The sequence below is a fragment of the Lactuca virosa genome, chromosome 1, assembly GCF_052849685.1.
Source record: "Lactuca virosa cultivar CGN04683 chromosome 1, Lactuca_virosa_CGN04683_v6, whole genome shotgun sequence".
NCBI classification, from domain to species: Eukaryota; Viridiplantae; Streptophyta; class Magnoliopsida; order Asterales; family Asteraceae; genus Lactuca; species Lactuca virosa.
Window position 1 is genome coordinate 47,976,441 of NC_136426.1, and position 72,089 is coordinate 48,048,529.

Here is a 72,089-nt window from a genome sequence, read left to right on the forward strand (position 1 = left end):
ATGCTCCAACACCTGAGCTAGATAGTGTAAATGTGAGAGAATGTATGAGAGTTAGTAGTATAATGAGAATGTGTTTTAACCTTCCACGTGGGGGTTATTTATTTTGTTGTTAAGGAGATAAGATTTTTATTTTGTCTTGAAAAAGTTGTTGGTACGATGTGCTTTTGGTAGGTTACCTACGTGGTCCTCCTTTTTAGGTGTTTTGCTCCCAGAGGGTCGGCGAAGCACAATCCAATGATGTACAAGCCTCCACCAGTAGTTTGCCATTGGGAGTGGCCCCTTTTGGTGCCAAAGGTCGGATAACGAGTTTGATCTTATCGTACACGTCGAGCAACTAAATATGTGTTCGACTAAGTGATACAGATAGTTTGAATCCAACCCTTTTGTGAGTGCCTGGCTATTGACTGGGTATGTATCACTACTAACAACTCATACGACATGACTATAAAAGTCAACAGTATTTACCCTTTTAGCAAGGGCTAATTAAACATTTTTGCAAATACATAAAAACTAGACACGTGTCAAATTATGGAACTCAAAATTTTATTTTATTTTTTAAAATGGTAAGTTATTATATGCTTGAGATTAAACCATAACCTACTTGTTAGAAACATCTTATCAGACACACTGTTAGTTGTAACACCCACAGATTCGGGCTAGTCAATTTAGAGATAATAAGCGTTAAAAATGATTTTTTGATAGAAGATTATTTACGACAAATAATCTTAACAAAACTTGTAGTGTACGTGACAAGGATTTTGTACATATAAAGAATGCTAAAATCCGACTTCGTATGAAGAAGTTCCGGTTCCTCGAAGTTTCGCGATTAAACCGACACGATTCTTCGTATCGTAAAAACTGAATTTTCGATAAACTACATTTTAGCCTAAGAGATCTAAACAAAAGTCGTAGTAGTTGTTAAACCAAGAGCGTGCATATAAAGAACGTCCAAATCTGACTTCGCAAGAGGAAGTTATGATTTTTTGAAGTTTCAGTGCAACAGTGCAGACCCAGAAATCGAAATTCAAATCGGTTGATTATTAGACAAAACAATCTAAATGAGAATTGAAGATCTCATAAATATGAACCCATCAATATAAAGACAGTCGAGAACGGAGTTCGTATGTAGGAATTTTACTTTCTACAGTGATGCCTAACAACCTAGACCTATCAAAAATATAAAGTTTTGATAGATTGAGAATTAGTTGTTGAGGTCTAATGGAAAGTTGTAGATCTCATCGAGCGCTTTCTGGGGATATAAAGAACATTGAAAACAAAGCATGTATGAAGAATTTACACCATTTTGAAAATCTGGAAAAATCAAGCACACGATGACATGACACCACGAGAGGGCGCCACATGGCATGGTCGGGAGCCACCTTCCTATGAGAGACATGTTGACATGGGATCCATGAGGTTGTTACACGTTGCACCATATAAAGATGACATGTGGCACCTTATAGAAGAGGCACATGTGACCATCGATATCGCGACACGTGACATGAGCCTGGAGGAGCGACGTCCTAGAAGCGCACGACGCACACTTGGAAAAATCACCTATAAATAGTCCATGGTATATAAGCCCCTCACCCATTACCCCTAGAGCCTCCCCCCTCTCTCTCTCTCTCTCTCGGCAGTTTTTCGGTTTTAGCCCTTTTTCCTTCGTTTCTGACCTGCGGCGAAGCCCTGTGACACCCCTAAACTATGATTTGAGTCGTAACCTTCGAACAAGAGTTCCCAAGTCAGTATTTTGCCCGCTTAGGTTCCAGTTTTCATCAAGTAGGTTGAGCTACACTCTATTATTTTCAATGTGACTTATATTTATAGTCATAAGTCGTTATTATGAGCATATAAATAAGATTTATCATTAATTCCGAGTTAAAATACTAATTTATCTACTCACGGGAGAGGTGTCTAGAATGGTCAACTTGGCTTGGTTGTTGGATTTCAGAAAAAATATTATGCCGAAATGATCCTGCCTCCCAACTGTCATGGCTGGCTGATCCTTATTTGATAGAGCTTTTAGTGTTCATTGGGATTAGTGAGGAATCTAGACTATCTTTAAGTCACAATGAGTATTAGACTAAGACTTAGTAATCATTATTCTTAGGTTACGTCAGAAGAAAAGTTAAAGTTCGAAGAAAAAGTTATGCCCAAATTCTGAAGCGTCCACTTTTATCAAGTGGGTGCATAGTTACCTTCATCTTACACATAGATACGAAGTATTTAGATAATTGAATGTTATATGTGCTTATGTGCAATGATGTTCTGTGTTAGATGAAATAAGATGATTTTATATGATTTATGATATATGTATTTTCGTATATATAATGTATTGGATAGAAAAAGGTAAAGAGGAAATGAATATAATAATGAGAGGTCATAACCTTTATAGTGCTACCAGACTGGCAATGTAGTCACCTAATAGGGTATTGATAATGACTACATGCTATTCTAGACAATTCAGGTAAAACATGGACAAGCTTGCAACCGGTAGATGTTTATAAGCCATACACGGGGATGTTTACTACTTATAGATGTCAGTCAATCATACACATGCAAGTTTAAATCTTGTAGGTGTTAATAAATCGTTTTACGGGCAGACTTGTAGGCATTAATGATTCATGCGCAGATAGGTCTATGAATTATATTTATTGTTGAATTGTACATGGACAGGTCCTCAACCTGTAGATGTTAAGGAACCTCATACAGACAAGATTAAAAATTGTAGGTATGAATGAATTATTTAAGTAGATACTCAATTCACCCTATGATTTCCCTATTAGTACATATTGCTAAGGAATCCATGAAGTAGTATTATTCACTTAGAGATCCTCTAGGATAGATTCTTTGAGATTATTAGTTAGGATCAGGAAGTGTGAATAAAGGGAATGGGTAATTTGGGTTATTTGATTAATGATAAATATATATAACTTAAATTATATTATTGTGGGTTGAAAACCCTATGTACTCACCAGGTTTCCCAACCTGACTCACTCAGTTGATTTGAATCACAGATTATTAAATAACGATACTCGGATAATGATGTATGAGAAATTCAAGGAGATGTAGATAGTTAGTATATTGAGACATTGTAAGTCTCCGTTTATGCTTATGTTTCTGTATTGACAATGATATCCCAAGTTTTATAAATAAAACACATTTATTCGAAAATGCTTTGATAATATTATTATCATGTTTTTGGGATAAATTCCGCATAATTAATCTTTTTAAAAGAATACTCTGATTTAATAAGCATAAACAAATCGGTCTTTTCTGTCCGTAAAAATGGGGATGTCACATTAGCCAAATAGGCTAGTCTTAAATGGCGGTGAGCATTTTGACAAATGAACCGGACCGGACCGGTGGACCTGGACTTTTTTTTGGACCCCGGATCGGTTCTCGGTTCTAAGAATTGATCAAATACGGTCCGGTTTTTTTACCAGTTCGGTCCGGCCGGTTCCGGGTAAAAATCGGTTTTAGACCTAATTTTTTTTTAAAAAAACAAATCTTTTCAAATCTTAAAAAAACACATCTCATTCGTTTTAAGTCAAATTGGCGTGCAGTTTTTTCCAACGTGTAATTTAGAATTTATAAATCAGTTTAAACTTTAATTTTTTCGTTTTTTGTGTTATATTCAATGAATTACAATTTTTCAAAGTTAAGATATCAAAGCTGAAATATTTCAGTTTTTCAACTATTATTTTAAACTTTTGTATTCTGTGAAAATCGTTATACAAACATATCCCATTCGTTTTAATTCGGATTGACATGTTGTTTTTTCCAACGTGTAACTTAGAGTTTGTATATGAGTTAGACTATAATTCTGTTGTTTTTGGTATTATATTCAACGAATTAAAATCGTTAAAAGTTAGGATAGCAAAGTTGAAATATTTCAGCTTTTCAACTATTATTTTAAACTTTTGTATTTTGTGAATGTATTTAAACAAACATATCTCATTCGTTTTAAGTCGAATTGACATGCGATTTTTTCCAACGTGTAATTTAGAGTTTATAGATGAGTTTAAACTATAATTTTGTCGTTTTTGGTGCTATATTCAATGAATTACAATCCTTCAAAGTTGAGATATCAAAGCTGTAATATTTTAGTTTTTCAGCTATTATTTTAAACTTTTGTATTCTGTGAAAATCTTTAAACAAGTATATTGCATTCGTTTTAAGTCGGATTGACATTCAGTTTTTTCCAGCATGTAACTTAGAGTTTGTAGATGTGTTTAGACTACAAAGCTGAAATATTTCAAGCTAATTTTAGACTATAATTCTGAATTTTATATATCTTTGTACGGGAGGTAGCAACTCGGATCCAATAGATAACAAGTTACGAACATATTTGAAAAATAATATAGCGAAATATAAAATAGATTTGCTAGTTGGATTATTTTACAGTTTAAACTATGCTTTTTTGGTGTTACGGTAATTATTTTTATATATTTGTGTTAAGATTGTTAACTTTTAGTGATAAACTTGATTCAAACAAATGATCAGTGGCGGTTTTACTTGGTGTTTCGGTGTGGCACCGGCAATATCTATTTCAACCTCGGCAACACCTAGTATGTATTCATGCGTTCGCCCCTACAAATGATATAAACAATCAAAGTTTGACCGGTACAACGGGTACACGAAACGAAAACATATTTATTTTTATGAGTTGTACCGTATGAAAACCAAAAAAATATTCATTTTAATGAGTTGTAACGTATCAAACCCAAGAACATATTCGTTTTACGAGTTGTATCAAACCTAAAAACATTTTTTAATGAGTTGTATCATACACATGTAAAGTTGTACCAGTCCAACCGGTCCAAGAACCGGAAAACCCGGACTTGGATCTGGACCAGCGTAAGCCTTGTCCGGTCCTATACACGGTCTATAATATTATCCGAAACTGATCCGATACAAAAATCAATCCGATCCAATTTGATCTAATCCGGTCCAAATATTCACCCATGGGCCCAACTTCCTCAAAATTTTATTTGGTAGTGTTAGTCCAAGCCCCTCTTGATTGGATAAGACAATGAACAAGTCGCAAAGTTGTATATGCAATATTTAATTCGATTTCTCTAAATCCATGTGAAGTTGTGAACTATTATATTTTGTTTTATGTAGAGTAACTTTAGGTCTATTATATTTTGTTTTATGTAGAGTAACTTTAGGCTTTTTGATTGGTTCCAAAGGTAATGAACAGACGCGTGAAACTTTTTTCAATTAAATAAATATAGATAAATCCAAACTATATGTTAATAATAACAAATCAAACTGATAAAATGTACAAGATTACGTAAAATTAAAATGGTTCGAATTATTTATAATATTTCAGAACATTTTAATTCGAAAAGTCAATTTAATATTTTAATAATGTGTTCAAATATAAAAGCAAACAAAAATTTATCTTACCACACCCAATTTAACCCAACCAGGACCCTGTCCCCACCAACTCCTAGGCCCCAGGGTTATCTAATAAAAAAGGGAAAATGACTTGCGAGGGTAATTACCTTTTTGTGTTGTTCACGTTTAGGTAACTTCATTTTTTTGTAGACATTTGATCATTTAACTTGTTAAATGTGTTCACATATTACCATTGTCACATGTTATAGCAGGTGACAATGATAATATGTGAACACATTTAACAAGTTAAATAGTCAAATGTGTACAAAAAAAGAAGTTGTCTAAATGTGAACAATTTTTTTTACAGATTTCTTATTTTTATAATTTCTTAAAATATTTTTATGATTTTTTTTCTTATAGGTTTTTCTAATACAATGTTTTACACTATGCTTATAATTTTTTTTAATAACTTTTTTTATACTTTCATATAATTTTAATACAAGTGCTTTTAAAACAAATATTTTATAAATGTAACTTTTTCTTACAAATATTTAACTTGTTTTTTTTATACAATTTTTTTTATAACTTTTATACATTTATTTATAAACTTTCTTTTATAACATTTTTAAAACAGTTCACATATTTTGTATGACTGTTTAATATTTTTCTATAACATTTTAAAATTCTTTCATTAAATAGTAGTTTAAAACGTTGTATTAAAAAAAATTAAAAGTTTATAAACTTCTAATTAAAATGTATTAAAAAATTGGAATAATTTTAAAACATTTACATTATATAGACTTTTTTTTTGTTTTTATGTTTGGTGAGTAATATATTCTTTTTATTTTTTAAAAAGACCCTCCATACTTATTGTTGCATATTTAATTTATTTAATTTTATTGTTAGATGTTATTTACTTTAAAAAATATTGTATATGCTTAAAAACAAAAGAAAAAAATTATAAGAGGCTATATAAAATATTTCACAAAAACAAAAGCATATTTATTAATTAAAAAGTAAAGTTTAAAATTGATCAATATTTAAAAAAATTATGGATATTTTAAAAATAATGTTTGACAAAAATAATATAAACAAATATAAAAATAAAATCACTATTAAAAGTGGAGAAAATGACTTATCAGGGTAATTAATTTTCGTTTTGTTCATATTTAGATAAATTTCTTTTTTCGTACACATTTAATCATTTAACTTGTTCATATGTTCACATATTATCATTGTGATCTGCTATAGCCAGTGATAATGACAATATGTGAACACATATAAGAAGTTAAATGGTTAAATGTGTATAAAAATAAAAAAATTACTAATATGAACGAGGGGATATTGTGTTGTGTTGGGGCGAAACTGTTGTTGGGGGCGAAGTCAAGGACCTGAGATTCTTCACATATAACTGCTTATAAAGAGCCCAAAAAGGCTCAACAATTTTTTTTCCCTCTTTTTTTATTGGTGATAGCGTTTGGGATCAAGTAACAACGCGGTGTGGTGGGTCATATTTTCCGTCGTTAAAGCTTAAAACTTAAAGGTCGAAGCCGGAGCACAGGTAAATCAGTTGCAAGGAGAGAGCACCTTTCAGTACGTAACACACAGATACACCTTCAACACTTTGAAAATGGCGGTGATTAATCAGCAGTTGGATGATGATAACGACCGTGAAGCAGGAGGAAGCACAAGAAGTTCAATTGATGAATTCGCTAGGGCTAATGCTTCCAAAGAGTACGTATGCGGATTTGTATTTCTTGCTAATTTCATATGTTTTTATTATCGGTGCTACCTTCTAATCTCAACTGAAATTAGTTTCATGAGAGACTGCATAATGTGTTCATCAATTCTTTACTGTTCACCTCGCTGTTTTCGTAGGGCGGAAATGGAGGGGGTCATTCGTCTATACCTTGAAAATATATGGCCTACGTTTCATATCAATGTGAATCTCTCTCTCTCTCTCTCTCTCTCTCTCTCTCTCTCTCTCTCTCTCTCTCTCTCTCTCTCTCTCTCTCTCTCTCTCTCTCTCTCTCTCTTGAAAATATACCTTTCTTGAGTTCATCTTGCAATTATATAATTATCATTCAAGCCCCTTGTCATGCTTTAGATCGGCATATATAGGGTACCATATGAATAAGGGTTACTCTTGCTGCATGTACCCCAGATCAACGCAAAGCACCAAAACATTCTTTCCATGGTTAAGGAGAATATGGCTTGGATCTGATGACAGGCCGGACATGGTAATGAATAAACTTATCATCCAGAAAAAGTGGTAGATATATAGATGTGATTACTACATCCCCTCGGCTTACACATACTTGTAATTTTATCAGGAATTCTGGTAACACAGCAACTACTTCAGAATCACCGGTTTTCCAATTCCAGTTCTTAAACGGAATCTCTACACCCGTTTCTACAAGCAAGAATATTGAAGGAAAAGACGATAAACCCTTTGTAGTAGCTTTGGTTGATCAAAGCTCAGGGCAGATTGTGACGACTGGAGCTGAAGCTGCAACAGAAATTGAAATAGTCGTTCTTGAGGGCGATTGTAATGATTTCGAAACAGAGAATTGGACTTCTTATGAATTTAACAATAAGATCATCCGTGAATGGAAAGGCAAGAAAGTGCTTCAAGGAAACACTTTCCTGAAACTAAAAGAAGGTATTGTTTATGTTAATAAGATTTCATTTACACACAATTCAACCTGGAAGGGAAAAAGAATCTGCAGACTGGGTGCAAGGTCAAAGGATGCTGTTTTTGGCACTAGGGTAAAAGAAGCAAAAACAGAATCCTTTCTCGTTAAAGACAAACGCAATTTAGTACATATGTTTTAATTATTTTATAGAGAAGCGCAATTTCAGTAAGTACATATGTTTTATTTTATATATTTGATTTGATATAGTTATTAGGTGTAAGACTCGTGTATTACACGATTTTCTTAAAATAAATAAGATAAAATTTTGAACATCAACGAATTATTAAAATAATACAACACATATAAGTGAAGACTTTATTGAATAAGTATGTAATTGAACCGAAAATACAAAAAAAAATCATTAACGAAATATGCTAAATAAGTTTTAGAAATCATAAATTTCCAAATACTTCTTTGAATACAACTTCTTTGAAATCATAACCGGGAATAGAAGCACCAAAACGTAATAGAAACCCACATTTACAAACAAATGCATCTTTAAGTTCAGAAACTGAAAACACATTTTTACAAACCATTTTATGCTTTAAGTTTATAATTAAGCTACTTGTATGTTATGGTTATAAAAAAGTTGTTTAGAAATTTTTTTGTAAAATCTGGTTTTCCATGTAAATTTTAGGTTAAGAAACACTCATCATCCCCTGATGACATAGAAATGTCAATAGTTGGGAGTCTTTGTTAGATTGATCTAAATTTTGATAATTTGAAGCAGAGGATATTAAGTAATATTCATTTGCATGTCATGCTATCGTTATTAAATTTATAAGTTTGATTATTAATAATAAAACAACCATACATACATAGACATGCACCATATTTATCATACACACAGTAACAATTTAAAACTAAATAAATGACAACATTTAATAAGGAAATCATAATCCGTACTTAACATAAAACGAAAGAAAACAGAATTTCTGAAACCAACAACGAAAGTATTCTTAACCAACCATAAAACCTCAAAAAGTATTGTTGGACTGGAATGTTAAATAAAAAATGAGAAGCGGAAAATTGTTTGAAACGTTAATAAGATCTCACTTCTCGACTTTAGGAATCAATAGTTGCGTGGACACAACACTTTCCTTGACACCAATGGATTTTTTTGAAGGTTTTGTTGATGACTCACAAACAGTATCTTCAAGAGCGTAAACATCTACAAGTTTACGTTTCGCATTGGTCGGTGGTGAAAGGAGGCTAGTGGTGTCGTGGTTGGTTGATGGACTCATTGAAATGATATTTGGAAAAGTAGAGATAGGAGTATTATCAGCAACGAAGGAAGAAGAACCCTTAAATGCAAGAATTATTATATGTTAAAGATTGACATAGGAGTAATGTAAAACAACGAAAGAAAGAAAAAAGCAGGAAATTATACCTTTAAACCAATTGTATCTTGAGAGTTGAAATCTGATACCACGACATTAACAGACTCAGTTTCAATGTCCGATTTAACAGATTGTAAATTGTATTTTAGATTGGCAAATATCAACTATATAAAATGTAATATGTAAATGGATTAAGATTTAGTTGTAATTAAACCTGTTCAATGTCGTTTGCTTTTTCAAGCTTCTCGAGAGCAGAAATTATGTCAAAGTTATCACTTATCTTTGATATGTTGTAATTACAAATGTATTTTCTTCCACACGTATAGCGCTTGACTATAATTTTGAAAGCCATTTTTCTACCAATAAGTTCATTAATCTCAACAGGAAAACCAACAATATTACCCATCTACAAAAAAAAATGTAAATTAAACAAAAGTTAGAATGAAAATGTAGAAATGATTACAATAAATTATGGATTTTATAAAATATACATTTTCATACTTTTCTATCAAATCTGATGCAGAAATGTTTAGAATACTTCTAACATCCCGGTCAAACAGAGTAAGTGTCACTACTCCTACCAAGCCTTGTACTCGAATTTTGAGCATAAAACTAAGGTATTTAACAAAGAAATAAATTAATACAAATTAGTTAAATATAATAATGAAAGAATATTAAATTTCTTATGATACCTTGGTTCAACAACTATGATTTGTCCTTTGCACTTCTCATGTGTACATACCCATGATTCATTCTCAGCCACATGGTCCAAAACATTGGATTGTTCAAGGGGCATTTTTTGAACCTTTCTCTTACAGTTCTTGCAAGCTGGGTAGTACCATTGCTGACTATCTTCAAACATCTTAATTGTGCCAAGAATGATGGCATAACTCCCCTATAGTAATAAGAAATGATGATGAGTTAGGAAAATCAAGTATTAATAATTAAAGATTTAATAATGTAAATATACCTCATCTAATTCATGGATCATGGAAATTTGGTAGAACGGATTATTTTTAAGAAAGTCATCATGTGCAGTATACATGAAGGAATCCGTAGCACGAGAACGTGAAGAAGCCGATCCACTTTCTTTTTCATTCAAACTATTTACAAATAAAGTGCAAGTATATTATCAATAAAAAATATATTTAGTTTAATAATAATATATAAAGGACTTGATTGTAATATAATCAAACTTTTTTTTGAAATCAATAATTTCTTCAACTTGCTCATCAATGAATAGCTTTGTTGCTAAATATGTGTTATTCACATATGCACGACCTGAAAAGAAAATGAAACAAAATGTTGGATTAAATTATTTCTTATATAAATATTGAAAATGGTAAATATAAAACATTATATTAATAAAAAGACCTCGGTGATTCTTCAACTTAGCACATTGAATAATCATTACAAAATTCCCCCGGTGTTTGGATACATAGGAATCAATTTGTTCAGCGTAATCTCCCCACAAAGTAGCAAACACTTGTCGTCCCCTAAATGTATATGAATTAAAACAACAATTTTAAAACTAATAATACACAAGTCATGAAAGAAACATACTCTAAATCTTCCAATTTCAATGTAATCCTTTTATCCAATTTTTGGGTTGCAGGTTCCGGTGGATAGCATTGAAAAACATTACCAATGACATCTATAATATACACGATGGGAGATGTTAGTATATAAATAGTGTTAGGATGGACAATTTATATACAAATAATACAATATGTAAAACGTGAAATCAACGTTATGAACTTACCAAAAGAAATAGTTGAAGGGATAACCTTATCAATAAGATCTTGGAAGTTTGCAAAAGAAAAATAATTCTTGGGCCCATTAAAACCAATGCACTTGGTTACTCTAGTGTTATATTGGAAAAACAATTTGTTTTGAGTGTCAACGAACTTCATAACACCATCAACATATAAACCAAGTGTTGGCTTATGAATGTAAACATCCGCATATTCTTCAAGTGCTTGCCCCAATATCACATATGATTTGTCCACAGTGCATTCAATTTTATTGCCCTTCAAAAACAATCCTCCTTAATAAATAAATAAATAATAAACAACTATAATATTAACATGGATAGTGTATAACTAATTATATGATATTATGAAATCATTAAACAGTTTAAAAGCAATTCTTTTTAAATACCTCTTCATCCATCAAAATCATTCCGATTTGTCGTGTCTCATGTGGTTTCGCCCAAATTGTTTGTTTCCAAAGCCTGATTATTCGGACCTTAATTGTGTAGTTGTCATTTGAGAGACCTAGATCATTAATCATTGTGATTTCGGTTGGATCCATGAGCTGTAAAAGAAATATAAAAACTAAGATTTTGAACAGTTGCATGAAAAAAATAAAGTAATAAGTATATTAAAAAAAGGACCAAAATGCCCCTTCACATATTTCCCCTGTTCAGAATTACAATTACATAAAAAGAAAATTATTTTATGTTCAGAAAAAAAAAGAAACATATGGCATTTTCTTAAATTTGACATATGGCATTTTGGAGAATTGGAACTTATATTTAGATATTTCATATACAGAATTGTACCGGCTCGAAAGAAAGAAGATATGCTTGATCAAGGACATAATTCAGATTGGTGGTCCATCATGGGATTGGCTTTCGTATCCTACAGCTATCTATGCACTACAAAACAGTCTGTTACAGATTTCCTACAGAAACCTTGATTATATCGTTTTTTCAATGTTAAAGCAGACAAAATTAATTTTCACAGAATTCTTCACATATATGATATTAAGGTATTATATGCTAGATCATCCTATGATACATGCTTTCAATGTTTGTAAATAACAGAGAAATTATAATAATTGATTGCAGACAGAAGCAATCTATTCAAAAAATTGTTGCCCTGTTCATACTTCTTTTACCAGCTGTTCTTTTAATCATTGGGGAAGGATCTAGAAAAAGCTATGGAAGTGGAAAATCGTGATTGTTCAGAAGTTCCTAAGAATTTCAAAACATCTGCGATTCCTAAAATATATCATTAGCAATCTAAATTAACAGAAGTGATGAATCCATAGATTTTAAAACATTTATTACGTTATTAAGTTATGGTTCTTTGAGCTGCAAGGTAATATATATTGTCAATTGGAGAAATAGGTAAAATATTCTATAAAAAAATGGAAAGATACACATGGACAAACAATTTATTGTAATATTTCTCAAGTGGAGAAATAGGGAAAAAGGACAGTGAATTATTTTTCCTTTATTCCCTTTTAGCCGGAAGTGTCATATGATAGTTAATAAGAATATTGTAAAAAAAAAGGACCAAAATGCCCCTTACCATATGCTAAACAAGATACGATTTGTCAGTATTTCTGATTTACACATTAAGCACAGGGGCATGATTGTACTAATTCAGAATCTTCTCAGGTCATTATATAAAATATTAATAGACCTACATGCAAATAAGAACCGGACTGAAGCTACTTGTTTGATCATAATATTTGCCAAACTGATGCACAGTGAATTATTATTTCTTGATTCCCTTTAGCTGGAAGTGTCATATGATAGTTAATAAGTACATTCTAAAAAAAGGACCAAAATGCCCTTTCCCATATGGGTCTCACACCAGGATTCAGATATGTGGGGGCATCTTCAATATTTCCAATGAAGAAAATGTTGAAGGCATTACATCGAACACTTGGCGGACATATTAAAAAAGGCCATATTACAGTATGTGTTGAAAAAAAAAAGACAATCTATACATAACAAAAAATGACATTACTGACCTTTTGTGGCTGTTGGAATGCTAATTCTGATTGTTGAACAGACTTAATTTTCAGCGTCAAGAAGAAGACTCGGGCATATATGAATGAAATTGAAAGAAAACGATAGATGAAAAGTATTATATATAGATGAAATTGAAAGAAATTTTAGGAAATTATTACCTATGATCAGTAAAAGATGAACGATTTTGAATGATTGATGCCATACTAAATATATATCCATATAAAATTCCATATAAGTCCATATAACATACACAGAGAATACTTGAATAAATGGAAGATATGTGATTTTGAAATGCATAAATGAAATCCACCGTGATTGGAGGCTAATCGGTTGGTGTTATAGAATGAAAACGTATCTTTGCTTTGTTTATGGACAAAAATTTAGGAAACAATTAACATTACGTATACGTGTGTTTGAAGGGTGTGTATCTGGCCTCTTAATAAATTGACAAATGGAATAATAGGTAAATCAAAAATTTAAGAAAATGACATATGTCCAATTGCATGAGAAGTTGACAAGTGGCAATAGGATTTTTATTTATTAAGGAGGATATATGGATTGGATTATATTTTCATGGATTCTGTTTTCACTTTTCAGAGTACAACAAGCAAGCAATTCCATTATTGTCCGACCATGTATATCGATTATACAAGATCAACCGTCGTGGTGATTCCTTTAAACGTTTGAAAAAAGAAAACATAAAAACTGTGATGGACCTCCGTACTCTCAATGCAATTAATCCAGAGAAGCTCAAAGATGTAACTTTTTTGCTTGTTTTTTGTTTCAGTTTCTATCCGGGTGCTTGCTAGTGTCCACTTAATTGCTCAATCATAGTAACAATCATGTCATTAATATTGTCGTATCTGCAGATACTTAAGGTTCGTCCTAACGACTGGAAGATCATAATGGACCATGCACACAAGTGTAAGGATGATAATTAATGGGATATACTTGTACCTTAATTCAAGAGATGATCAAAACAAACATGGTGTGGTTTTTAATGTTTATGGACATTTGTTTGGATTAGTTTCCGGCTCTCTCTTCCTTTCTTTGGATAAGCTTTCCAACGAAAAAAAGGTATGTTTATAATTTCTTTAGTTGATAAAATAGTTGAACTGGTTTTAATTGATTTTCTTTCCTGTCAGGCTGATGGTGAAAAGCTGGTAGTATCAGCATCTGAACAGTGGAGGGAAGTCGTCTTTTTCCAAGATGAGGCTTCTCTCATTAACCATCTTCAGTCGCCCACCATTACCACCCTGAACTCATTCCCTTATGGCGACCTTAACTTGGTGATTCCTCAGAAAAACAATCCCACAAGACTTATTACAACCATCGAGAGCCACCGGAAAAGTAATTTTATTGTTGGAGTAACGCCAATGGATGGTCAATCAAGTCAATACCGCAAACGGCCTGCATCTGAACACGCTATCTCAAACTCCCCTAAAAAACCGAGAGATGAAACCGATGATGAAGATTTTATGCAGTATCTTAATTTTTCACAATCACAGGCACAAAAATGGAAGACGTCTGTGTGGTGTGTGGTAGGTTGGATTTCCATCTTCTCAAAAGTACGCAATCCATCAACTGTTACAAATGGTCTTTGCAGCACAATCCAGCACGTGCAGATTTAGAGAGTCTGTTTTGTAGAATGAAGTGTTTTTTTTTTTATAAAAAAACGACCCATTTTGTAAATAGTTAGGTTTCCGAATTACGACCCTTGCAAAGTTGAGGAGCTGATGGCTGTGCGTTTGATTCCTGTTGTTGTAGATTAAGATTGGTTACGTTTCAAGTCTCGAGTTGTTTCAAAGGATTAATTTCTAGTTGTTTCTGTATTTATTTGAAAACTATAATATTGTGTTGACATGTTATGTGTTTTCTTTTACCTTGTATGACCCAAACCAAAGAATATTGCCAACTAAGATCATTTTTGCAGTTTGCACTTAAATCTATAAATAACAATGTAATAGAACTGGTTTTATATAGGTAAATTAACCGACTATTTCTCATTTTATTTAAGTGAGTACTTGACTTTTATTCATGAAATCAAAATAATAATCAAGTGCTAAGCAACAGGGCCGGTCCTGAGGATTTAAATACCCGGGACGAGATGGAAAAAAAGACCCTTAGACATTAACGTGTAACGAATTAAATTACATAAACTGATTTTTTTTATAATGTCTGATTTCATCATTCACTAACTATAATATGATGACATTCACATTCTGATTCAATTTCAATGGAAAATTTACAATCTAATTGTAATTCAATTTCGGATGAGTAATTCTGCTAAGTAAGCTAATTATCTAATATGATCCTGTGATATTGTGGTTCAGCATTCAATATCTCAAAAATAAAACAAACAATTAAACATATGAAGTCTGAATAATTTATAACTGAATGATGAATGATTTATGATTGACTGGAAGTCTTGAATAAAATAAAACAAGAAAATTATGAAATAATACCTCTGTTGCCCTTCTCAGTTCTCACCTTCTACTGAATCTGAATGATTATGAATGTCCCTGAATAAAAATCCGAAATCTGAATGTCCTGCACGCTGTGGAGTAATCAGATGTCCCTGAATGTTGAATGATCGACTACCCTTCTCACGTTTCACGACCTCACGCTCACAGAAAGTCGGAAATCACAAAATCTCGACTTTCTCGACAAGTCGGCAGAATTTTGTCTATATCTGGACTACTGCACGCTTGATGGACTGTTGGAGCTAAGCATTTGGGCTTGGAATTTTAATTACACATAATATACGTAAAAAAAAATTGGGCCCCTGGAATATATGAGCCCTGTGCAAATGTCCCTATTGCCCACCCTTATATCTGACACTGCTAAGCAACCTAAAAAGTAGTACATGCAAATATTCAACGACTTTATATATATTTTTGAATAAATATCGCACGCACGCACGTGGGCGAAACAAAAAGCAATCTTACCAATGTGTCATGGTGTCCCCTTAATTAAATTTGATAATAATGCCATATGATTATTGAAACTGAGAAATTATAAGATTTTCAGTGAAAGCGTAAAGGCTATAAAGAAGCAAGGGAAGAATAAATACTAGCTAAGAAACCCTAATGGGCTAAAGCCTAAAAGGCCCATAAACATGTGAGCTAACAACATATAGGCTAACATCCTTCCTCAAACTCACAATGTCACAACAATAAACATTGAGAGTTTGTCACACAAGAAACGAAACCGAGATGCCGATAGAGCCTTCGTAAAAGTATCCGCAAGTTGCAAGGTTGATGAAACAAACGAAAGCAATATGGTTCCGAGCTGTAAGTGATGACGGGTGAAGTGACAATCAATCTCAATGTGCTTCGTCTGCTCATGGAATACATAATTCTTCGCAATTTGTATCGCACTTTTGTTTTCACAATGCAAGGGAGTAGGTGAATAAATGTGAACCCCATATCTACAAGAAGCCTCCGTAACAAGATAATCTCACATGTAGTCACAACCATAACACGATACTCAACCTCCGTGGAAGATCTAGTGACAACATCCTGTCTCTCCAAGAAATACACAAAATCCAGTGGTAGATTTATGATCATGATGATCGCCATCCCAATCAGCATCAATATAGGCACGTAGCTCAAGAGAAGACGTCGAGGGAAATAAGATGGTCTGAAACTGAGTGCCACGAAGATATCTCAGAATACAGAGTACAGCTCCCCAATGAAGAGAGATAAGAGCAGTAACAAACTGACTGAAAACATGAACAACATGAGCAATATCCGGACGAGTAACTGTGAAATAAACCAAACTTCCGACATCAGTGTGATAAAGATTCAGATCGAACAAATGAACACCATCAGTAGGAGAGTACAATGCATTGGTTTCAAGAGGAGTATCAACAGTCTGATTGTTAAAGAGGTCCGCCCGTGTAAACAAGTCAGATATATATTTAGTCTGAGAAAGAAGATACCATTTCTTAGACTGAGCTACCTCAATACCCAAGAAATAACGCAACAAGCCCAAATCCTTCATAGAAAATCGATGAGCTAGATCATGCTTCAAAGACTCAATACCACCATGGTCACCACCAGTAATAATCATGTCATCCACATATAAGGACAAAAGAATTCGTCCTGTACTCGAGCATCTAACAAACAAAGTTGAATCATGATTACTCTACACAAATCCAAGAGAGGTAATTACTGTGGAGAATTTCTCAAACCAAGCACGAGGTGCTTGCTTGAGACCATATAAAGCTTTGTGAAGCCAACAAACCTCACCCGGCCGGTGCCGAATTCCTGGGGGAGGAGACATATAAACCTCTTCATGGAAGTCACCATTCAAAAAAGCATTCTTGACATCCATTTAAAAGATCTTCCACTATCGAACGGATGCAACTGCAATCATAGTAGGAACTGTCATCATCTTTGCCACTGAGGCAAAGGTCTCCTTATAGTCAAACCCGTATTGTTAGGAATACCCTTTATTACAAGTTTGGCCTTGTACTGCTCAACAGACCATCAACTTTTATTTTTATCTTGTACACCTAACGACAACCAATCGTATGTTTCCCAGGGGGAAGGAAACCAAATCCCATGTATGAGTCTGATGAAGAGCAGTGAGATCCTCAACCATAACATTATGCCAAAAAGGATTTAATATAGCTTCTCTATACGATTCAGGTTCAGACAGATAATGGATGCTCGCTATAAATGAAGCAAATTGTCCTGAATATGTAGAGTAAGCAAAATCTGGAAGCTTGGTGGACTTGATAGGACGAGTGGACCTCCTAAGGAGTGGTGGAGGTGGGTCATCAATCTCAAAAGTCGAAGGGGCGGACTCATGAGTAGGAGTCGATGAACTGTCACACCCCCAAACCAGGATGGCGGAAACGTCTGGGGATGGATGACTTCATGTATAGTATCATAACATAATGAATAATAGTGACCAAAGCCATGCAACCATCATAATTATAATTTAGAAGATTACATTGTATCCAAACATTGTTTGTTTTAATACCAAATAAATATGACAAAAGTACTTAATGTGACGCTGTGACGCCCCATCCTCAAAACCTTTTGATTACTTGTTTACTGGTTTCCTGAGAATACAAGCAGTTTTGAAAAAGTGTCAACAATTAAGTTGGTGAGTTCATAATAGTTTTGTAGGAGAACAATCTGTAACTTTTCCTTGTAAAATGATAGTGTACGCTTTCAGAAAATCTAATATTTTCTTTAAAAATGAGTTGTAGGTCTTAAACCCTAAGACCAAAAATGTAAGTATTGTTGTACTGGAAAATAATATCATGTAGTTTTATTATTATATAAAACCATTTGAATGTATGTTAGCCCCGTAAACCAAATGTATTGTTAATACCCCATGTGAGTTATTACAACCATTCTAAAACTAGTTGGCCTGCTGCGACGTTCTTCAGGTGTCGGAATGTTAGACAATTTGTCACCCCAGGCCTGCTGGTCTAGCTGTAGATAACAACTTAGGTGCGGGATTGTCAGTCCCGTATAGATCTATACACAAGTGTCACACTCTCATACCGAGATTCTGGTTATAATTCGGGACTTTAGTGTGTACTCTGGTAGGTACGGTGAAGACTATGTCTCACAAAATTATATCAACAGGTTTATGTATAGTGTAATGAAAACCCTTTTGTAAGTGGAAATATTACATTTCCATAGTAAATACATAGTGTAGAATAATTATACCTTTAATTAATTATTTGTTTTGTCCCAAAATGATAAAATAAAGTTAATGACCCATAAACTATATCTATTATAGTTTATTATAAATGTTTCGTTGTGTCCACATATATCCGTATATATATATATATATATATATATATATATATATATATATATATATATATATATATATATATAAGTTTACATGTTAGATGTTTTAAAAAGATTATATCATATAATTTACATCTAACACAAGTATAGGAACATTTAGTATGTTAAAACCATTTTTCTAGTTCTTGACCTTTTTAACGTCACTAACCGGTAAAAATTTAGTTGTAAACCTTGTAAAATTTATTTTTACCATTTTGTGGCTATTAAGCCAAACTAACCTTATATGTTTAAAATAACATATTTTAGGTCAAGTCTCACAAAAGTGGTATCATAACTTAGTCATGACCATTTTTGCTAGAAACCCCTATTTTTGCATAAAAATGGTGGGTTTTTAGATTTTCTTTTTATAAAACCAAATCTTTGATATTTTTAACTAGTTTCATAACACATGCCAAAAATAACATATTTTGAGTTGTATAGAGAAGTCATATTATGTTCATAGAATCCATAGTTTTTATAGTTTTGTTTTTGTGACCCTTTTTCTCAAGAACATATGGTATGTTTATACTTGTTTTTCATAGTTTCACATTTCTAAACACAACATATAAATGTTCAAGTAACTAAGTAATAATATCTTTTCATGCATATAACACATTTACACAACTTAAAGAAGAAGCATGCATAACAACTTGAGTTATTATATAAGTTTACTTGTATTCCCCCCTAAAATATGGAAAACTCAAAAATAAGGGGTATGAACTCACCTTATGGGTGTTTTCTTCGTGGATAAAGGTTGTAGATGGAAGGATCCAAGACAAGAACACTTGAAGATTTGAAGATCATATGGATAATAACACATGATAATGTGTGTAAATGGATTGAAACTAGTTTATAAGTGTGTAGAATCACTAAATTATGAAGGAAGTACTTACCAAAAACTAAAGAACCAACATGGAAGAATTAATCTATGGAAGGTTGAATCTTTTTCTTGAGAGATGAAGATGAAAATGAAGATGATGATGTTGGTGAAAGGCCTCTCGGCCGCAATTAAAAGAGACAGAGATGGGAGGGGGTGGGGTGGGTATGCATGGTTATATGTTGTATAAAGACTTGGTTGTATGTTGGGTAAGGATTTTGTTGGGAAGATGGGAACCATCATGTCTAGTTTATGGATTCCATAACCCACAAAGTCAACCATCTTTATTTTTATAAAATGTTGGCATTTTTTTTATAAAAAGAGTGATATTTTATAAAAAGTGTGGTAAAATAATGTATAATTACTTAATTTGACTCATAAAAATTCAAATTATTATAAAAAAACTCAATATCATCAAGGATATTAGCACATTGTGTTATGAATATTATTTATACTGAAATAATGTATACTTGAATTATCGAATTTCACTTGTTAATCCTAAATAGGATTCTTATTCAATAATTGGTGAAAAGAGAGGTACTTTGTATTAATATATGTAAGTTGTACATTAGGAACGTTAGGAAACATAGCGCTTATCCTAAAATCCTAATACTAGTCGAGTTGACTTGGTTGACTTGTTGACTTTGTTTGATCCATAATTGACAGTTGTCACATGAACTTTCTGAAGAAGTGGGTGGGTCATGAACTGGAGGATCAGGCGGCATAGATGAGTCCCGAGCCTATACATCCTCATCAGAAGGATCAATATACAGAAGATCTAACTTCGTTACATTGTAGGTTGTAACAGTAATCAAGTAGAAAGGAATATGTTCCAAAAAAGTGACATGACGGGAAAGATATAACTTCTGACTCACATGATTATAGCAATGATATCCTTTATCTCCAACACCATACCCCAAGAATATACAAATAACAGATTTAGGTCCCAACTTGTTCCTCTCAACATGAGGACGAAGAACAAAACAAGTACATCCAAAGACTCGTATAGCAGAGTAGTCTGGTAGAGTAGTCTGGTAGGTGGCCATATAGCTTCTCAAAAGGAGACATTCTTAAATTCAATGCAGTAGGGATACAATTAATCACATAAACAACAGTTAAGACTGCTTCTCCCCAAAAAGCACTAGGAACCTGCACAGACAAGAGCAATGAGTGGGCTGTCTCAACAATATAATGGTGTTTCCATTCTACACACCGTTTTGCTGAGGAGTATCAGTTCACGATGATTGGTGTATGGTACCATCTGAACCAAGTACATAAGTAAAATCATTAGAAGTATATTCAACCCGTAAGTCATACCTGAAGCACTTTATCACAGTCGAATGTTGAGTTTTAACAAGAGCTCTAAAATTGCTGTAAATGCCAAGAAAATCATATATGTGTTTCATAAGATAAACCAAGGTATATCGAGTAAAATCAACTATAAAAGATACATAATAGGTCGACCCACCCTTTGTGGATACTGGTGCAGGACCCCACACATTAGAATGAATAATATCAAAATGAGCAATAGAACAAGACATACTTTTACTGAAAGATAAAGCAGAGAAATATGCCAGTTTGCAACCACTACAATCAGAAATATCACAAGTGTTCAAATGACCTAAAACACCACTAGAGGCTTGAAAATTCAAACGTGATACAAACACATGTCCCAAACGGGAATGCCAAAGATAAAACTGAGACGAGAAAGGACTCAAATGAAAAGAAGAAAAATCAATGTTGGAGGCAGCAACATCAAATACTTTGAGAACCTCCAAGACATAAAGTTCTCCCACCCTACGACCGATCCCAATCCACCTTCTGAGTGTGTTGGACCTGTATAACACAGATGGGATCAGAAAAGAACACCTAATTACCAGACTTACACAACTGGGTAACTGAAGCAAGATTCATTATGAGTTTGGGAATGTAATAAACATCAGGAAGATACATATGAGGATTAGAAAGAGACCCAACACCCTCAACTGTCATAGATGTATCACTAGCAGACATAACAGATACAAATGACATACGTGAAAAAGAAGTAAACGATGAAAAATAAGGAGTCATATGATGGGTTGCACCAAAATCTAAAATCCACAAAGATGAAGGTATACTTGAGGTAACAGATGAAGCATGACCAAAATGAGACATGGATGCAGACATGGCATTAGGTTTGAAGGCCAAATACTGTCTAAAACTTTCAAAAACCTTGGCATCCAACGCATGGTTGAAACTTCTGCCGACCAGACCCACTCTGTTGTCCCGACTGAGGCTGACCAAATTTACCTTTGTTGACTAGCAATGGACACTGAGCTTTCCAATCATTTTTCTATTTGGAAAATGTAGACTCATCATAGGCATCCCTTAGAGTTTGTCGAGACTGATTAAAGGAAACAGCAAGCACAACTGGAGTGGAAGTAGGAGTGGAGGTTGCTTTAAACCCTTAATCCACGTGAGACTTGATACGAGTCTCTTCAACAATTAGCTCATGAACAACAGAATCCACTGAGGGAAGGGGGAGCGATGTGGAATCATTCCACGTAGGCCTTCAAAATCAGAACGCAATGCCATAACAAAACTGGACCAAACGTTGTTCTTCCCTCCTATAAATATAAGGCTTAAAATCCTTTAACTCTTTAGATTCAGTAAGAGCCAATTGATTCCACAAATCAGACATAGCAGCAGAGAAATCTTGAATACCCAGGTCATTTTGTTGAAGGACAGGAATATCATATTCTAACTGATACTGTTTAGCAAAGTTAAACTGAGTATACAGTCTCTCCAACTGATTCCAAACGTCCTTTGTTGTGTTATACTTGGCCAACTGCATACCAATAAACTGTGTAACAGAATTGTTAATCCAAGTAATGACCTTGGAGTTATTAGTCTTCCAAGCATCAACTAGCAAATCGAAATTCTCAGCTTGAGGCACCAAAGGTTTGGATTTAGTCCCACTGACATAGCCCCACATATTCTTCCCACGAAGGAAGTTCTTTATAACATAACTCCAATACGTATAAATACTAGCTAAGACCAAATCCTAATAGGCTAAAGCCTAAAGGGCCCATAAACATATAGGCTAACAACATATAGGCTAACAAAATTAAATTATAGCACACACAATAAATGAAAATAAATTACTTAAAGTCCCCATTGACACACAAACCATGAAGTGAGTCACACACACATATATTCATTCCTTCTTCAACAACCTTCCCAATTAATTTCACGAAATGATAGATTTGCTAACGAATAATTAGAACTTCTAAAAAACAAAAACATAAAAATAAATAGAAATCTCTAAGCTTAAAGTAATAATAAGAAAAAAAAGAACTTGAAGAACAATGTCATATTGGATATATTTTTAAATCATGATGCATTAGTAGGAAACAAAATTCAAATAAATTATTCGAACCGAAATTTAGAAGTAAATTGTTATTTCTTACATTATTTTAAAAGGGCCAACTCCAAGAAATAGCAACCAACAAAGAGTGATTGTATGAAAAACCTTGTTATTAGGACTAAATTTAACAAAAAAAGGTAATATCAACATACTTCAATGTCCTTACGCATAATAGCAATTTATTTCTGATTTTAATAACATATAACCATAATAGTATTGCTAGGTGAAGACATATTTGGCTCATAGACAACATTCACTGTAGTTTCCAGATTAGTGGACTGCAACTCAAGAACATAGTTTCTTAGTACCTCGTATTTCTTGGTGTAATCTCCAATGACATGTTTTGTTGTTGCAGTCATTGCCCTGAATATCTTCTGTAAAGAAACACCCACTTTGCATTTTTTTCTAAAGGTTATCTTGCAAAGCTCGTTATGGGATTTGTGGGTTAGATTCAATTTTGTTCGTAACCTGCCTTGACAAGAAAGTAGTTGTGCAAGATCTTATATTTCTTGAATGCAAACAAGTGTGGTTGTGATTGTATGTATTCACATACCAATCTCCATTAATTGTTATATAACCTAGATGCTTAAAGATGCCAACTATAAAGATTTCCATTAGTTGCATCTTTACCCTTTCACTTTATTTTCTTTATCATTTTCTCCACCTACCACACATGTATCACTTGCATCGACTCCAGGAACCACTCCTTTACAGTAAGTTCTTAGCCTTACACCATCATTTTTTTAATTCAAGTTTATCTAGTTTCTAAAGCATGTGTGTCAACCTTGTTTTTTATATCTTTCTTTTTCTTCTAGATGTGTCCAATATAAAGAGTAACTTTGTGAAACTCTCCACACGAACACCTTTTTCTTTCCCCATTTTCTCTAATGGCACTCTTCGTTTCCTATCATCATCAGAAACCTCTTCCAATGAACCCCATCATCAATGCTCATTTTGAAGTCATCCGTGTCTACTTTATTCTCTTCATCCAATAGAAAATCATTGTCATAAGATTTTTCTTGTTCTTTCTCTTAATCATTATGCATCGTACTATGATATGTTTTATTACTACCATTGTTTATTTTCCATATCATGCATTTAATTCCTCAATGACAACTATGGGCTTGTCATTAGAGACATAAAATATGTTAACAAAGTTTTGTTTCCATGTTCAGTATACACCTTGATCACCGTGTTAGCCTTGATGTACTTAGCTAGGTTACGGACATCATTATGAAGAGCTCTGAGACTAAAATTTAAGTTGTCATTGTTGGAAATAGGTGTCAAATATCATAACTAATTGGTGTAACTTTGGGAATAATGAACAAGTCATTTTGGGGTTGCCCTAAAGAGCAAAAATAACTAGAAATAGTTTTAGGAGGTGGAGAAAATGGTTTATTAATTTATTACATGTTAATAAATTAATTAGAAACTAGTTAAATTAATTAGAATTAATTTAGAACTAATTTTGGATTAATTGTAATTAATCTAGAGGTACAAGGACTGAATGTTAATTGTTCAATAGTTGAACAACAGAAACATTCGGGAAGGCTTATAGCATGGACGATTTTAGAAGACCCCTTGTAGACTTCTATAATTAATCCTAGTAACAAATAAGGAAACAATTTAAATCTGGATTAAATCTCAATATTTAATTGTTACCACCGTAACTATATAAAGGGGCCTTGGGTGCTCATATTTCCGTCCCATGCATACCTCCTGGAAGGCTACAAAATCTGATTTTTACCTTTCTCATATCTCTCGCATTTAGTTTCAAGGGTTATTGACTTTTAGGTGTGAACCATTAGATGTATGCTACTTTGGGTACTAGTATTTCCAAGAGCAACAAGAGATCAAAGGAATCAAGCTTCAAGGATAAATCGATTTGTCAAAAGGTTAGTGTTTTAATCCCTTCTCTTTTAGCTTGTTAGGATAGTTTTAAAAGTACGTTGCTACAATAGTAAAACTTACATCCTAGGGTGTATGTACACTTATGATGATTTTTGAATGTTTTCGTTGCCTTAGTCTAGTGTATAGTTGCAAATAAAATCCAACAGTGGTATCAAATCCTTAATTTTTTGCTATATGCACAAGATATAAAACTGACAAAAATCATAAAAGAAATTGTTGTCACAGGATGCGGTGCGGCCTACCGAGTTTTTGAGGTTTCAGATTTTTAGCAATAATTTCAAATTTAGGGTCTATCTTTAGTTTTAATTATTATTTTAATTTGTTTAAATCTGATTAATTAAAATAGGAAAATAAATATGCATAATTGATTTGATATATTGATAATGATTTAAAAAATTAATTAGTTAAAATTTAATTAAAGATTATTTAATTAAATCATCCAATTTTAAATTATTTTAAATTCACCCCACATATAATTATAAAAGTTTATAAAAGAATATGAAATATATATATATATATATATATATATATGTGTGTGTATGTGTGTGTAATACATTACTATATGTAAAGAAATTATTACAACATGTATCATCATATGTTTAATTAATTATCGTTAGTCGAATCAAGACCATGCCTCATTCATAAAGTCATGTTATAAGATATGTATAAATAAACAACCTATAAAATGACCGTTAAATGAAAGTATTTTTCACTCACCGCTTCTTTGTGTGGTGGATTGTTGTTAGCCGAAAGAGTTCGATAGGACGATGTCTCGTTAAAAGTATAACAAATATAAGTACTAAAAATAAAATTCTCGTTGTTAGTTATTTTTAGAAAAATGATGCAAAACCTAGGAGTTAGTGCCTTTAATATGGCCTAAAGGCCGAGAATTAGGGTTTCTCAACTCAGCAAGGTCGAACAGTGACTAAGACCATATCATGTTGTTATATATGTATAATATATTATTAAAAAGTTAGTGACCAAGACCAAAATCACCCGCATGAACACCTTATATATGGCAAGTGTTGAAATTCTCAATTTTTTCTTCCATACATTCCTAAAGAAGATAAGGTGTTCATGCGGGCGATTTTGGCAGGTTCAAAGAATATCAAACAATTTTTAAATCCTCAAAATGAAGCATGAAAGTGAATGTCCGTGTTGTTATGCGTTAGGTGAAAAGTTGTGAAATACAGCTTGTTTGGGAAAACATTTAAGATAAGTTGTAAACCCTTAACATATTGACGTATTTAGCAAAACTAGCTATTAGCTGGTAGTCGGTACCTGGAAGTTAATAGTCGGTAGTAGTTGGATGTTATAGCTTTTATTAGTTATATAAGTGTTTGCCAAAAAAAGTTGGAAGCTTTTGAAATGTGTAAAATTACATAAAAAAATAATTGTTTAAAAATATAAATATATAAAAGGAAATTCTAGAAATTGCTAAAAAAAACTCAATATTTTTTAAACGCTGCATAAAGTAACTTTTAGATTTGAAATTTTTTTAAACAAAACTAAATGCTCGTACTCACAAACAAAATGTATTGTTTAAATCTAATTTTTTGTTAAAAGCTAAAAGGTAGAAGCTCTCAAACACTCGCTGTCAAACAAGCCTTAAGCATCTAAAAGTAAAATCTCATAACCAAATCCTTTAGAATCAGACAATAAACAAACGTGGCCATTGTTTTCTTGGAACACCAAAGGGTTTTTTTTAACTACTAGCAAGATGTTAGAACAAATGACATGTTACAAAAAGGAAATAGCAAAATTAGGGTTGTGAAGCCACAGGTTCAATTCATTCTATACTTTTTGCTTGCTAATAAAAATCCAAAAAGAAGATTAGGAAACATTCTTATCGAAAATCTTCGTTTCCTTGGTTTAACCGCTCCAACACAATGTTGTTTCAGAAATTCCAAAGATTTATGATACTGACTATATCAAACGATTTTCTTTGAGCTGCATTCAAGGTTGTTTTATGCTAACCAATTGGTCAATCTACAATCATGGTATGATAAGTGGCATTAAATTCCCACCACCTTCCTATTTGACTCCAAATTTGTCTCACAACTGGACAAACTATGAAGAGATCGTCAATAGTGTCATTATGAGAGACACAAAATAGGGCATAACACAATATCAACATCAATCTATTTATCAACCAATTTTATTTGTGTAGATACCCAAATTAACCACAATCTTCAAGTTAATGCATTCAACTTTAGAGGAACAATAGAGTTCCATCTTGAAGGAAAAAAAGTTTATCGAGAGTGCCACTTTCTAAATAAGATCTAGCGAAAGACGCTGAAAATTACCCTCTGGGATCCAATTCCATCCCTCATCGATCTCTTTGGTCAGAAAATAGAAAAGTCTATCTAGGGATGTTATTTGGTCCGAAACCGACCCAAACCGGAACCGAATAAGCCTTAAACTAAGAACAAGGAACTGAACCGAATAGTTTAATCGGTCCTTATTTGGTTCGACTCTATTAAGAAATGTGTTATCTAAGAAGGTGTTCGGAACCAGACTAGGAAAAAACCAAAAAGCGAACAAACACTTAAACTAAGAACTGGGAACCAAACCGAATATCTCAATCGCTACTTATTCGGTTTCGGTTCCGATTTGGTTTTTTGGTCCAAACGTTCATTCCTACTCCATATAAGCCAAAAGAAAGGGCATTGTATTGTCAATTCAACACTTAAATGAAATTCATAAAATGATGAAAGTCAAATCATTTACTCTTTATGAAACATCCATTAAGGGGTTTTTTTTTTTTTTTTTTTTTTTTTTTTTTTTTTTGTTAAAAGTATATAGAACTATACAGGCATCCAAAAACATTTGAACTTAAAATCTCATCCGGTATCATTAGTCCGAACCACTCTTGATTGGGTAAGGCATGTTTCTGTTTTAAATATCATGGTATATGATATAGTTAACTCAATTGATCATAATACATGTAAAGCATGTTATCACATTTGATGTGTACTAGTTTAGAGTTTTGATTGGTTTCAAAGATAATTATTGACGTGTCAATCTCAAACTTATTGGTTCAAAACGAGTTATTGAAAAAGTGAATTTATTATTTAAATAGTATTGTTTTTAGTAATGTATAAACATGAATTATTCATAAGATAAAAGAATAAATTAAAAATATTGATCCACCCGGATTAGAATAATGTTCCTTTGACCTTTCCATCCCAACCAACCCTCGAGGGGCTATCTAAAAAAGACATTTCGTTGGTGGCAAAGAGCAACTTTAAGATTCTGCATATAACTGCTTATAACGAACCCAAAAAAGGTCCGTGGTGCATCGTTGGTGACAACACTTTTTTTCTTGTTTAGTGATGGCGCCTGAGATCAACGCGGTGTGGTGGGCCATTTGCTCCGTTTTATCGATAAAAGTCGGGGTTCGATCGCACGAGCAAATCAGTCGCATAAACACCTTTCGATAACACACACACACTTTGAGCTTGAACAATTTGAAAATGGCGGTGGTGAATCAGCAGTTGGAAGATGATATCAACCATGGATCAGGAGGGAGCACAACTTCAATTGATGATATCGCTAGGGTTAATGCTTCAAAAGAGTACGAAAATTTATATTTTTTCCTAATTTTATATGTTCTAGCTTATGAACTAAACTGAAATTAGTTACATGAGACTGCACGATCTGTTCATCAAGTGTTCTATTCACGTCGCTGTTTTCGCAGGGCGGAAATAGAGCGGTTGATTCGCCTATACCTTAAAATTATGTGGCCTACGATTCATGCCAATGTGAATCTCTCTCTCTCTCTCTCTCTCTCTCTCTCTCTCTCTGTGTGTGTTACACCATCTTTTATGTTTGGAGAAGTTAAATTGAAAATGGCGGTGGTTAATCAACAGTCTGAAGATGATAACAACCATGGAGCAGGAGCAGGAGCAAGGACAAGTTTAGTTGATGAACTCGCAAGGGTTACGGCTTCAACAAAGTAATAAGATTCTTATACCTTTCTGCTAAAATCTGTATATTCTTTCCGATGCTTATGAATTACACTGGAATCAGTAATGCATAATATGTTCCTGAATTATTTCACAGGGCGGAAATGGAGCAAGTGGTCAACTTATGTAAGGGAACTTTATGGCCTATAATTTCTGCAGATGTAACTCTCTCTCTCTCTCTCTCTCACACACACACAAACATATTTAAGGCTTCTACAATGCATTGAACTCCATAGAATTCAATGGATTGTCACATCATCTTTCTACAATCCATATAACTTTATCATTTTTTTTTCCTATAATGCATTGTACACTACAAAGTTCAATAAAATGTTACAAAATACGGTTGTGTTTCTCATCCTAGTTGTGCAAATGACCTTACTGTTTTCACAGTATCAATTATTATCTACCCAGCTTCATTAGCTTATATAGTTTTTTACTAAATATGTTAGTTCAACAGCTTACAGAATTTGGGTGTATATATATATATATATATATATATATATATATATATATATATATATATATCATCCGTGTAAAACTGTAAATGGAAATTTTCTTTGTGAAGTAGTTTGGGCTAGGTCTAGGGCTTCAAATAAGCCAAACACACTACAAGGCGGTTTCTTTGATTCAAGGTTTTTCATTTGTTGAGTTCATCTTGCAATTATTTTATCATTCAACCCCTGTCCATCAATGTTGTAGATAAGATTGTCATATACAGAGTGAGTACCATGAATAACACTTACTCTTGCTTCATGTATACCAGATCAACACAATGCAGCAAAAATTTCTTTCGGTGATAAAAGAGAAATCTGGCTTGGATCTGTTGAGGGGCATGACATGGTAAAGAATAAAACATTGGTAGATCTTTTTGATAACTACAAATTTGGCTTACAAGTAGTTGTAATTTTATCAGGAATTCTGGTAATACAGCAAGTACTTCAGGATCATCGGTTTTCCAATTTCAATTCTCAAATGGAATCTCAACACCAGTTTCTACAGGCAAGAATATTGAAGGAAAAGACAATAAACCCTTTGTAGTAACTTTGGTTGATCAAAACTCAGGGCAGATTGTGAAGACCGGGGCTGAGTCTGCAACAGAAATTGAAATAATAGCTCTTGAGGGTGATTGTGATGATTTTGAAACAGAGAATTGGACTTCTTGTGAATTTAACAATAAGATCATCCATGAATGGAATGGAAAGAAAGTACTTCAAGGAAACACTTCCCTAAAACTAAAAGAAGGTATTGTTTACGTAAATAAGATTTCATTTACACACAATTCAACCTGGAAGGGAAAGAGAAAGTGTAGGCTGGGTGCAAGGTCAAAGGATGCTGTTTTTGGCACTTGGGTAAAAGAAGCAAAAACAGAATCCTTTCTCCTTAAAGACAAGCGCAATTTCAGTAAGTACCTATATATATGTTTTATTTTATACATTTGATTTGATAATTGATATTATATTTCCATAGCTTCTGTTTTCACTTTTCAGAGTACAACAAGCATGAGAATCCATCCTCATCCGATGAAGTGTATCGATTACATGGGATCAACCATCGTAGTGATTGCTCTAAACGTTTGATAAAAGAAAACATAAAAACTGTGATGGACCTCCGTACTCTCAATGCAATTAATCCAGAGAAGCTCAAAGATGTAACTTTTTTGCTTGTTTTTTGTTTCAGTTTCTATCCGGGTGCTTGCTAGTGTCCACTTAATTGCTCAATCATAGTAACAATCATGTCATTAATATTGTCGTATCTGCAGATACTTAAGGTTCGTCCTAACGACTGGAAGATCATCATGAACAATGCAGAGAAGTGTAAGGATGATAATGGGATATACTTGTACCTTAATTCAAGAGATGATCAAAACAAACATGGTGTGGTTTTTAATGTTTATGGACATTTGTTGGGATTAGTTTCCGATTCTATATTCCTTCCTTTCTATAAGCTTTCCAGCGAAAAAAAGGTAAGTTCTGTTCTCTTTAGTTGATCTAGTTGACTCTCATAAATATCTCGGTTGTCAATCGTATGAACTGTTTAAATGACAAAGCGGTACTCTTTCTTTAGTTGATCTATTTAATTACTCTGGGAAAATACAAAAACATCACTTGTATTTGTATGAATGTGCCGATTTAGCCATTTAAATATTTATAGTAGCTATTGAACCATTAATTATACTGTTTGCAGTTGTGGGATAGAAGAAAAAGTAAACACACTTTGCCTTATAAGTAAACTGTTTAAACTGTTTTCAAATTGCCAACAAAGCAAGAAATGTTATAAAAGAATGGCAAACTTTGTTTTTTTTTATTATTTTCACCTGCTATTATAATAATAATAATAATAATAAATAAGAGTTGACATTGTTTTTAGAAAATGTACTATTCCAACTGTTTTCAAGTTGCCAAAAAACCTAAAAGATGTTATAAAAAAAAGTAACAAACTCTGTTTTTTTCAATTTCCAACCGTCATAGCTTGTCATAATTCATATTTACTCTTTTGGACCAGATTTCAAATTTGGTCGAACATTACAGATATTGTCCAAACTTTTTGTTAAACAAATCCAAACGAAATATAATACTGTAATGATTTAATGATGGGTAAATTGATATATAATTGGACTGGTTTTAATTGATTTTGTTTCCTTTCAGGCTGATGGTGAAAAGCTGATAGTATCAGCATCTGAACAGTGGAGGGAAGTCGTCTTTTTCGAAGATGAGGCTGCTCTGATTAACCATCTTCAGCCACCCACCAGTACCACCCTGAACTCACTCCCTAATGGCCTTCTTAACTTGGTGATTCCTCAGAAAAACAATCACACAGGCCTTATTACAACCATCGAGAACCACAACCACTGGAAAAATAATACTATTGTTGGACTAACCGGTCAATCAAGTCAAAGCCCCAAACGGCCTGCATCTGAATTTGAACATGTTATCTCAAATTACTCCCCTAAAAAGCCCAGAGATGATATGGATACCGAGGATGAAGATTATATGCAGTATCTTAATTTCTCACATGCACAAAAATGGAAGACTGTGTGGTGTGTGGTAGGATGGATTTCCATCTTCTCAAAAGTACGCAGTCTATCAATTGCGACAAATGGTCATTCCAGCCCAATCCAGCACATGCAGATTTAGAGAATCTGGTTTGTAAATTGTAATATGAGGTGCTTTTTAAATGGCTAAGCGTACGTAGAGAGGTGGGCCTTATAGTCGTTTATGATTGAATGGTGATTGGGTTACCCTTTTTATAAATAATTTCCGACCCTTGCAAACTTGAGGAGTTGATGGCTGTGTTTTTTTATTTCTGTTGTAGATTAAGATCGTTACGTGTCAAGTTGTTTCAAAGGATTTCTACTTGTTTCTGTATTTATTTGAAAACTATAATATTCTGTTGTGTGTTTTCTTTTTATCTTTTATGACCCGATAATTGCCAGATCATTTTTGTAGTTTACTCTTAAATTTATAACAAACAATGTAATAAAACTGATTTTATATAGATAAATTACCTGACTATTTCTCATTATATTTAAGTAAATACTTGATTTGATTCATGAAAAATAATCACCTAAAAAGTAGTACATGCAAATATTCAACGACTTTATTTATTTTTGGACAAATATCGCACGCACGTACGTTGGCAAAAGAAAAAGCAATCTTACCAATGGGTTTTGTTGTCCCTTTAATTGAATTAAAGTAGTATTAATAAAAACATAAACTATAATAAGAAACTATGGGTGTTTACCGCGCGTTGCGGGGACAGAAGGTGCTGTTTTTTTTGTCTGTTGATGTGTTTCACTTTTTGGTAATACTAATAAAATATAGTAAATTACATATTTACCCATGTCATACAATGCAATGGATTACTGGGATGTGTGCATTCATTTTATGGAAATGTTCTTATTGGACGACATCAGACATGAGGTTAACTGCCTAATCGAGTAGGACAGATTCGGTCAGGGTAGAAGGTTGAGCAGGGAAGCACAATATTCCTCTGATTGACACTGCATTACTTGTTCAGGTAAAAGTGGGCCCAAAACTCCAGTTGGTACTTCTCTAAATCCTGCCTGAAAACCAAATGAACACAAGTTTTAGGTAATGAGAAATCAACAACGGAATGGAATGGAGTGAAGGATTACAGAATAGGAATGGAATGTGATTCCATCTCCTGGGCTGATTTTCATTCCATGCAATGGAATTATAAATTAATTATTATTAATTATACCGTAATAATACCTGCCAAACAATGTAAATCAATCCCATTTCAATTGATTCCTCAAATGTTCTTCCTGACTGTTCTCTGCTTTGATTCGAAAAACACCATCAACCTGCAAATGGTACAGAAAGTGTGTTAAATGCAATAAATAGAAGCATGCTTCCATTTCTTCCTATTACAGCATTGTATTTTGGAACATTTATTCAATTATATAAAATGAAATTCTATTTACAAAATATATAATTTTTAACGAAATAGAATGTCATTAAAACCGAAATAGGATTATAACAATTTTAATTCTTTGATGTAATTAGCATTATGCCATTTCCCTCTTCAAATTATAATCCAACCAACATCCAAATTCAATGCCAAACATACTTCAGATACACTGTTCAAAAACTTAATTAAATTGAACAAATCGGTGCCATGAGACCACATGGTGACTTAGGTTTGGGTTTGGGCCTTTGGGGGAGGAAAAGGGGGTACATATGAGAGCAACTTGGTCGGTGGATCACAATCAGAGTGATAGGGACAAAGAAAAAGAGGAATCTAGAGATTCTGTTATGATTATTAAAGACAGACAGAAAGATGTTAGATACCTAAACCCTAAACCCTATATATGAAAAGTGCAACAAATAGCAATGTACTTTGAAACTAACTGCAAAAAACAAAAACAAAAAGGTGTAAATTCAAAGTACATTATTATTTGGTGCATTTACAACTAAATATGGAAAATATAACAAATAGCAATGTACTTTGTTTTTTGGTAGAAAAATCAAAACAAATCGCTAAAAACAAAAACAAAAGGTGTAAATTCAAAGTACATTATCACTTTAGCTATTCATGAGAAATTACCATTAGAACCTTCATCATACTTTCTTTTATTTCTATTACAACATTATACTTTCAATGTTTTTCTTATTAAAGCAATGTACTTAAAAAACTTATAATATTGTAATGAGAAATGAAAGTAGGGTGTTATAATAAACAAATAAATTCAAAGTACATTGTTGTTTAGTGAATTCACCACCTAAATATGGAAAATACACCAAATGACAATGTACTTTGGTTTTTGGTAAAGAAACCAAAATAAATTGCAAAAACCAAAAAAGAAATGTGTAGATTGAAAGTAGATTGCTATATAGTGCATTCACTACCTACATATGGAAAATGTAACAAATAGAAATGTACTTTGGTATCACCAAATTAGTGTGAAATAGCCTTTATGGAAAAAGTATTTGGATTTGCTTTTTAGTGGCAAAAGTCAATAAGTTAAAAATGTTTGGCTAACATATTGACTATTGCTTGTTTTTTATTCTAATAAGTCATAAGTCATTCCAAGATGTCACAAATTATAACTTCTTCAAAACTCATTTTCAAAGGCTAAACCAAAATGTAACACCCATGTTCTAGATTGATTTAGCTTACTATTTATCAAGTACCAAAGATGGAGTTTCACGAAAAACTTTGTGCCACGACGTGGTGCAAGGATGTCCACAACGTGGCATGGAGTAAATGGAACGCATGTTTTTAATGAGTACCATGACGTGGTAGTGGGTTGGCCACGATGTGGTAGCTGTTCTAGCCCAAGCCTATAATTTGAGGGTGTCCTCCCATATTTAAGCAACATTTCCATGGGATTAGGGCATCTTCTTCAGCCTCCAACCCTCTACCTCAAACCTTAGCCTCCCTTAGAGAGTTTTGGTTCATTTTGGTATTCTTGGTACCTTAAACAAGAAGAAGAAGAAGAAGAAGAAGAACTTTTGGTGCATTAATCTAGCAAGCAACTTCATCATCACCATCTTGAGCATATTTTAGACCCTTGTGAGTATTCAAGTTCCAAGCTTTCTAGTTTGTGTTTCTAGATCTAGCGTTTTTGTCCCTTTTTTTCATGTTGTGAGAGTTTGAAGGAATATATTTCATAAAGTTGGCAACTTTATGGATACTTGAGGTCCATTTGAAATTATATGTTCCAGATCTAGTGTTCCTTAGTGTATTTGGCCTTGTGTGCAAGTTTGAGCCCTTTTTCTTCCTTGGTTTTGACCTATTTTGGGTGAGACATGCATTGGACATGCATGTCCAAAGAACAAGTTTTTATGGTGTATTTTGGGTGTGAAAGTCTTCAGGAAAGTGTTGTTGGGTGACTTGGTTGGTTAAGAGCTTAATCGGTTAACTCATGTCTTAAGATGTCATTAAGGACTTAGGGTTAGAAGTTTTGGCTTATTGGGATGACTTAAAGGATAAAGTTGAAAACTTTATCCATTAAGACCTTGGGGTGTATCAGATCTGAGCTTTGGAGCTCTTAAGGACAAAGAAAACAACTAAATCAATTAAGCTGTTAAGACCCAGTTACCACACCGTGACACTTTGGCCGTCACGTCGTGGCGACTTGGAGGCTACTCGACGGTTTTGTCTTTATGTTGCTATGATTTTGCCAATGGAAGGCCACGACGTGGCGATTCACTGACATAATTTTTTGGGGCTATTGACTTTAAGGATTAACCTTGGACCGTTGACTTGGGTTGACTTTTGGTCAAGATTGTTGGATTATGGATGTAAACTAAGATTGGACCTTGTATGTTTTGATATGAGTACTGTAGCATCTGTTGCGGGGCACTTAGTTGCGGTTTAGCTGATTTTGTGAGTCTGGTGAGTTTTCTCACTATACTGTGTAGGATGTTAGTTGTCTTTGTGATACTTGCATGGAAGACCCATGGGGCAACCCGTGACATTTGTTTGAAAGACCATGAGGGTAGCTCATGGCATTTACATGAAAGACCTTAGGGGCAGCCCATGGAACTTGAATGTTAGACCATGTGTAACGTCCCGATTTTCAAAGCAATTTATTTCATTTTAATTTATTTAAATATATCATAGTATAATTACTTTTAATGGAAAGATGTTGAAAATGCATGTGTGTACAGTCGAACATTGCCCTTCTCACGAAATACCTAAAAACATTTATAACAACTGGGTAAGTGTTAGGCTTAGTGAGTTCCCCAAAATACCATATACCACAATACATATACAATGCATACACATAATGACCTTCAACATAAAAGTGGTCTGCCCTTGGCCTTCAGCACGAACCTGGTCCGCCCTTTTTGCTTACAGCATATAGTTGGTCTGCACTCAACTATATATATATATATATATATATATATATATATATATATATATATACATATAGCAAAAGTCCATATAACAAGCAACGAATTATCCTAGTCTAATTGCCTAAGTGCATACTAGTGGGTAACTATGTCCTAACATACAGATGATACATATTAGAGTATACAATATAGTGAGACACCTTGACAATGACTCAGAACATTGACAGCTATCTGGGTGATTCTACTGATGACCCAACTAACGGATAGCGCACCGAATAAGTATTAGCAGAGATTTCCTAGACAAAAGTCCGGAAATTGCACTGGCAGAGCTTCTACTTGTTAGCTACTACTACTTTACGATTCGTAGGGATTCGTCGCTGACTAAAACTAAGGGAAAATAGGCTAAAATCAGAAGCAACTTGAGTGAGAACTTGGGAGGTGTGGGAAGAGAATGAGCCATTGGAGGCTATCTATTGGCGATTTTTAGGGTGCACAACGTGCAAATAGGGTGCACGTTGTGCATTTTAAGGAAATGTCTCCACAGCCGCTTTATGCCACGTTTCAGCCTCTCTGTTGTTCGTGCTTTTACCTTCTAGAAGTGCACGTCGCGCACCGCGTGCGGCGCAAAAAAGATTTTGTAAAGTTTGTAACTTCATCATACAAACTCCGTTTTTGACATTCTTTATATCCCCGGAAAGCTCTCGAAAAGATCTACAACTTTCATTTAGACCCCAACGGCTAACTCTTACTTTATTTTTCGTCCATATTTTTATATAATTAAATGATTTGCTAAAATCATAACTCTCTCGTACGGACTCCATTTCTGATATTTTTTCTCAAAATTCCTATGTTAAAGAATACTATAATTTTCATTTTGGCGACTTTAGCTAAAGGTCAACGATTTTCTTCATAGCTTTTTACGTCACACATTCCTTGTGTGTGGCTGACATTTATATCTTATGAAAATCATATCTAATTCATATGGAGTCAGATTTCTAAGAAAGATATATTTTTAGGATCGGAACATGTACTTTCTCTCTCTCTCTCTCTCTATATATATATATATATGTGTGTATATATATATATATATATATATATATATATATATATATATATAGAGAGAGCTAGGTTCAAATGTGGATTGACATCTATTGTGCGGACGTGTGGATAGTGCTATTCTGTGAGAATGAAAAAGAAAATATGTTATTTGATAATATCAATACGTTCAATCTTACATAATTATTGTCATTATCACGCATTCTCACTAATTAAATCGTCTATAAGGTTATTATAGACTTTTTATTATTATTCTCATTCTGTCAGAATGTTTTCAGAATGTTTATTGAGTCGTATTTTGTAAGAATAAAAATGAGTGAAAAACGATGCATGAGAACAAAAACGAATAAGAATTAGTGAGAATGCATGAAAATGACAATAATTGTGTGAGGTTGAATGTATTCACATTACTAAACAACTTATTCTCTTAGTAATTCTCATAGAATAGCACTATCCACACATCCGCACAATAGTTGTCCATCCATATTATAACCTAACCCTATATATATATATATATATATATATATATATATATATCTGTGTGTGTGTGTATATATATATATTAACGCACTCATTTTTTCGATTTACGGTCGATTCAATTTATTTTTCCTATTTTTCTTGGGATACAGAGTAATATATTCTACTTCAAATTTTATAAACATTTGTTTATATTTAATCCTATGGAATGGTAAAAATGGAGTGTTATAACTCTCCCTCACTAACAAAGATTTCGACCCCGAAATCCTGCTCCTAGTGCACCTATACGTTATCTTGTCGGAGTTATCGAGATCAACTCGTGATTAAATCGATGTTGTCACATTTATATGTCTCATAAAACTTCATTTTCTATCTTAAAAGTACTCCTGATCTCTTTGCGAAGTCTTCCAAAACCGAGAATTCGTTGATTTGTACTCCCATAAACTATACGCTCTAATTGACAATCGCCTTCAGACGTGAAATGTCGATACAGTCGACTCGATACCAGGTGCTTAACTATGAAACTTTATCTTCAACTTCCTAACGAAATCCACCTTTCGGAACATGCCTCTAATATCCTTATGTCTTGTCCTTAAAACACTCACACATCTAGATTGCAAGTGGTTTCTTTACTTAGTTTAGGTCTTCCATCATCGTGATTTTTAACCAAAACTACTATAACGATTTTACTGGTTTGAAAACACTGGAACCAATACTTTAATATTGGTGATGGACTCCTAATAAGGTTTGCTTATCTTTCAACCTACTAGGTTTAACCAAACACTAGGTCACGAATAACCTTCTTGCATGGTTCTAACTATTCTTCCTATATCGAGGTATAACTATTGTTTATGCAATTTGTCCTTATGTACGCTTACGATATGTTGCAACACTACCCCACTACCGGTATCACGATACCAAACCGCTCTTGTCATCATCGTCATCGGGACTAAAGACTCGCGATCGACCTTTCAGTGGTCTTAAAGACTCACAACCATTACCCGACTGTCCTTAAAGGAACTCAATCTTCATCCTTTCTTGACACATACTTATCATAACAGATCCTTGCTATTTAAACTTTTATTGATATAACTAATTAGAGGTCCTTAATTTATTCCGTCGAAACACTAAAGCCTATTCGTCATCCTAAGTTATCCTACGAATGTTGAACCTTGCTCCTAGTTTTATATTAATTCTTACGCTCATTATCTAAAGGAATAACTAAACCAGATACGAATCACACCCTGAAGACCAATGATGCATAAGCATTTGCACTCGACGATCTATTTAATGTGACTCTTAACTTAACGAACGAGTTCTAGGAATTTATACTACTTGCTTACGTTCCTTTTGTGTTTCTTATCACCAACCGAACCTTGCATCCTAAAAACTTGAAAAGTTCTTCGACAATATCCTACTGTCTTACTGCAGTTCTAAACCTCATGTGAAATCCTTAGATCTTTTCCTTATGGGTCCATCTTTTATTGACATCTAAAGAGACGTCTTTACAACTGAATCTCCAACAGCTACTACTACTTACGTATTTTTAACATTGAGTCACTCGTAAAATTGAACTCGTGCCGTTTTACGCTAGGGACTCATAGTTAGTATTAACTGCTATCGCTAACATCAAGACTGTTTGGTTGAACTAGATCATCAAGTTGATTTATTAATCCCTTTATTTATATTGCTGATACATTTGCAACCCTAAGAAAGTGCATACCGCGTCTCTTAATCGACATGGTCCATCTCGAACAACCCTCTTCTAAGCATCTCTATATGCAATTTAGATGATGACTTGAAATGTCCGTACTATTAAAACACTTTCTCGTTGAATCCGATCCTATGGTTTCCATATTCTGGCATAAGGCAATTAAGTTCTTACTACGAGCTTAACTAAGCTTCCTAATTCCAATGTATCCCTTGAGTACTCGACGATCTCTATGGAAAACTATGCCACCAATTTAACTCCATGTCCTCTTCTGTGAGGATATATCTCTCATATGTGACTGTACAAACCTGAATGGTTCTCTTGGCTATCTGAGCCACACCTGGGAATTCGAAAACTTCCTAAATCCTATTAGTTGCTTAGGAGGAAAGGTCAATCTTTCCTTGAGAAGAAAGAAACTCATAGCCTACAGGTAATCTAACAGAAGACTTTCATTCTTTGTTACTCGAAAAAGAAACTAACTATCTCCACCTACTCGTGATGCTACTCTCCTGCACCTTGATAGTTGAAATGCCCTTTGTCCTTTCTCCTTAAAGGTCGTTTCTCCCTCACTTGGGTTCGACCCATCATCTGCTGCTACTTGTGACTTAAGTTGGCTCAGCCTATTGTTGGGTTTTGAGCATTCTAACACTCCTATGGTGTACATGCAACCCTATAAACCTTGGATCTATATTTTCTCTATTATACATGCAAATATTAACTATTCCAAGGTTTCATCCTAACTAGCATATTATGAAGCACCTATACTACAAAGTTCTAGTTAGATGACATACCTTTTGATGTAGCTTGATGTCTTCAAGCTTTAAGAGCTTAGCCCCAATAGTGTGGAAGCCTCAAATGGAATCACAAATCACCACAACACCTTGGAAGAACTTGAGAGAATATGTATGCACACTAAAATCGGCCCACTCTTATTTTCACACACTTGTGTCAATTTTGTGAGCCAAGGACCCCTTTATATATTATGGAGGATTAGGGTTACATCCATGTAAACCCTAATACCCATGACCTTTCATTTACATAGGATCCATGGGTTAAAAGCTCCATGGACCATCCATGAAAGCTTAGTCCGACCTAAATGAACTTGGCCCATTCCATATATATAAGAGTCCATATTTAATTAGTTCTTTTTGATCACTTAATTAATTCTAAATTAATTCTTGATCAATACTAATTAAATAATATGATTCCATATTAATATATTAGAACTTATAATATATTAATATAAATCAAAAATATACTATTCTCAAAAGACTATCCATATAAATTGTGTCGGTGAAGTGCAACCCAAATGGACCATGCCGGGTCGGGTCAAGTACATACCAAATATAGTTATGGACTTAGACATTAATCCAACAGTCTCCCACTTGGATAAGTCTAAAACTATTATTGAGTACGACTTCAAAACCTAACTGGCAATCGTAGCTCTTAAAGCCGTTGTCGAACTCTGACCTTGTCAATGACTTGTCCATTAGATAAGGGATCATATATTCCTCCATTCTAGATATCATATGGACTGAGACATGGATTATAATCATTCTCTCTGTCCATTTGTTGTTTCCCGATTTCCAATTTATGATGACTGACTAATTGAACAAATCAAATCAGTCCTGGCTTGGCCAAGCACTCACATGTGTCATCACTAAATCATCGAGGGGCCCACAGATATCGCTTTTATCTCGAAGGTAAAAGGAATGGATAAACTTCGACTCATATGGCTTGGTCTACTACTTGTTGAATCATACACAAAGGCACGTTTTATAACATCGAGTTACCAAATGCGTTTTCGTGCAATCAATGTATAACCAACTCATAGTAACAACTCATATCTCTAGGTTTGAAGAATATAAGATATTATCGTTTCATGATCACTCGTGATAAAATCCATGAAGTGATTCAAATGAGCGCGGGTTGAATCCAATACTCAGAACTTATGAGCACTCATGAGTGTTGTAGCACCACTTTGTCTACCAACTTGGACCTCTACAAACCAACCCATGACAGTCTTGATTCATATCTACTTCCAACATATGACCGACTGTGGATGGTTTGAATAACTTAATCATTCAGGAAGAGCGACTTAGTTATTCTGGAAGTCAAAACATGCAAAGTGAAACACAAGAATAAATGAATCAAATATGGTATCAAACCCTATGAATATAAATAAACACTTTTATTTATCACCATACTGATTACTCATTATTCATTGTTTCGGTTTTATCAACTTTATACTTAAATTAAAAACACTAGTTGTCCCATGCTCCAAGCATGTACACTATGTTTTTCTTAAACAATAGCTTTGCCATACACCAAGCATGTACAACTCCATATTCTCATTTTGACTATCACTTCTGAATAAGAGATGCCTCTTTTCAGAATATGTCAATATGGTCCTTCCAAAATTAGCACTATACTTCCAACTGTCCCTGAGCAACCAATCTTTGGTAAACCTCAGATTGTCTTCGATAATTGCTTAATCATTTTAGTCATATTCAATTCTAGACCTTTTCCCTTCTTAATGCCTCTGGGCATTGGGAAAAATTTAGAAATGACAAATATTATAGCACATGCAATCGATCCTGTACCCAAAGCAAATGGTACACGATTCATGATGTCTCACATAAAGACATGATTCTAGACCAGTCTTTTGCTACAATATTTTTATTTGCCATGTTTTCAAAATTTGACTATGAAGAGGGATGTCGTAATCATAATCGAATTTTTAGAACACAATATATAGAATTTCCTTAAGTTGAACCAATCCAACATGAAATTCATATATATATTCTTGACTAAAGATGATTAAGGTCTCAATCTAAGCCTTTAGAACTGAAATGAAGTATATCCTCTCCCTTAATTATAGCAAAACAACTTTTTCAATCCCTGCAGCCTCACGAATTGAAACTTTTGTTTTCTATAATTAACATTGCTAACTTGCAACACTAACAATAATTATCATGCTCCCACTAACATGATGATTATTAGCATAACACTTATGCTCCCACTAGCTTTGACATGTACTCAGAAATCAGCTGGACTTCTAGAAATCAATACTTCATTGAATTTCTTACCAAAGTTCAGATTTCTGATACGAGATGCTTTGATAAAACTTTATCAAAATCATACACCTTTCCTTAGATAGCATGCATGTGTGTCTAAACAATTTCAGAACTATGAAAAGGGATGTCGTAATCATAGTCTCAATTGTTTAGACCTTTTGTCATCTGCTTCAAATCTACTTGGTGGAAGTGTTTCCTCACCATCATTTTCATGAATCGGAGAGAAACCTTATGACCCTTAGATTTTATGGTGTATGTGTTCTTATCCATGTGAATCGTCAAAACCATAGTCACAAGACAAGGATAATGACAAATCCAAACTCATATGGACTGAACTTATGCAATCTTAACTTCTTGCCACCTGGCAGTACAGGGCCTGCCATTGCTTCCAAGTTGTTATGTAACCAATTGAGAACTTTCAGAACTCCTATGCAAAGACAACTTTAACTGGAATGGGCACAGAATATGTCAACACGACAGGTTATAAACCTCAAGTCGTGTGCTAGTGAAGAACCTCAGGTTTTATTCTTGATTAGTTCTTGAAATTATTTTTAGGATCTTTAAGACTCCCACTATCCTCTTGACATATAAGACTATCTTGCCAAATATTCAAGAGATAGTACGGATTCTTTATCAAGACAAACACTTCACACAATTGGCCTTAGTTGGTCTTTGTTTTATCCAAAACATCACAACTTACCAATTTCAAATGTACAAGAGTAGGACACTTTTACTCTTACATTTGACAAGTGTTTTAAACCTTTCTTTAAGATATGTCACTCAAGTTACAATCTTGGAGTATGACTCTAAGAATTGTTTTGGAACGAAGTATGACTCATCTTCCTGATCTAACCATTTCAACAATTCATGACTCCTCTTCTTAGTCATAAGAATGCACTAAGATGACCTTTAGAGGACTAATTGTGATATGATTTCTAAATCATTAAGATGATCACAAACATGATACTAAAGTACTCTCCCGTCTTTTCAGATTTGAGAAACTTTTATATTTCTGCCTAATTTGATTCTTCCCATTCGTTATGCCATACATTGAGACTTTTCCAATGTTTCAGAATTATACTTAAACTTGTAAGTATAACCATATTTACTAAACTTTAGTAAATCAAATAGTCTTAACGAGCTTTGTGGTGGACATGACCAGTGCACAAGAATGTGTACTCGATCCCTTTAGTCCTTCACTTGACTCACACATTCATGTGAACAAGTAATTAGTCTTGATTTTCCAATGCTTGAAAGTTCTCATTCATCATACTATTCAACTTGCATGATTCCAAGTTTCGGTCCAATTGAAACTTGGGTGATGAGGAACTTTCCTGATTTGGTAAATTTAGACACTACCACAAATGAAAGAATCAAATCCATTTTCCAATATTGCTGTCAGTGGAATTATATAAGCAACAATTTTCCACAAATGCCATTGTAAGGATACTTCAAATAAATAAAACTAAACAATTTTCTTTTATTTTAAAACTTTGCGGAAAAACTTATCCTTACAATCCACATGGAAAATTGTTGTTATCTATTCCTTAGCAATATATCATAACTTCTTAAGCAACTGCTCAAAATTCTGATGCGATCGAAATCCACCTTCGCGATCAGAATCAGCATATACTTCCTTTAAGATTTCTCTCTATTCTTTGATTCTTAAAACTGTTGGGTTTTTGAGCATTCTAACACTCCTAAGTGTACATGCAACCCTAAATACCTTGGATCTATGTTTTCTCTATTATACATGCAAATATGAATATTCCAAGGTATTACCCTATCTAGCATACAATCCTTGATACTTGGGTAATATAACAAGTTAGAATACATACCTTTTAATGAAGCTTGAAGTCTTGAACTTTAAGAGCTTAGCCCCAATAGTGTGGAAGCCTCAAGTGGAATCACAAATCACCAAAACACCTTGGAAAACCTTTAGAGAATATGGATACTTGGCTCACACTTATGAAATCGGTTATTGCCCTCTTTAGTGTATCCACACTAGCCACTAGCCTAATTTAATGAAACATAAGACCCTTTATATAGTGTGGAGGATTAGGGATAAACCCTAATACCCATGACCTTTCATTTCCTAGGATCCATGGGTTAAAGCTCCATGGACTATCCATGAAGACTTAGCCCAACCTAAATGAACTTGGCCCACTACACATATATATCTAAGAGTCCATATTTAATTAGTTCCTTTTGATCACTTAATTAATTATAAATTAATTCTTGATCAATACTAATTAAATAATATGATTATATATTAATATATTAGAACTTATAATATATTAATATAAATCATAAATATACTATTCTCAAAAGACTATCCATATAAATTGTGCCGGTGAAGTGCAACCCAAATGGACCATGTCGGGTCGGGTCAAGTACATACCAAATATAGTTATGGACTTATACATTAATCCAACAGTCTCCCACTTGGATAAGTCTAAAACTATTATTGAGTATGACTTCAAAAACCAACTGGCAATCGTAGCTCTTAAAGCCGCTGTCGAACTCTGATCTTGTCAACGAACTCTGACCTTTGTCAATGACTTGTCCATTAGATAAGGGATCATATATTCCTCCATTCTAGATATCATATGGACTGAGACATGGATTATCAATCATTCTCTCTGTCCATTTGTTGTTTCCCGATTTCCGATTTATGATGACTGACTGATTGAACAAATCAAATCAGTCCTGGCTTGGCCAAGCACTCACAAGTGTCATCACTAAATTATCGAGGGGCCCACAGATATCGCTTTTATCCTGAAGGTTAAAGGAATGGATAAACTTCGACTCATATGGCTTGTTCTACTACTTGTTGAATCATACACAAAGGCATGTTTTATAACATCGAGTTACCGAATGCGTTTTCGTGCAATCAATGTACAACCAACTCATAGTAACAACTCATATCTCTAGGTTTGAAGAATATAAGATATTATCGTCTCATGATCACTCGTGATAAAATCCATGAAGTGATTCAAATGAGCGCGGGTTGAATCCAATACTCAGAACTTATGAGCACTCATGAGTGTTGTAGCACAACTTTGTCCACCAACTTGGACCTCTACAAGCCAACCCATGACAATCTTGATTCATATCTATTTCCAACATATGACCGACTGTGGATGGTTTGAATAACTTAGTCATTCCGGAAGAATAACCTAGTTATTATGGAAGTCAAAACATGCAAAGTGAAACACAAGAATAAATGAATCAAATATGGTATCAAATCCTATGAATATAAATAGACCACTTTTATTTATCACCATACTGATTACTCATTATTCATTGTTTCGGTTTTATCAACTTTATACCTGAATTAAAAACACTAGTTGTCCCATGCTCCAAGCATGTACACTATGTTTTTCTAAACAATAGCTTTGCCATACACAAAGTATGCACTCTATGTTTGTCTATGATCCTTTTCTTTGTGAACTAGATCAATTGAACATAATTTCAATGATTCTCTTTTCACACTCCCAAATCCTTGTCGTAAATGTAAGAATTCCTAACATTTATCGAAATCTGTTTAGATTTTAAACTTATATGCACTGTTCCTCTTGTAATGATTATGCACAAAGCCATGAAGACTTGGCAACAATCATTACAGAGTATTCCAATGGAGAGCAATTCCATGGAAACGATGTCTCAAATTCAAAGCGCATTGCTTTGAACATGCTTCTTGCATTAAGTTTCTTTAACCTTACACAGATTGCTTCCACCTATGAAGCCAACTCTATATTCCCATTTTGACTACCACTTCTGAACAAGCGTTGCCTCTTTTCAGACTATGTCAATATGGTCCTTCCAATATTAACAGTATATTTCCCACTGTCCTTGAGCAACCAATCTTTGGTAAACCTTAGATTGTCCTCGACAATTGCTTAATCACTTTAGTCATATCCAATTCTAGACATTGTTCCCCTTAATGCCCCAAGGCATTTGGAAAATTCAGAAAGGATAAATATTATAGCACATGTAATCGATCTTGTACCCAAAGTAAATGGGACACGATTCATGATGTTTCACATAAAGACATGGTTCTAGACCAGTCCTTTTCCATAATAATTTTTTGTTTGCCATATTCTCAAAATTTGACTATGAAAAGGGATGTCGTAATCATAATCGAATTTTGAGAACGCAATATATAGAATTTTCTTAAGTTGAACCAATCCAACATGAAATTCATATATATATTCTTGACTAAAGGTGATTAAAATCTCAATATAAGCTCTTTAGAATGATTATAAACTCAATCTAAGCTTTTTAGAATTGAAATGAAGTATAATTTCCTCTCCCTTAATTATAGCAAAACAACTTTTTCAACCCCTGCAACCTCACGAATTGAAACTTTTGTTTTCTATAATTAACATTGCTAACTTGCAATACTTATCATAATTATCATGCTCCCACTAACATGATGATTATTAGCATAACACTTATGCTCCCACTAGCTTTGACATGTATCCAGAAAACAGCTGGACCTCTAGAGGTCAATACTTTATTGACATTCTTACCAAAGTTCAGATTTCTGATACTAGATTGCTTTGATAAGACTTTATCAAAATCATACATCTTATCTTAGATAGATCACAGGTGTGTCTAAACAATTTCAGAACTATGAAAAAGGTGTTGGATTAGTGTCTAAGTCCATAACTATAATTGGTATGTACTTGACCCGACTCGGCATGGTCCATTTGGGTTGCATGGCATCGGAACATTTGGATAGACCGTTTATGAGGAAAAGACATTTTGTGATATATTAATATATTATAAGTTCTAATATATTAATATGAAATCATGTTATTTAATTAGTATTGATCAAGAATTAATTTGGACTTAATTTAGTGATCAAAAAGAGACTAATTAAATATATGGGGATTGATTGTGTAAATCATTCATTCTTATATATGTGGGCTTATGATCCAAGATTCCTTTATGTTCGGTTTAACCCATGTGGTGATCCATGGATACTCCATGGAGGTTAAAACCCATGGAGCATAAGGAATGGGTAAAGTCATGAGTTACATGGTGTAACCCTAATAGCCACACTATATAAGAACCCCTTTAGTTCAAGAAATTGACACTAGTGATACATACTTTGAGGGCTAGCCAATTTGAACATGTATGTCTACTTCTCATGGTTATTCCAAGAGTTCATGATGTTGTGTGAACCATTTGAGGTGTCACACTAGGGGCACTAGGCTCTCAAGCTTCATGGAGTCAAGCAACAACAACAAGGTATGTATTCTATCTATTTTATTATCCTAGTATCAATGTTTTGGTATGCTAGTTAGGATAATACCTTGGATAATCATATTTGCATGTATAATAGAGAAAACATAGATCCAAGGTATTTAGGGTTGCATGTACACTTAGGAGTGTTAGAATGCTCAAAACCCAACAGTGGTATCAGAGCCTAGGCTTGTTTTCAATTATACTTGATGCAAATTGCTGAAAAATGCTGAAAAAGTCGAATTTCGGGCATTCTGGGCACTGTACTCGCCGAGTCCACTGATGAACTCGCCGAGTACATGAAGAAAATCATCCTACTCGGCGAGTAGGTTGATACACTCGACGAGTAGGAGCCCCAGACAGCATATTTTCGAGGTTTTTGGCTAGAAATGGACTAGGAACATTACCCTAAGATGTTTTTGAACTTATAAACTTGTTTTTGATGTGGTAATGTTCATACTAATCCAATTTCAAAGATAATTGTCAATAGATTCATGTTTTGTATTAGTTTAGTGATTAGGCTAATTACATGAAAAAGTTTGATTTGAATTATCTTGTTCTTATGAGTTGCTTAGATTAATAGAAAAGTTAATTGATTATGTGTTTTCAATCCATTTTAATCTAAGAGTTGATTCTAAAATGTGTTTTTGTAACTTGTCCTCAAGTTATATGAAAAGTCACATTTAAGTTTCATAAAACTCATAAAAGTTTGCAATGGTTACAAAAAATGAAGAGTCTTGTCCTCAAGTTATGGAGGTTCAAGAGTCACTTCATTAAGTAATAAAATGTGTAACCTTAATTAATTCCATAAGTTATAAAATAAAGAAAAGTTACATTCTTTTATTAGTTTAAAGTCTTCCATAACTTGTCCTCAAGTTATGGAAGTTGAAGAGTTTTTTAATTAAAACTAATTTAAACACATAAGTTATGAAATTAATTAGTTTTGAATAGTTTCAAAACTTGCCCTCAAGTTTTGGAATTTGAAAAGTTTCACTTATGAATACTTTAATTCCAAGTTAGCCCTTAGAATTTTAAAAGTTAAAATTCAAACCCTTATACTATTATTATAATTTTAATTATATAGATATGTATAAGATAAAGTCAATCTTACCGTTAGTAGGCCTCATTCACGAAGCCGGTCTATGAGGGGGGTATAAGGTTACTGCCTATAAAATGGCAGTTTAATGTGTGTCCACTCTCACCCACCGCTTCCTTGACTGGTGGAGGGTCGTTAGCCGAACGGGTAGGAAATGACTATAATTTTCCCTTCATTAAAAGTATTAATGATAAATACTAAGTAACTAAACATTTATAAATTCCCAATTCTTAGTTACTTAGGAAAATGTGAAATTGGTGCTAGCCCATAAAATTACACTTTGTACCTTACCAAGTCGTTAGTGGAGCGTGTGTGGTTAACCGGCACACTAACATGGACTAGTAAGAGTGGCAAAGGGTAACTTGACTTTATTATAGATCGGTGGAGCGTGTGTGGTTAACCGGCACATCGATTAGGTAATATTGTTGAGGGTACCAAGTCAATTTGTATGGTTATTCACACCTTGTTTGTGATCCTCGGCATCCCAGTCACAAACTTGAGAGGGCACAATCGAGATTCAAACATGCCATTGAAAGTTCAATGTATCTCAAAAGATCTAGGAGTTTCAAATCCAATTAAAACTTAATTATATTTCGTTTTTCTATGGTGGAAATTGGTAAATCGTCATTTACCTACCTTTAACTATTTTATAACTTGGATTACGGCATCCCTCTTCCAGTTATAAATAGGTTATTGGGTCCTAGCCTTAATATTTCATATTGGGTGTTATATTAAGGACTCTAAATCAACTAACTTGAATATCTCCCAAAAGATGTCTAAGTTCAGACATCTATGATCTTCCCAAATCTCTTGAAACAAGCTTTCCTAAATGAAGATGATGTCCCATGGAAATCATACTTCTTTCACCTCCTCCAATTATTCTCCCTAACCCACAAGTTCCTGAAAAGTTTAAGGTCACTCAAGCCCTATTGGCAAGCAAAGGTCTATGTGTGATCACATCTTGGAGATGTAGTCACATATTGACAAACCGGGAGAGTTGGGTGTCAAAGCCTAGAGGAAGCTGATGATCAATCACTTTCTAAGTCACATAGTGAGTTCCTTTGGGACTCCTATGAAACAGACTATGACAAGACCCTTAATGATCTTATCTATTTGCTAAGATCAACTTCCTAAAACTTTATGGACATTGACAATGATGACATTGGATATCCAGTAAAGCTCTCTCTTCCCAATGGAAAGGGATCGGCCATAGTCAACTTGGTTGACCAAATGGTAAAGAGAGAGGCTAAGTCTGAGATAGTCCCATTATCAATGGTCCATTGCCAAAGAAAGGGGCATTGGTTGCGAAGCTGCTAAATTTACCTAAGGATGTTAAAGTCAATAAGTTTGACTCTACTTCAGGTAATGTCCACTATCTAACTCTGCTAAGTTTCTATTCTGAGATTCTTGATACATGATGTGACTGGGTCACATGGTGATGTTTTAAGAATCAAAGAAAAAGTGAAGAAACTTAAAGAAAGAATATGCTGAATCTGATCGCATAGATGGATTTCTATCGCATAGTTTGAAGATCGGATTCTTGAGCTACTTCTTAAGAGTTATGATATATTGCTTAGGAATAGATAACAACAAAGTTTTCATGTGATTTTGCACTGTAAGGATAGTTTTCCGCAAAGTTTTTAAAATAAAAGAAAAAAAAATTTTTGATTTTATTTATTTTAAAAAAATATCCTTACAATGGCATTTGTGAAAAATTTTTGTTGCTTATAAGATTCCATTAAGAGCAAGAGTGGAAATATGAATTTGATTCTTTCATTTGTGGTAGTGTCTAAATTTACCAAATAAGGAAAGATTCTCATCACCCAAGTTTCAATTGGACCGAAACTTGGAATCATGCAATTTGTAGAGCATGATGAATGAGAACCTTCAAGCATTGGAAAAATTAAGACTAACTACTTGTTCACATGGATGTGTGAGTCAAGTAACGGACTAAGGGATCGAGTACACATTCTTGTGCACTGATTAAGTCCACCACAAAAGATCGATAAGACTATTCGTCATGATTTACTAAAGTTTAGTAAATATGGTTATACTTACAAGCTTAAGTGTAATTCTGAGACATTGGAAAAGGTTTCAATGTATGGAGAGCGAATAAGAAGAATCAACTTAGGCAGAAAGATAAAAGTTTCTCAAATCTGATAAGATGGGAGAGTACTTTAGTATCATGTTATATAATCATCTTAATGATTAAGAGACCTTATCACAATTCATCCTCTAAGTGCATTCTGGTAGCTAAGAAGAGGAGCTATGAATTGTTGAAGTGGTCAAATCAAGAAGATGATTTATACTTCGTTCCAAAAACAATTCTTAGAGTTATACTCTAAGATTGTAACTTGAGTGACATGTCTTAAAGAAGGTTTAAAACACTTGTCAAATGTAAGAGTAAAAGTTTTCTACTCTTGTACATTTGAAATTGGTAAGTTGTGATGTTTTGGATAAAACAATGACCAACTAAGGCCAATTGTGTGAAGTGTTTGTCCTGATTAGAATCCACACTATCTCTTGAATATCTGACAAGAAAGTCTTATGTGTCAAGAGGACAGTGGGAGTCTTAAAGGTCTTGAAAGTCTCAAGAACTAATCAAGAATAAAACCTGAAGTTCTTCACTAGCACACGACTTGAGGTTTATAACCTATCGTGTCGACATGTCTGTGCCTATTCAAGTTGGCTTTGCATAGGAGTTCTGAGAGTTCTCAATTGGTTGCACAGCTACTTGGAAGCAATGGCAGGCCCTTGAGCTGCCAAATGGCAAGAAATTAAGATTGAGTTCAGTCCATATGAGTTTGAATTTGTCATTATCCTTGTGTTGTGATTATGGTTTTGACAAAATTCATATGGATAGGAACTCATACACCATAAAATCTAAGTGTCATAAGGTTTCTCTCCGATTCATGAAAATGATGGTGAGGAAACACTTTCACTAAGTAGATTTTAGCTAGATAGCAATTGTGATATTTGCATTCTCAAAGTCGTTAGTGGAGCGTGCGTGGTTAACCAGCACACTAACATGGACTTGTGAGAAGTGGTAAAGGTCTAAACAATCGAGACTATGATTACGTCATCCCTTTTCATAGTTCTTAAAATTGTTTAGACACACCTGTGAGCTATCTAAGATAAGGTGTATGATATTGATAAAGTTTTATCAAAGCAATCTAGTATCAGAAATCTGAACTTTGGTAAGAAGGTTAATAAAGTATTGATTTCTAGAAGTCCAGCTGATTTCTGATTACATGTCAAAGCTAGTGGGAGCATAAGTGTTATGCTAATAATCATCATGTTAGTGGGAGCATGATAATTATGATAAAGGTTGCAAGTTAGCAATGTTAATTATAGAAAACAAAAGTTTCAATTCGTGAGGCTGCAGGGGTTGAAAAAGTTGTTTTGCTATAATTAAGGGAGAGAAAATTATACTTCATTTTAATTCTAAAAGCTTAGATTGAGATTTTAATCGTATTTAGTCAAGGATATATATATATATGAATTTCATGTTGGAATGGCTCAACATAAGGAAATTCTATATATGGGTCCATTATTTGCGTTCTAAAATTCGATTATGATTACGGCATCCCTTTTCATAATCTGAATTATGAAAACTTGGAAAATAGAAATGGAAATGTTATAGCAAAAGACTGGTTTAGTCTTTATGTGAGACATCATGACTCGTGTCCCATATGCTTCGGATATAGGATCGATTACATGTGCTATATTTATCCTTTCTAAAATTTTCCAAATGCCTGGGGCATTAAGAAGGGAAAAGGTCTAGAACTGGATATGACTAAAAGGATTAAGCAATTGTCGAGGACAATCTAAGGTTTACCAAAGATTGATTGCTCAAGGACAGTTGGAAGTATAGTGTTAATTCTGGAAGGACCATATTGACATAATCTGTAAGGAGGCAACTCTTGTTCAGAGGTGATAGTCAAAATGGAATATGGAAATGTTTCAAAGTTGGAAATTATTCAATCTGTGTAAGATTAGGAAACTTAATGCAAGAAGGATGTTTCCAAGGAGTTGATCTCCTTGGAATGCTCTATAATGGTTGTTGTCAAGTCTTTCTGACTCTGTGCATAATCATTACAGGAGGATCAATGCATATAAGTTTAGAATCTAACAGATTTCAGTAAATGGCATGAATTTGGAATTCTTGCATTTGCAGTAAGGATTTGGGACTGTGAAAGAGGATCATTGGAGTTATGTTCAATTGATCTAATTCACAAAGTGAAGATCATAGACAAACATAGTATGCATACTTGGTGTATGGCATGACTAGTGTTTAGAAAACATAGTGTACATGCTTGGAGCATGGGACAACTATTGTTTTAAATTCAAGAATAAAGTTGATAGCTGAAACAGTATACAATGAATAATGTGTAATCATATGGTGATAAATAAAAGGTGTTTTATTTATGTTCATAGTTTTTGATACCATATTAGATTCTATTATTATTGTGTTTCATTTTGCATGTTTTGACTTCCAGAATAACTAGGTCGTTCTTCCTGATTGACTAAGTTATTCAAACTATCCACAGTCGGTCATATGTTGGAACTAGATATGAATCAAGACTGTCATGGGTTGGCTTGTAGAGGTCTAAGATGTTGGACAAGGGGCTACAACACTCATGAGTGCTCATAAGTTCTGAGTATTGGATTCAACCCACGCTCATTGGAATCACTTCATGGATTTTATCACGAGTGATCATGAGACGATAATATCTTATATTCTTCAAACCTAGAGATATGAGTTGTTACTATGAGTTGGTTGTACATTGATTGCACGAAAACGCATTCGGTAACTCGGTGTTATAAAACGTGCCTTTGTGTATGATTCAACAAGTAGTAGAACAAGCCATATGAGTCGAAGTTTATCCATTCCTTTTACCTTCGGGATAAAAGCGATATCTGTGGGCCCCTCGATGATTTGATGATGACAAATGGAAGTACTCGGCCGAGCCAGGACTGATTTGATTTGTTCAATTAGTTAGTCGTCATAAATCAGAAATCGGGAAGCAACAAATGGACAGAGAGAATGATTATAATCCATGTCTCAGTCCATATGATATCTAGAATGGAGGAATATATGATCCCTTATCTAATGGACAAGTCATTGACAAAGGTCAGAGTTCATCTACAAGGTCAGAGTTCGACAGCGGCTTTTGAGAGCTACGATTGCCAGTTGGTTCCTGAAGTCATACGCAATAATAGTTTTAGACTTATCCAAGTGGGAGACTGTTGGATTAGTGTCTAAGTCCATAACTATAATTGGTATGTACTTGACCCGACTCGGCATGGTCCATTTGGGTTGCATGGCATCGGAACATTTGGATAGACCGTTTATGAGGAAAAGACATTTTGTGATATATTAATATATTATAAGTTCTAATATATTAATATGAAATCATGTTATTTAATTAGTATTGATCAAGAATTAATTTGGACTTAATTTAGTGATCAAAAAGAGACTAATTAAATATATGGGGATTGATTGTGTAAATCATTCATTCTTATATATGTGGGCTTATGATCCAAGATTCCTTTATGTTCGGTTTAACCCATGTGGTGATCCATGGATACTCCATGGAGGTTAAAACCCATGGAGCATAAGGAATGGGTAAAGTCATGAGTTACATGGTGTAACCCTAATAGCCACACTATATAAGAACCCCTTTAGTTCAAGAAATTGGCACTAGTGATACATACTTTGAGGGCTAGCCAATTTGAACATGTATGTCTACTTCTCATTGTTATTCCAAGAGTTCATGATGTTGTGTGAACCATTTGAGGTGTCACACTTGGGGCACTAGGCTCTCAAGCTTCATGGAGTCAAGCAACAACAACAAGGTATGTATTCTATCTATTTTATTATCCTAGTATCAATGTTTTGGTATGCTAGTTAGGATAATACCTTGGATAATCATATTTGCATGTATAATAGAGAAAACATAGATCCAAGGTATTTAGGGTTGCATGTACACTTAGGAGTGTTAGAATGCTCAAAACCCAACAAAGGGATGCCATAATCATAGTCTCAATTGTTTAGACCTTTTGCCATTTCTCATAAGTCCATGTTAGTGTGCCGGTTAACCATGCACGCTCCACTAACGACTTTGAGAACTGCAAATATCACAATTGCTATCTACTTAAAATCTACTTAGTGAAAGAATTTCCTCACCATCAATTTCATGAATCGGAGAGAAACCTTATGACACTTAGATTTTATGGTGTATGTGTTCTTATCCATGTGAATTTGTCAAACCATAATCACAAGACTAGGTTAGTGACAAATCCTAACTCATATGGATTGAACTTGTGCAATCTTAACTTCTTGCCACCTGGCAGCTCAAGGGCCTGCCATTGCTTCCAAGTAGCTATGCAAACAATTGAGAACATGTAGAACTCAAATGTATAGCCAACTTAACTGGAATGGGCACAAAAATGTCAACACGATAGGTTATAAATCTCTAGTTGTGTGCTAGTGATGAAATACAGGTTTTATTCTTGATTACTTCTTGAAACCCTTTCAGGATCTTTTAGACTCCCACTGTCTCCTTGACCTATAAGACTTTCTTGCCAAATATTCAAGAGATAGTGTGGATTCTAATCACAACAAACACTTAACACAATTGGCCTAAGTTGGTCTCTGTTTTATGCAAAACATCACAACTTACCAAATTCAAATGTACAAGAGTAGAAAACCTTTTACTCTTACATTTCACTAGTGTTAATAAACCTTCTTTAAGATGTGTCACTCAAGTTACATTTGTGGTGGGCTTGATCAGTGCACAAGAATGTGTACTCGATCCCTTAGTCCTTTACTTGACTCATACATCCATGTGAACAAGTAATTAGTCTTAATTTTCCAATGCTTGAAAGTTCTCATTCATCATACTATACAACTTGCATGATTCCAAGTTTCTATCCAACTGAAACTTGGGTGATGAAAATCTTTCGTTATTTGGAAAATTTAGACACTACCACAAATGAAAGAATCAAATTCATATTTCAACTCTTGCTATTAATGGAATCATATAAGCAACAATTTTTTTCCTTTTCACAAATGCCATTGTAAGGATATTTTAAAATAAATAAAATCAAATTTTTTTTCCTTTTATTTTAAAAACTTTGCGGAAAAAACTATTCTTACAGTGCAAAAGCACATGAAAAACTTTGTTGTTATCTATTCCTAAGCAATATATCATAACTCCTAAGCAACAGCTCAAAATTCTGATCACAGAACCATGCGATCGAGATCCATCTTCGCGATCAGAATCAGCATATACTTCCTTTAAGTTTCTTCACTTTTCTTTGATTCTTAAAACATCAACATGTGACCCAGTCACATCATGTAACAAGAATCTCAGAATAGAAATTTAACAGAGTTAGATAATGGACTTTACCTGAAGTAGAGTCAATCTTCTTGACTTGATCAACCTTATGATCTTTCAGGTAAATAGGCTGCTTCGCAATCAATGCCCCTTCCTTTGGCAAGAGAAACATAGGGACTTTTTGGGAATGGTACATGGGACTATCACAGACTTAGCCTATCTCTTTACCATTTGGTCAACCTAGTTGACTATGGTCAATCCCTTTCCTTGGGAAGAGAAGGCTTTTCTAGATATCCAATGTTACCATTGTTAATGTCCATGGTAGCTTGGGAAGTTGATATACTAATCAAATTTGCTCTCCCAGTGCTCCAAATTATTGCTGATTCAGCAGCACCAAGCAAATAGATAAGATCATTAAGGGTCATGTCATAGTCTGTTTCATATTAGTCCCAAAGGAATTCACTATGTGACTTAGAAAGTGATTGAACCACCAACTTTCTCAAGAGTTTGACACCCAGCTCTCCCGGCTTGTCAATATGTGACTTCATCTCCAAGATGCGATCACACATAGACCTTGCTTGCCAATAGGGCTTGAGTGACCTTGAACTTGTGGGTTAGGGAGAATAATTGGAGGAGGTGGAGGAAGTGAAGTTCCAAGAGATTTGGGAGGATCATAGATGTCTGAACCATACATCTTTTTGGGAGATATTCAAGATAGTTGATCTAAAGTCCTTAATATAACACCCAATATGAAATATTAAGGCTAGGACCCAACAAACTATTTTATAACTTGGAAGAGGGATGCCGAAATCCAAGCTATAAAATATTTGAAGGTAGGTGAATGACGATTCACCAATTTCCACCAAGATAAACGAAATGTATTATTAGGTTTTAATTGGTTTTGAAACTCCTAGATTCTTTTGAGATTCATTGAACTTTTCAAAGGCATGTTTCAATCTCGAGTGTGCCCTTCAGGTTTTGTGACTGGGATGCCGAGGATCACAAAACAAGGTGTGAATAACCATGCAAATATACTTGGTACCCTTAATATTTACCCCTCAATCGATGTGCTGGTTAACCACACACGCTCCACCGATACTATGATAAACATTAAGTTACCCTTTGCCTACCTTGTTAAATCAAGCTAGTGTGTCGGTTAACCACACACGCTCCACTAACTGACTTAAGCAAAGTGCAAAGTGTAATTTCATGGGTTAACACCAAATTCACATTTTCCTAAGTAACTAAGATTGGGTATTATTAAGAGTTTAGTTACTTAGTATTTATCATTAATACTTTTAATGAAGGGAGAATTATAGTCCTTGTCCTAACCGTTCGGCTAACGACCCTCCACCGGTCAAGGAAGCGGTGGGTGAGAGTGGACACCCATTAAACTGCCATTTTATAGGCAGTAACCTTATACCCTCCTTATAGACCGGCTTCGTGAATGAGGCCTACTAATGGTAAGACGACTTTACTCTTATACATATATATAAATATTATTAACTTATAATATTATAAAGTATAAGGGTTGAATTTTAACTTTTAAAATTCAAAGGGCTTAACTTGGAATTAAAGTATTCATAAGTGAAAACTTTACAAATTCCAAAACTTGAGGGCAAGTTTTTGAAACTATTCAAAACTTTTCATTTCATAACTTATGAGTTTAATGGTTCATTAAAATGAAGACTCTTCATTTTTTATGTAACCTCTTATTCTTTAATAACACTTTTAAAGAACTGACTCATAAACATCCATAACTTGAGGACAAGTTATGGAGTAATAATACTATTTAATGAAAAAGACTCTTCATTTTTTTTATGTAACCTATGGCACTTTTATGAGTTTTAAGATTCATAAATGTGACCTTTTATGTAACTTGAGGACAAGTTACAAAAACACATTTTATGAACTACCTCAAGATTAATTAAGATTGAAAACAACAAAAACACAATTTTTTTCCATTAATCTAAACTAACTCATAAATCAAGGAAACATAAACACTTTTGGTAATCCATAATTTATGGAGTTAAATGCTTGTTTTATGATGAAACTTTTCATGTTCCACAACTTAAGAATAAGTTATGGAATTCTTTAAAACATTAACACCAAATTTTGTAACTCTATAAAAACTTTGAATCAATTTTTTTTTAAAACCTTTCATATCCATAACTTATGGAGGTTTCAAAACACTTAAGATCACAACTTTTAAAAAAACTTTTGATCTCCAAAATTTTATGACAAAATTTGTAACTCCTTAAAACATTTAGATCAAACTTTTAAAACTAATAAAATAATCATATCATTTTATCTTTTACTAAATTTGACCTAATTCAACTCATATAACAAATGATTCAAATTTTACAAATAATTAGTTTTTCACAAAACAAGTAATTATCTTAAAATTTGACAAACTTCATGTTTTTTTTCTTTTTTTTTCAACTTTGAAAATCAAACATTTGCATGAATATAACATAAAACAACCCATGTCTCTGATACCACTGTTGGGTTTTTGAGCATTCTAACACTCCTAAGTGTACATGCACCCCTAAATACCTTGGATCTATGTTTTCTCTATTATACATGCAAATATGAATATTCCAAGGTATTACCCTATCTAGCATACAATCCTTGATACTTGGGTAATATAACAAGTTAGAATACATACCTTTTAATGAAGCTTGAAGTCTTGAACTTTAAGATCTTAGCCCCAATAGTGTGGAAGCCTCAAGTGGAATCACAAATCACCAAAACACCTTGGAAAACCTTTAGAGAATATGGATACTTGGCTCACACTTATGAAATCGGTTATTGCCCTCTTTAGTGTATCCACACTAGCCACTAGCCTAATTTCATGAACCATAAGACCCTTTATATAGTGTGGAGGATTAGGGTTAAACCCTAATACCCATGACCTTTCATTTCTTAGGATCCATGGGTTAAAGCTCCATGGACTATCCATGAAGACTTAGCCCAACCTAAATGAACTTGGCCCACTACACATATATATCTAAGAGTCCATATTTAATTAGTTCCTTTTGATCACTTAATTAATTATAAATTAATTCTTGATCAATACTAATTAAATAATATGATTATATATTAATATATTAGAACTTATAATATATTAATATAAATCATAAATATACTATTCTCAAAAGACTATCCATATAAATTGTGTCGGTGAAGTGCAATCCAAATGGACCATGCCGGGTCGGGTCAAGTACATACCAAATATAGTTATGGACTTAGACATTAATCCAACAAAAACATCAACATGTGACCCAGTCACATCATGTAATGAGGATCTCAGAATAGAACTTAACAGAGTTAGATAATGGGCTCTACCTGATGTAGAGTCAAACTTATTGACTTTAACATCCTTAGGTAAATTTGGCAGCTTTGCAATCAACGTCCCTTCCTTTGGCAAAATAAACAGATGGACCCTTTGGTAATGGGACTATCTCAGACTTAGCCTTTCTCTTTACCATTTGGTCAACCGGGTTGACTATGGCCAATCCCTTTCCATTGGGAAGAGAATGCTTTTTCTGGATTTCCAGTGTCACCATTGTCACTGTCCATAAAGTTTTTGGGAAGTTGATCTTCTAATCAAATTTGCTTTACTATCGTTCCAAATCATTGCTGATTCAGCAGCACCAAGCAAATAGATATGATCATTAAGGTTCATGTCATAGTCTGTTTCATAGTAGTCCCAAAGGAACTCACTATGTGACTTAGAAAGTGATTGAACATCCAACTTTCTCAAGACTTTGACACCCAACTCTCCCGGCTTGTCAATATGTGACTTCATCTCTAAGATGTGATCACACATAGACCTTGCTTGCCATTAGGGCTTGAGTGACCTTGAACTTGTGGGTTAGGGAGAATAATTGGAGGAGGTGGAGGAAGAGAAGTATGACTTCCATGAGCCAAACTTGGGAAGTCATATTCATTAGGAAAGCTTGGTTTGGGAAGATCATTGTTGTCTAAACCAGACATCAACAATGGGAGAAATTCACGTAAAGTTGATTTAAGTCCTTAATATAACACCCAATATGATATATTAAGGCTAGGACCCAACAAACTATTTTATAACTTGGAAGAGGGATGCCGTAATCCAAGCTATAAAATATTTGAAGGTAGGTGAATGACGATTCACCAATTTCCACCAAGATAAACGAAATGTATTATTAGGTTTTAATTGGTTTTGAAACTCCTAGATTCTTTTGAGATTCATTGAACTTTTCAATGGCATGTTTCAATCTCGAGTGTGCCCTTCAGGTTTTGTGACTGGGATGCCGAGGATCACAAAACAAGGTGTGAAGTAACCATGCAAATATACTTGGTACCCTTAATATTTACCCCTCAATCGATGTGCCGGTTAACCACCCACGCTCCAACGATACTATGATAAACATTAAGTTACCCCCGCCTACCTTGTTAAGTCCAGGTTAGTGTGCCGGTTAACCACACACGCTCCACTAACAGCTTAAACAAAGTGCAAAGTGTAATTTCATGGATTAGCACCTTATTCACATTTTCCTAAGTAACTAAGATTGGGAATTTATAAGTGTTTAGTTACTTAGTATTTATCATTATATTATAGTCCTTGTCCTACCTGTTCGGCTAACGACCCTCCACCGGTCAAGGAAGCGGTGAGTGAGAGTGGACACCCATTAAACTGCCATTTTATAGGCAGTAACCTTATACCCCCCTTATAGACCGGCTTCGTGAATGAGGCCTAGTAATGGTAAGACGACTTGCTCTTATACATATAATATATTAAACTTTTAATATTATAATAGTATAAGGGTGTATTTTAGACATTTAAAATACTTGGTGGTTTAATCTATTAATTAAACTAGACTTTTAATTTAATTAAACTCAAACCATATATTTATGGATTAATAATACTCTTTTAATTAAACGCTTTAATTAACTATTAATAAAGTCCATAAGAGTTAATTTGAACTATTCAACAAAACATCATAATTCCAATTATTAAACTCAAAATTAAAACCATTTAATTAATTGTTTAAGTTATGAACCCAAGAGTTTTAGAATTCAATTCTTTTTTTCATAAAAAACTTTTCTCAAATTCCAAAACTTGAGGGCAAGTTTTGTAATTCTTGAAAACCTTTGGATTCCATAACTTATGGAATTAATGGTGTTTTATGATGAAACTTTCCATGTTCCATAACTTAAGAACAAGTTATGGAATTCTTTAAAATATTAACACCAAATTTTGTAACTCCATAAAAACTTTGAATCAAATTTTTTTTTTAAAAAAAAAACTTTCATATCCATAACTTATGGAAGTTTCAAAAACCCTTAAGATCACAACTTTAAAAAAAACTTTTGAGCTCCAAAATTTTATGACAAAATATCTAACTCCTTAAAACATTTAGATCAAAATTTTAAAACTGATAAAATAATCATATCATTTTATCTTTTACTAAATTTGACCTAATTCAACTCATATAACAAATGATTCAAATTTTACAAATAATTAGTTTTTCACAAAACAAGTAATTATCTTAAAATTTGACAAACGTCATGTTTTTTTCCCTTTTTTTTTCAACTTGAAAATAAACATTTGCATCAATATAACAGAAAACAACACATGGCTCTGATACTACTGTTGGGTTTTGAGCATTCTAACACTCCTATGGTGTACATGCAACCCTATAAACCTTGGATCTATGTTTTCTCTATTATACATGCAAATATTAACTATTCCAAGGTTTCATCCTAACTAGCATATTATGAAGCACCTATACTACAAAGTTCTAGTTAGATGACATACCTTTTGATGTAGCTTGATGTCTTCAAGCTTTAAGAGCTTAGCCCCAATAGTGTGGAAGCCTCGAATGGAATCACAAATCACCAAAACACCTTGGAAGAACTTGAGAGAATATGTATGCACACTAAAATCGGCCCACTCTTATTTTCACACACTTGTGTCAATTTTGTGAGCCAAGGACCCCTTTATATATTATGGAGGATTAGGGTTACATCCATGTAAACCCTAATACCCATGACCTTTCATTTACATAGGATCCATGGGTTAAAAGCTCCATGGACCATCCATGAAAGCTTAGCCCAACCTAAATAAACTTGGCCCATTCCATATATATATGAGTCCATATTTAATTAGTTCTTTTTGATCACTTAATTAATTCTAAATTAATTCTTGATCAATACTAATTAAATAATATGATTCCATATTAATATATTAGAACTTATAATATATTAATATAAATCATAAATATACTATTCTCAAAAGACTATCCATATAAATTGTGCCGGTGAAGTGCAACCCAAATGGACCATGCCGGGTCGGGTCAAGTACATACCAAATATAGTTACGGACTTAGACATTAATCCAACACCTATGTCATAAATATCTCTTTTTGACTTTGAAGAAACTCACGATTATCATTTCCAATGACCTTCAAACTTCTTATGATAGTACTACTGATTGTTCCTATCATAAGTGATATTCTCACATAGCATGACGAAAACAGGAATAGGTCGTGACAAGCACATTGTTTTCTAAAAACGCACTATCGCACAAGTATGAGAAAGAGGATCGTATTGCGCAATGGAATTTTACAAGCAATAACGAGGATTGTTGGGTTACATATTAATACCTAAGTACCGAAAACAACCATAATAACATATTATCAAATACTTCCTATCAGTGTCAATTATTCTTCCTTGATAGGAAACAACACAACTCCTTCATTGGATGTAGGTTCCTTTTGTAGAAATTTTTCCTCTTTCTATGAAACTGCAAGTGTTGAGGTCTAAATCGCCTATGCCACTAATCTGGGGCAGTTGTATTTGTTGTTGACAGGTTGAAAATAGTGGAAGCACACCTCTTCATTGATACAGTCTCGCCGAACATACCCTTTTTGTCCATACTTGAAGCATTTGAACGTGTGGCATGTTAATTTGTGGGTTCCTCCACAGTTTGTACAGATGGGGTGGTCCTTTGGGCCATAAGTAATTGTCTTACCCTTACCGAATTCTTTGGCCATTATAGGAGTTGACTCTTGCGTTCGTTTCCTCTTCCCTGGTTGCGCCTCCTAACTTTTGCATAGGGTCGCTCATGTATTTTCTTCCATACCCCGAGTAGCTTTAATTTGCTCCATTAATCTGACAATCAGCATGTCCATGATTCGGTCAATCATGCTAGGTAACTTTTTTTATGAAGGCTTGAGAAACCTCGAACGATGAGAAACCTCGAACGAAACCTGGTCATGTAGACCTGTGACATCTGATCCTAATCCTGACCCATCATTCTGCTTCGTAGGGGTCCCTATTCTATTTAATATTACAATGTCGTCATCACATATACTAAAAGTCCTTTGATGCAAACAAGTTCATGATAAACTAAATCTAACGCCTAACATAGAAGGTGCCTTCATGTTCTAATATGGTATAACCACCTTTTTATGGGTAGCATTTCTAGCTACTAGGTATTTAGCCTTAACAATGGCTTCAATCTATTTGTCGACTACATTGGTCATCTTCTTCTTCGATCTTACAACTAAAATCGGATACTACATTGAGCTTTCTTTGCAAATTTATCTTAGTCGGACTCGATTTGTTATGACCACTGAGGTCAGAATAACATGTATTTTCTTAGTCATTATTGAAATGATGGTAATGATAAAAATACCGCAAACCGAATCTATAGTGTTAGCCACACTATCTACCTAACTGTTAGTGCCTTATCAACTTTGTGACTTTTTCTTATCCAATTGCGAGTCTTGTACTTCGGGTAGTGTGACATCCCCATTTTCACGGCCAGAAAAGACCGATTTTGTTTATGCTTTTAAAATAAAATCAGAGTAATTTTCCAAAAGATGTTGCGGAATTTGTTCCCAGAAAAATATGATAAATACGTTATCAAAGCATTTCCGAAGAAATGTATTTTTATTCATTTTAAAACATTTGGGATGTCATCGTCAATATAGACCAAAAGCATAAACAGAACTTACATTCATTTACACTAGTGATCTACTTCTCTTTTAATCTCTCAGTGTAAATCAACTTCGTACCGATACCTATTATACAAATAAACTGAGTGGGTCAGGCTTGGGAGCCTAGTGAGCATATAGGGTTTTCAACCCACAATAAATAAATTTATTATGTTTAAACATCAAACAATCAACCCAGTTACCCAACCCCATTATCTTCTTTATTTTTAAGGATTTACCCTACGAATCATATTTCACTCATTCCTAAGGATTCCTCCTAAGGAATAGGCACGAAGTCACTTCGTCGCCAGGGTTTATACAACATGCACTAAGTCCATAGCTGCCAGGGTTTTTTTAGAGTACATCTGATGAACATATAGTTCACACACCTACAGGTTGCGAGCCTGCTAGTGTTCCATGGACCGTCTAGAATAGTCCATGGTTGTCATCCATACTCTGCTGAATGACGGGGCCATCGCTTGGGTCATCGCTTGGCTCATCGCTTCTCACCATATTTTACCACTCATATATCATCACTCATCTTTCATCGCTCATCATTTATCTCATCATTTTATCACACATCAACTTATTTCACCTACCCATGTTATACCCAACATATTTGTAGATAAAATATATATATATATATACAATTTAAATCATTTTAAACATGTATAAAACATTCTTTCATCTACCCATGTTTTACTCAACATATTTGTAGATATAAAATACATATACAGTTTAAAACCTGTATAAAACAATCATTCAACATCTATCTCAAATAAACAAACAACATATATACACATAGCACGTATTTTATATAAAATACTTCATATCTATGTGTAATGTGAAAGTGACTATACACTCACTTGATAAGACGATAATCGGGCAGCACTTCGTTTCTTAAAACGATCGTTTCCAATAAAACCGGGGGCTTTAATGAAAAACCGGTCCCTGCGAGGGTGGAGCTTCAAAACCAAAAAGATAAATTTTTCCGGGTCTTCGGGCACTTCGGGACGTATTTCGGGTGTTGGAAATGATCTCGGGGCTTCGGGGGAAGTTGGAATGGTAAAAATATGAATTTAGGGGTGAAAGATGTGAACAAGTAATTAGTCTTAATTTTCCAATGCTTGAAAGTTCTCATTCATCATACTATACAACTTGCATGATTCCAAGTTTCTATCCAACTGAAACTTGGGTGATGAAAATCTTTCGTTATTTGGAAAATTTAGACACTACCACAAATGAAAGAATCAAATTCATATTTCAACTCTTGCTATTAATGGAATCATATAAGCAACAATTTTTTTCCTTTTCACAAATGCCATTGTAAGGATATTTTAAAATAAATAAAATCAAAATTTTTTTCCTTTTATTTTAAAAACTTTGCGGAAAAAACTATCCTTACAGTGCAAAAGCACATGCAAAGCTTTGTTGTTATCTATTCCTAAGCAATATATCATAACTCCTAAGCAACAGCTCAAAATTCTGATCACAGAACCATGCGATCGAGATCCATCTTCGCGATCAGAATCAGCATATACTTCCTTTAAGTTTCTTCACTTTTCTTTGATTCTTAAAACATCAACATGTGACCCAGTCACATCATGTAACAAGAATCTCAGAATAGAAATTTAACAGAGTTAGATAATGGACTTTACCTGAAGTAGAGTCAATCTTCTTGACTTGATCAACCTTATGATCTTTCAGGTAAATAGGCTGCTTCGCAATCAATGCCCCTTCCTTTGGCAAGAGAAACATAGGGACTTTTTGGGAATGGTACATGGGACACACGGCAGTAGCAGCGAGGCTCGGATGCGAGGGGAGTCATCGACACGCGTCGGATGCGAGGGCGAGGCATGTGGCTCGCTTCGGACCTGCCATCGGTGCGAGGTGCGTTGAGTTCTTACTGGGCCACACCTTCGGTCAAATCAGCAACGAGCACGTGGCGGATACGAGGCGGCCTCGCATGCGAGGTGACGTGGGCGAACCCCATCCATGTGAAATTCCTCGGTTTTAGCATTTTTCTCGAATTTTGTGTCCCAAACTTCTAAAATCCATAACTTTCGCATACGAGCTCCGTTTTCGACGTTCTTTATATGCACGTGTAGGTAAAATTATGCTCTACAACTTTTGTTTAGACTCCATCGGCTAATTTTGACTTTAATTTTAATATTATTATTTTTAACAGACCGGGACAGGAAAATCTGTTAAAAATTCATAACTTCTTCATCCCATGTTCGTTTTCGTCTGTCTTTTTACCGTTGTACTACGAATGACGAGACCTTCGATTCTCGTTTAGGTTGTGTCGGCTAAAAATCACTCGATCTAAAATTCGAGTTTTTAGGTGTCTACTGCTAAGCTGAAACTTCGAAAAATCATAACTTCCTCATACGAAGTCAGATTTGGGCGTTCTTTTTATACACGCTTTCGGTTTAACGTATTCTACGACTTTTGTTTAGATCGTTAAGGCCAAATATCGCTCTATCGTAAATTCACTATTTACGTCGCGATGTGTCGTGTCGGTTCTGTCGCGAAACTTCGACAAGTCATAACTCCTTCGTTATAACTCGGATTTCGGCATTCTTTATATATCTGGAATCCTTGTAACATATACTAAGACTTTTATTAAGACTATTCATTCTAAATAATCTTCTATCAAAAAGTCGTTTTCGACACTTATTGTCTCTTAATTGACTAGCCCTGATCTACGGGTGTTACATGTAGTATAGGCATGTACTACCTTTTACACCTACTCATACTTGTCCCAAAAATTATCTCGGAGTTTCCAAGTCACTTCCGACACTACACGTGTTAACCACTAAACATATATATATATATATATATATATATATATATATATATATATATATATATATATATATATATATATATATGTGTGTGTGTGTGTGTGTGTGTGTGTGTCCCATGAGCACATAGAACAATTTTTCCTAGACTTCACTAGGACTTTGCATATTTAATAATGGCTTACCTTACGAATATATGTCCTATCAAGCATATATCAAACTTCTGAGTCTCTCCGTCTAAGATTCGTTTCCACTTTACCCTACTAGTTGTTGAGGAAGAACTTCTACTAATATTAACTAAGTGTCAAAAAAATACAAATACATGCTTCTAAAATCAAATACTATGTCGACTGAAAGATCCAACACTACAACGGTTAGACTCATACGAGAGCTGTGCAATAGCGCCAAATCATGCAATCTAAAACTATTTAATTTTGGGAGCATGCAACCTAATGTATTTGTCAAATAACTAGTTAATATTAATATGTAACATCTTGTTTTGAGTCACTTTCAGTGTTTGCCCTTATATTGAGATTTATTGCATATTGGTCCCTAAGTAAAAGAATGAGTGCAAAAGCGCCCATAGTGGCATTTTGGTAATTTCGGAATTTAGGGAGTACGTGTGTAAGCTAAGCGTACTAGGGTGCACCTTAATACGTTTGGCGTACACCTTGTACGCATGGCATACGTGAGGATCATGTAAACCCTAATTTTTAGGGTTTGACTCATATTTAAACCTCATTACATCTCATGCTTATTCAACATCCTTCTGTGAAATCAACCCCCCAAGCAAACCCTAAGAGAAAGAGAGCATGTTGGAGCCTTTAGAGTGTTTAGAAGTGTTTTTGAAGAAAGAAGAAGGTGGTGAGAAGAACTTGGAGCTTAAGAGCACTTTGGATCTGGGATTTCCTTCTTGTTGGCAACCTCCAAGAGGTATAAAGCTTGCAACTTTACCACTCCATCTTGTAGATCTAGAACTTTTTTTCTTTTAATACATTTTTTGCTTCCAAAATGGTGATTCTTCAGCATGGCATGTTCTTGACCCATTAAGTCGTCGTTTCAGACCTTAGGAAGGGTCTTGAGTCATAAAAATAGGGTCTTAATTGTTCGTTTTGCTCCATGCATTCTTTAGAAGGTCTTAATGTATTAAGATGTTGAGTTAAGCACTTAATGGACATGCAAAGTCATAAAGTTGGAAACTTTATGACTCTTGAGGATGATTTAGCCTTGGATATTGAAATTGGACGTAAGAGCTTAAGGCATTAAGCTCTTAATGAATTTTTGAGAAGTGTGGGCGTACGGCTAGCATAACCTGGGTACGCAGCACGTACGTACTCAACTCTCCCTTCTGTGGTCAAGATTTAAGTACACCATGCGTACCTTTGGAGTACGCCACGCGTACGCATTCTATGTCGATTCGGATGGGTTGACTCAGTTGACTTATTGACTTTGACCAAGTTTAACTTAAGGATATTTTGGATTGTGGTTGAGAATTGGTCATTTGGTTGGATAGGTGGTGGTTAGAGCTAAGATTCAGAGTTGAGACCTCATCTAGTATTGTTTAGATAGTGAGGTGAGTTTTCCTCACTGTACTTACGGGTCGAAGGCACCAAGGCCGGACCATTGGATTGAAATCCTGCTATACATTGATATGCTGAGTATGGGATAGATCTGCATTATTATATGCTAGTTTCTAACATGCATAGACTGGTAGATATGTAGGGCTACTTGTGATTTTCGTTTGCATGATCATCTGTGTGTTGCTTATGTTTGTTATCTGTTATATGTCGACATATTGTGTTGGGTTGAGGTTGTACTGCTTTGTGATGTAGCCAACAAACCTGGGAGCATTCCAAATATGAGCTGAGGGTCGATTGGCATGCCAGACTCATACTGAGGGCTCATGAGCATTCCAGATACGAGCTGAGGGCCGGTTGGCATGCTAGCCTCGTACTGAGGGCCTAAGGGTATTCCAGTCTGATGATTGAGTGTACCCATTATATATTGGCATTCCAACCTGGGGTATTCTATCCCGAGGATGACTGGACCCGGAGGTTGACTGGGTCTGGGGTATTCCAACCCTATGGTTGATTAGACCCGATAAGTTGTTATATATACTATATGTTTGTGTGTTGGTACTTTGGGGGAACTCACTAAGCTTTGGCTTACGGTTTTTAGTTGTTGTTTCAGGTACTTTTGATGATCGCGGGAAGTCGAAGGCGTGGCCGTACACATCCTCTGATTATGGCTTTATGATTTTAGGATACTCTGATATGGATAAACAATTTGGAAACAATGATTTTGTAAACATTTTATCACTATGGGTTGTTTTTTTAAGTTTAAATTTGTTGTGATTTTTGGGATGTTACAAGTTGGTATCAGAGCCTTGGTTTGAGTGAATTGAAGGAACATACGTGTGAATCCAGTCTCAAACTAAGGAAATGAAAAAGTTTTAAAAATGATTTTCAAAATTGTTTTCAAAAATAATCAAGAAAGGATGTGATGTGTACGATCAATCGGAGCCAGTAAGTAGACCCCAAATTACCACATTGTTATTTGATATTATGATATGTTAGAACTGCATGCTAGTGATAAGCTAGGGATCTTCAGGAATTGTATGATAGAATTTCCTGATTATATGATGCCTGATAGTCTGGGGATTTTTCCTTTTATGAAATTGACATCATTACTGGGGTCGCTTTGTGTGTGAATCATAGTTATACATAACAAAGATTCTATAGCCTGAGAATGTTTGATTTAGCTTTACTTCCTGTTCTTGTCTGATTAAGGGCTTAGAGTAGAGTCAAGTATTCGACTGTCTATGGGATCCAACGTTATGTATGATTAGTATGCACGAGTGGTAGCAGGGTTGGTGGAAGTTTCATGAGTGGGTGCACTTCATAGCGGGTTAGCGTGAGGAATGATTAGCCACTCTTAACAGAGTGAGGGCAGGACAAAGGTGTATCCGAGATGTTGGGATTTAGAGATCGATAATTTCATATGAGGATCTGCCTTATTTTATTATGTCTTAGTGCCAGTCGACTCCACTACTCGGATGTTGCTTGCTTTGTGCTTTGTGGGACTCTCATTGATGTGAGCTAACTATCAAATTAATTCACTAAGTTACATGTTATGAGGTTGAATAATCTTAGAGTGAAGGATTTGGCCCTATTGTGCAACTCTCGTTTGAGTCTAACCATTGTAGGGTTGGGTCCTTTAGTCGAAAGATTATGTAAATTTTGTTGCATGTAATCGTATTCATGAAGTGGTTGGATGACATTGATTGGGGTCCTTCAGCACCTGATGGCAAGGGAGGTGGGGAATCCTAGGAAAGCCTAGGAAGTATTTTAGAGTGGTTGTTTCGTTGTTAAGCAGGTATTGGGAGTATTATTACGAGTAGATGTTTTAGAGGACCCAAGATGACTCTTGAGAAAAGTATGGATAGGTGTGGAAAATGATGAAACATGAGTTGAAGTAGATAGATATTGAACTGAAGGTAACTTTCATGAATGGATTGAGATCTGAGTGGAAATATATTGTTTCTACTGTCAAAGCTCAAGACCAATTTAAGAGTTACTCTCTTGCCAAGCTAGTTGGAATTCTCAAATCTCATGAGAAACAAGCTTTAAAAGAAGCAAAAAGTATTTCAAATACAGGTCCATTAGCTTTTGTTGCTAGTTATGAAGGATCTAAAGGCAAACCATCAAAGGTGATTCAAGAAGATTCTGATTCTGACAGTTTTGATGAAGAATTCACAAGTGAATTCAAAGAACTCATGGTCAGCAATCCCAAAAAGTTTTTCAAGAAAAACTACTCAAAATTCAAAGGAAAAAAGTTCAATAAAGGTAGCAATGGTGATGGAAATTTTATAAATCAAGAATTAAATTCAGAGAGAAAATAAGTGATGGTTACAAAAAGTTTCAAAAAGAAGAAGAAAAAGTCGAGAAGAAGCTACTAGGTGATTCTGGTTACAACTATAACTATTGCCATGGTAAAAGTTATTTTTCCAAAGAATGTATGTTGAGAAAGATGCATGAGAAGAAGGAGAAGGTTAAAGATGAAGCTTACTATACTCAGAAAATAAAAGAGCTTCGAAAGACAAAGAGTTCTAGAAAAGCATTAATTGTTAAAGAAAATGAGAGCGATGAAAATGAAGGAAACTTTCAGGAGTGAAGATATAAGGATGAAAATAGAAGACCTAAACATAGAAATCAATAGGCTTCAGGATGATATTATAATTTTGAAAAGAGATAATAAGCTATTGACTAAGCAACAAAATATTTTTTGTTTAATAGTTAAACGTGTGTACAACAATATAACTCAACTCTATCTTAATTGTGACATCGGTGATAAGTTGCATAAAATGATTCTTCCATTTCTTGAATTTAAAGAAGATGAAATTGATTCTGATTGTTATAAATGTGAATATGTGATTTCATCATATGAATCTTTGCATGATTCTTATAGGATTGGACTTGAAAAAGCTGAGGAATTCATTAAATCCAAAGAAAATAAATTCATGATGAACAATATTTTAACTGAAGAAGATAAACAACAAGTCAAACAAAATTAATTTGAGGAATATAACTTGTTATTGAAAAAAGTTGAAATCAGAAGAAAATCTTTTTAATGAGAATACTTCTGATTTTGATGAAAGCAAAATGAGTGAAATTTTTGTTGCGGATGAAGTTGATTGTTCTTCTTTTGTGAAAAATATTGATGAACCGATAAAAAAAATCTAATTTTTGAAGATTCTGTTGAATTTGAGAATCATGTTGTGAATAAAGGATTTGAAACTATCTGGAAAAGCATTCTTCACCTTGGTTACTT

At 34.1% G+C, this 72,089-nt stretch overlaps 3 protein-coding genes across 5 annotated transcripts; 2 read left to right on the plus strand and 1 right to left on the minus strand.

Moving 5' to 3' along the window:
- Positions 1–6,980: 6,980 nt before the first annotated feature.
- On the plus strand, positions 6,981–8,742 carry LOC145113597 (calmodulin-binding protein 60 A-like). Its single transcript, XM_079049672.1, has 5 exons — positions 6,981–7,080; positions 7,225–7,288; positions 7,454–7,586; positions 7,680–8,166; positions 8,680–8,742. The coding sequence occupies exons 3-5, from the start codon at positions 7,570–7,572 to the stop codon at positions 8,740–8,742; spliced, it is 567 nt and encodes a 188-aa protein (XP_078905798.1). The 5' UTR covers positions 6,981–7,080; positions 7,225–7,288; positions 7,454–7,569.
- A 352-nt stretch (positions 8,743–9,094) lies between these two features.
- On the minus strand, positions 9,095–11,695 carry LOC145113605 (replication protein A 70 kDa DNA-binding subunit A-like). The gene is made up of 11 exons (XM_079049680.1): positions 11,543–11,695; positions 11,145–11,412; positions 10,946–11,036; positions 10,757–10,878; positions 10,579–10,663; positions 10,353–10,485; positions 10,075–10,277; positions 9,874–9,994; positions 9,597–9,788; positions 9,433–9,546; positions 9,095–9,346 (listed from the first exon to the last, which is right to left on the minus strand). Exons 1-11 carry the CDS (start codon positions 11,693–11,695, stop codon positions 9,095–9,097), a joined length of 1,734 nt encoding a protein of 577 aa, XP_078905806.1.
- Positions 11,696–28,427: 16,732 nt separating this feature from the next.
- On the plus strand, positions 28,428–32,540 carry LOC145122082 (calmodulin-binding protein 60 A-like). 3 transcript variants are annotated; one of them, XM_079057765.1, is made up of 9 exons: positions 28,428–28,738; positions 28,862–28,925; positions 29,034–29,119; positions 29,227–29,290; positions 29,896–29,972; positions 30,046–30,533; positions 30,620–30,780; positions 30,892–31,095; positions 31,778–32,540. In XM_079057765.1, exons 1-9 carry the CDS (start codon positions 28,638–28,640, stop codon positions 32,264–32,266), a joined length of 1,734 nt encoding a protein of 577 aa, XP_078913891.1. In that variant the 5' UTR covers positions 28,428–28,637; the 3' UTR covers positions 32,267–32,540. The 3 variants fall into 3 exon arrangements, with proteins under 3 accessions (XP_078913891.1, XP_078913920.1, XP_078913950.1); XM_079057794.1 differs by lacking the exon at positions 28,862–28,925 and having other exon boundaries at positions 28,628–28,738; XM_079057824.1 differs by lacking the exons at positions 28,428–28,738; positions 28,862–28,925; positions 29,034–29,119; positions 29,227–29,290 and adding an exon at positions 29,674–29,764.
- The last annotated feature ends 39,549 nt before the right edge of the window (positions 32,541–72,089 follow it).

Excerpts from the sequence above, each read along its gene's own strand:
- LOC145113605 (XM_079049680.1), bottom strand. The coding sequence starts at position 11,695 with ATGGATCCAACCGAAATCACAATGATTAATGATCTAGGTCTCTCAAAT. Across the intron at positions 10,664-10,756 it reads TAAGTTGAAGAATCACCGAG|GTCGTGCATATGTGAATAAC; the intron begins GTCTTTTTATTA and ends TTTTCTTTTCAG. Across the intron at positions 9,547-9,596 it reads AAGCAAACGACATTGAACAG|TTGATATTTGCCAATCTAAA; the intron begins GTTTAATTACAA and ends CATTTTATATAG.
- LOC145122082 (XM_079057765.1), top strand. The coding sequence starts at position 28,638 with ATGGCGGTGGTGAATCAGCAGTTGGAAGATGATATCAACCATGGATCA. Across the intron at positions 29,973-30,045 it reads CTGTTGAGGGGCATGACATG|GAATTCTGGTAATACAGCAA; the intron begins GTAAAGAATAAA and ends TAATTTTATCAG. Across the intron at positions 31,096-31,777 it reads AGCTTTCCAGCGAAAAAAAG|GCTGATGGTGAAAAGCTGAT; the intron begins GTAAGTTCTGTT and ends GTTTCCTTTCAG.
- LOC145113597 (XM_079049672.1), top strand. Across the intron at positions 8,167-8,679 it reads TTAAAGACAAACGCAATTTA|GTTAAGAAACACTCATCATC; the intron begins GTACATATGTTT and ends TGTAAATTTTAG.